Raw genomic sequence first — 68,570 nt, 5'->3', positions numbered from 1 at the left:
ACTTCTTATGTGGGAGCGCGGGATACGACGAGTTCCACCAATGGCCGATTCAATGGATCCGGTGGTTAGACTCGGTGATTTATTATGTCCTTGTTCGTCTTTTGTGTAACGTGGGTGACAGAACTTTATTATATCATAATTAATATGTTCTGTTTTATTACTAGGTGTTCATAGTCCGCGACGAAATTTGTAGCAACCTGCTTGTCCTGGTCGGTCACGACTGGTGACACGTTTAATGATGTTATTCATATTCTGACGCCTCGTTGCTCATGATATCAATCACTTGATCTTTTTGTCCAAAATAAGTCAAAAGTGGGAATCGTTGATTGTAACGTTGAACACCATATTACCGCATGCACCATGTCCACCGTTACATTAAAAGATCAAGCCTGGTTGCCAGAACCCGGTGGGGCAGCTTTGTGGTAAGAGTGTTCGCGCGTCACGCCAAAGAACCGGGTTCGATTCCTCACATGGGTCCCGTCGTATTATTCTTAGGATATTGCTAAAACCGTTGTAAAACTCCTCATGCTCCAGAACCCCTTGCTTCAATTTTGACGATGAAAACACGAATTGATTGGAAATTTATGGAGTGATTGGTTGTCATTATCCCTGATAAGGTGGCCATTATATATTCATTGCATAATACTGCTTTGCCTAAACCAGTATACAGTATTGAATGCTATGGATTCAAATGGAATAATTCTACACCATAAAATCATATTCACTCACTCGCTGCTAGTCTGTATGAAAGTATTAAAGAAACGTGTCTCATAAATGTATGCCAAATAAATATACTACCAATAGATTAACACAACTCAGCTCACCATATTACTAGAGACAACACACTGAAGGCAAAAAATAATTGATCACATGAAAGTATAAGTGGGTATGTTTTAGTTTTTCCCATGTTTCTTCATAGTTTTACGAAACAAAGCTTGTGAAGAATCATGGGAAAAAAAGGAACACCCAGTAACTCATGTGATACCTTACTTTTTCCCCTCAATATATTTCGAGACTAAGAACAGTAGCATGATATTATAGGTTGTTCCTGAACCTAATAAAAATAAATCACAGAACAGTTTCCTTTCAGACTTTTCAGAAGTAAAACTCATGTTTGGATGATTTAACGGACGAACGACAGTAGGGCCCTTGTAAACGAAGATTCCCCCACAAAAACAAAACTCTAACCTAGCAAATAGGAAAAATACATCACGCAGTCATATCGAGTTAGTAAGGTGTCGATGATGGCTTGAGGATTCACAGTACATGGCGCTAATGTTACCACAAATAGACACAATAGTCACTGTTCATAGGAAACTGACTACATCATCCTTTTGGAAATTAACACAGAAGATGAAACAAGGCGAGGACTATCATCTTTTTACAAGCCTGTTACTTCCTCGTTATCTATAGGGCAATTTACACTCGCGTTTCACTGTGCATAAAACACCAGACATCGGTTGCAATGTCTATCTCAAGTAGTCGCACGGTGTTCCTTTCAGAAGTGGAACATGTAGCTTGTCTATAGACGTCAGTCATTCTTCTCTCGCTCAGTACGTGAGCAAAGTCTCGTCAGGACGCAACTTTGCGTTTAAGTGTTTACGGGGCTATCAACTTGAGCAAAGAACATGCAAGGAGATTCAAAAACGGTTTCGAGAGGGGTTCTTATACCCTCTTTGCTCGGTTAGGAGAATCAAGGCACGTGTTTGCTATCATAGGCAACCGTCAACACTTGATGTTAAGCTTTACATCTAAATAATCGTGGTCGTTAACACTGTTTAGGGGCGTGGTTTGGAATTATAAAGAGTTAAATATCGGCTGTTGCGGTCGAAAGTGGCATTCGTTGCCAAAGAAATCACGATCATCCAATTTTCTTGAGGCATGACACCTCAGAGACAACTTCTCAGGAGCATCCGCTTTCTGTTTCGAAAGACTGTGAGTAGAACATCCGACATTAGAAATGGTATTCTGACTATATCTACACGTTATGTATATAGAACATCAATACAAAACAATACTCTTGAATACCCTGAAAAACAAATTCCGTTTGGACAAGGAAAAATAGCTGTGAAACTTTTGTGAATGGATCACTATGCAGTGGGAGCGACTATTCAATAATAAGGTAGTCTGGTGGTAAAAGTGTCCGCTCGTTACGCCGAAGATGCAGGTTCGATTCCGAAGTAGGGTACAATGCGCGAAGCCTTTTTCCGGAGTCACCCGCCGTGGTATTGCTGGAGTTTTGCCAGAAGTGGCCCATTATCATATCCGTTCACTCGAGGATAATGCTGAAAGATGTTGCCTTGAAGTTAAGATAATGGACAATTGGTAATTGTCTTCTTCAGATTTCTGCTGACTGATTTATCTTTATGCTCAGGTGTTCCAATATTTTATCATGATAGTTTTGTTTAGTGTTCTTTGACATCCATTGTCCCAAGGCTTCGATTCTCCATGCGGTACTACGACGGAAACAGATTTCTGGGACTCATGACGGTCCGGATTAGAATATTGGCCTTCAGTAACCCACGCATCCCGTAAGAGGCGACCAACAGGACCGGGTTGTCATGCTCGCTGATTTGGTTGACACACGGAATTAGTTCCCATTTGCGCGGGTCGATGCTCATGTTGTTGGTCATTGGATGTTCTGACCCAGACGGCTGTCATATAGTTCGAATATTGCTAAAATGGGAGTAAAGCTAAACTCATTCACTCTATTATTCTATATTATTAGATGTGTTTATGACGTCAATGTAACCGTGACCGTAGTACAAAGATCGAGTCACCCTGACAAATCATGAATACAGAAAGAAAGTCGAAACATTACCGTCAGCACTTACAACTTGGAACATAGGTCGTAAAACACAAATCACTGAGTCTAAACCGTAGACTACAGGTAGCCTATGGAGCAACGACCACAGCTGAATCTTTATTGGAGCCAAGACAAAAAATCCTATCCCTACACCCTACATGTTAAAGCGGTGGGTAATGCAGCACAGAATGAATAAAACGATTCAATCCCAGAACAATATCCTTTCAGATGGAAATGTGGAAGACAAAACGTTTTTAAGAAGTAAAACTCACGTTTGGATGATTTAACGGACGAACGACAGTAGGGCCCTTGTAAACGAAGATTCTTCCACAAAAACAAAACTCTAACTTAGCAAATAGGAAAAATACATCACGCAGTCATATCGAGTTAGTAAGGTGTCGATGATGGCTTAGGGATTCACAGTACATGGCGCTAAATAGACACAAAATTATAAATCATAAATTATGCAAAAATGACGTATGATTTGTTTGTTTGCTTGTTTGTGGTTTAACGCCGCACACAGCAATATTCCAGCTATATGGCTGCAGTCATAATATGAGTACCGTTACAACCATGCCTCATCTAACAGATATCCCTGACTTCATAACGCAGAGTCCCGATCTTTCCAAAAATACTCGTTTAGAAAAAGTAATTAAACTTGAAAGTAGGATTTCCTCATCGTGTTTCTGAAAAGCATTCCTTAATTCTAAATCTGGAGTTTAAAGAACCCATTGGCCGGGTCATATTGCCCTATCTCGAATGAATGAAAGATTCTATAAATTATGTCTGTTTTGGTCCTTTTCCGTCTATTGAATTACAACAAACGTCCATTTTCATAATGAACATCAATGTATTCTATTGCGAAGAATTAACTCAATGGCTCCATAGTAACGTTTTAAATATGCTACTGGCGCGTTATATCGCGACTGAAACTGTTGTCCTCTATCGTCTCATTTGTCTTAGTTTTAGCGCACCGTGAGACCTCATGAGCATACATTTACCGATTTGCAAAGAGCTACATGCTGTGTCTGTCATTTAATACAGCTTTTCCTTCATATAGATACGGATGAAGCAAATGTTGATATGTTGCTTGTGCTGATTCATTAAAAAAAAGGACATGATGTAGACTTGCTAGGCCTGTTGCGCAAAAATCAACACATTTGTTTAAAAAAAAACAGTATTTGAGCATTACGTCATGTCGTGTAATAAATGAGAAATATGTTGGGAATTTTCCTCCTAATTTTCCAGCTAATGGTGCCTGTATCACCAGGAACCGAAATACCGTAGAACGCTGCCTTGTGTTCAGAAACCCGATCAAGGACAGTGGATCTATCCTCACTGTAGATCCCAGACTTCTAGACTTAACATCGTCGACAAATGAGCATTCACGAAAATGCATAGATAGAAGACAGGGGAACATAGATCGTAACGTATAGATACATACCATAGTATCATGAGCATATGTGAGTGGACCCGAGAGCGCAGAACATTAACGATGAATTCTGTCCCCTTTCTTCTCGAAACGTTCGTAACCCTACGAACTTCTCAAGCCCTTTCGTAACACATTGGCTATGATCAAAGCTAATAATTCTGAGGGTTACGGACGTTTCGGGATTAAGGGTCCTGGTACGTAGGTTACGAACAGATAATAACTGCATGACGTGGTGGTTCATTCATACGTCAGCTGACGCGAGCTACTCTGACTGCAATATTTTCATAGCGGAGTTAATTCGCTTTCCCACTTGTCTTGACCGTACAACAAGGACCCCAAATCTTGGATCGAAGAATATACATGTGTATATCGTAAAGCCAAGACCCGTACAACATAGACATTGAAGACTAAATCGTACAATACGGACCGTTCAGCCAAGACCGTACAAATATGATGATTAGACCGCACAACCAGACTCCAGATCGTGGATCGGGGAACACAGAGCGTGCAACACTGACCGTTAAGCCTAGACCGTAAAATATATATTATGATGAATAGACCGCACAACCTAGACCTTAGATCATGGGTCAGAGAACGTAGGCCGTAAAGCCAAGACCGTACAGGACAGATCGTTAAACCTAGACCGTACAACACAATTGATGATGACTAGACCACACAATCTAATCCGGGAGTCGACTCTGACAGTGAATTCTGGATCATAAAACACTGACCCTGGATTCTGGACCTTACAACACAAACCCTGGATTCTGGACCTTACAACACAAACCCTGGATTCTGGACCTTGCAACACAAACTCTGGATTCCGGTCCTTAAAACGCAAACCCTTGAAGTTGGACTTTACAACACAGACCCTGGATTCTGAACCTTGCAACACAAAGCATAGATTCTGGACCTTACAACACAGACCCTTGATGCTGGACCTTACAACACAGACCCTGGATTCTGGACCTTACAACACAGGTCATGGATTCTGAACCTTACAATACAGGCCCTGGATTCTGAACCTTACAACACAAACCCTTCATTCTGGACCTTACAACAGAAACCCTGGATTCTGAACCTTGCAACACAAACCCTGGATTCCGGCCCTTAAAACGCAAACTCTTGAAGCTGGACCTTACAACACAGACCCTGGATTCTGGACATTACAACACAGACCCTGGATTCTGGACCTTACAACACAAACCCTAGATTCTGAACCTTACAACGCATAGGCTGGATTCCGGCCCTTACAACGCCAACTCTTGAAGCTGGACCTTACAACACAGATCCTGGATTCCGGAACCTCAGACGGAAGACCGTGGAACTTCCGGTCCTTAAAAGCGACATACAACGTTACGATAATCTTACGAGATGTCCACTAAAAGCAGAGTTTGTACTTCCGACGAGCGACAATGGTAGATTAGCAGATTAAACCAATGCACTACATACATGCATTTGCAGTGAACAACGCTTTTAACGAAAACGCTTCTATCGAATTGACGGGTATATCCAACTGTTAACGACCTACGAATAAAGCGTCATTACAAAAGCTGGTGGTGCTTTACATTTCCTCATAACCGTAGTTGACTGTAACACCTAGCAGTGTAGCTAATTGTTTATGATCGTATATATTCTCACTGATCTATCTGTCGAGTTCTTTGTATTAGGCTGCAGTGCTCAACGACATTCTGCTCGTGCAAAGAAATGAGGGTCTCTATTATTAATTCGATATAACCGAAGTTCGTTAGAAGCTTAGTTACGAACAGATGCCTCAACAGATCGAGAAAAACGTTCCGTTGTATTTGTCAGTTCCTTATGAAATTGTCCGTTATAAACGAAATTTACTGCAGTTCGAGATGTTGAAGTTCGAGTTAAACTGACAATAATAGAGTGTAGTTATTTTTATGTAGGTCCATACCATTGCAATGTGTTAATCCATGAAGATCCGGGGTAGAATAGGCCTTCAGAAACCTATGCTTGCCATACAAAGTGACTACACTTGTCTTAAAAGGCGACTAACGGGATCGTGTGATCAGTGTCGCTGACTTGGTTGACACATGTCATCGGCTCCCACAATGTGCAGATCGGTGCTCATGTTGTTGATCACTGGACTGTCTGGCCCAGACTCGATTACTTACATACCACCGCCATATAGCTGGAATATTGCTGAGTGCGGCGTAAAACTAAATTCACTCGCTCACTAGTTCATTGGTTCCAACTGTTTTCGTTGAGCTGAAATAGTTTGGCTGGTTCATGCTTGTTTCACTCACAAGGATTGGCCCAGTTGCCCAGTGGTTCATGCATTTGCTCGTCAAACCGAAGACCCGAGTTCGACAACCCACATGAGTACAATGTGTGAAGCCCTTATCTGGTGTCCCCCGGAGTGATATTGCTGGGATATTGCTAAATATTGCTAATAGCGGCGACACACATAACTCTCTAACGTTGTGCATGCAAGTGTGTGTCCTTTTACTTCTGCCAATTGTACAGTCCGAAAACAGTGAAGTATCCCACTCACACACTTCGTACTAACTTTGAAACGACAAGTCCTTGTTTTCTTCCCATAATGCCCCAGGCAGGTTAACATCAAATTTCATGTTTAAACGTCTTTTAGAGTGACAAACCACAAACCTTCCAAGCTTCGTGTCGAGTAAGTCAGTATGGTTAGTTAATACACTCCTTGTATACTCACAGGAACAAATAATGGAACACTTGAAAGTTGTTGCTTTCTTTATTGCCACACTTTCACTCACAGTGCAATACATACGTTTGTGGAGAAACGTTGAAAAGAATAAGGACCACTTATACTTTCATCTGTTAAGTAATACCCATGACTGTTAGACTGTGTTGCAATATACCCTAGGTGCGGCAGATCCCCAGTGTCATAAAGGAATCAGATGTTTTCAAAGAAATTTGAATAAACTGTGTAATGTGTGTAAAAATAAACCCATTTCGAACCCGTCACAAACACATACTTTCTAGGGAAATTGCACGCGGTCACTGATGTAAAAATACTTGGAATGTTCTCCGAATGCCCACCATGACCTGGATGACCACGGCCGAGATTTTCGAATCTCTCTTAGCACTAAGATAGTCGTAAATGCCATACATTAACATTAACCAACAACTATCCGTGCTAGTGCTGAGAGCGCTTCCAAAATCTAGGTCCAGGAATCGTTTGGTGCTCGCAGAAAAGCAAACTCCCCTTTAGCTCAGTTGTTTCTAAAACTGGACATGAAGGGTTGAACTGCCAGACTATTGCTCAACATAGAGGCAAAGATGGATCCTGGAAAGGTGAAGCCATCCCTCTTGTCACGGAGTCTCGCCGTGATATTTGTCACTTGAATCTTTACACATAAATCTTATTATGAAGTAGACGAGACGATATGAATGGTCGTTGCTATTCTTAGTACAGGTAGGTTAATCAGAGGAAGATAATTGACAATATCGGCAGCGTTGGATGAGGTAGACATCAGGTTTTAAATTCTGGGAAATATTCACTTGGTTTCGTTGTGTCATTTGGAACCTGAATGCCAATACGTATGCATAAAAAGCCACGATTACCAAGAACGTGCGTGCGTGCATGTGTGATTGTCTGTCTCACAGCCCCTGAACCACATTGTTTTCCCTACTGCCTAGCCCTCCTTAAAATGACAAAGCTCTAAAAGAAGAAAGGGTAGATTCCTTATATTGCTTATTAGAATGGGGCTCCTTTACAGTTTAAAGCTTATTAAATATGTTATATATATTCAGAGACTAACTTGCGTGCGTGCATGTGTGATAGACTGTCTCACAGCCCCTGAACCACATTGTTTTCCCTACCGCCTTGCTCTCCTTAAAATGATAAAGCTCTAAAAGAAGAAAGGGTAGATTTCTTATATTGCTTATTTGAATGGGGCCCCTTTACAATTTAAAGCTTATCACAATTTAAAGCTTATTATATTATATATTCAGAGACTAAGCGTTAGACTATGTGTCTTTTTGAGTATGCTTTAATGCTAAGTTCTTTAGGTTCTCGGTATATTAGTAAAGAAAGGTCAATTTCATAAATACTATACGTCTTTCAAATAACCTTTGTAACTGTTTGCCATCAAAACGACTCAAGGTATACATATATTTGACATATTCCAATATCAAGTGTATCCAAACATGCCATTCAAAACTATATTTGGGAGGGAATTGCACTGTGCGTAACAGGTTACTGTGGCAGGCAAGTTCTAAGAATGCAAAGTGCGTCGAAGTGTAGTTTCGACACATTTCAAAATCGTTTGTCGAAGATACATCTACGGAAGAACCCGTGGAAACACACTGAGCCAAATATAAGCTTAACTGTTGTTTACCTCGCCTTCGTGCAAAGGATATTAAACAGCTGGATTAACATCAACTGGAATACCTTCTATAAAGGTAGACCTGTCCTTGTCAGAATATCAATCGTATTGTTGGATCAGACATTAGTCCGGTTTTGTCCCTGTATGGTTGATGGCCATTCCAACGTACTGACGCAAGACTAATGGCGTTGACTGATACAGTTGTCACTGTGCCTGACGTAACGCTACTGGCGTGCGACATTGAATCATGAGTGTTACATAACTCTTGCACCACTTCATCTAATATCTGAACAGATCGTTTTAATACTATTAAATACTGCATTTCTTCAAACAGATATAACCACCATCAAATGCCCTTCGTTCAAGCCGTTGCTATTTACATTTCTCCAAAGACATTATTGTCCTATGTGTGTTCCTGGATTACTTAATATTGTCGAACTGGAAAGATTCAAAGAAGGAATTAATGAATTAACTCAAATGAACATTCGGAAAATTGTAGTCAGTGATCAAAAATGGATATTTCAAAATCATGCGATAGTTGAATATGTGGGAGACGTTAAATATTTTTCATTTTTTATTTTTTTAGGAAGAATTCACAGCATTTATGATTTGCAATATCCCAACCAAAACGCACTTTGCAGTCGGTTCAATAAGTCCGACAGTGGTATGCAACAATGATGCCATCGTCATTCACAAATGGGTCACACCTTTTAGCATTGTGCGACGTAGGCTCTGCTAGGTGGAAACGGGAATGTACATTGTATATTTATGTGCACAGCAATAACGATATATTACCTCAGAACGTCATTTACGGAGAAGTAACAGCGATTACTGAAGTGAGTTCATTTGGTGATTCAATATCAATATGTCCACCACAATACAGTCGGAGCGATGTAAGTGTGTTGCAGATCTACGTGCGTGCGGTGAGTGATTAAGGCCTTCCACAAACGAAAGTTCATTTTAATATATGTGGCAAATAAGACAGAGTGTGCTTATGTGTGAATACGTACATACAAATATGCATGCATGCATACAAACGTACATATATGCACACACATTTAAATGTATGTATTCACACACGCATATGTATGCGCAGACAGACAGACAGACACACACACACACACACACACACACACACAATGTTCAAACCTATAGCGACACATACTCATATCTAAATGTAATTCTCTCTGTGTGTAATCCATACATCATTCAGAAATAGAAATTATTCTGTCTCACAGTCCCTGAACCGTATTAGTCTCTCCCATCCTGAAGCCCAAAGCCTCCCCCATCCCTCCGACTCCTGCAGTTATAAAGCCCTAAATGACGCAAGTCTTTAATTCCCCAGAAATACCTGGCCTCCATGGGTGTCCGTTTCAATTTAAATGGGTTTAGCTGTTAATCAAATGTATATACATTCGGTGACTAAGCGTTTGTCTGACATGGTAAACATGTGTATGTGTGTGCGTGCGTGCATGCGTGCATGTGTGCGTTCGCGCATTGTAGCACACATAAAGTTGCAATGGTACAAATGATGAACAATAAAGTGGGCGTGGCCCAGACCATAACCCGTGGTAGTTTTCCGGGTTTTCTAGCTATTTTCCCGTATTGATTGACAGGAGCTCTGACACACTTAAACAAAAAACAACAAAGTGAATGAGGTGTACTATTTTATATGGCACAGATGAAAACAAGATGGTACGCATCTAATTTTACGATGAACTGTCGCTGCACTGACGCCAACTACAGGGACGATATCATACAGCCACGTGACAATAAACTCCAACTACATCTACAGGAAATATACTTCTTACTCACTTGTATCTTATGTACAAAAAATATCAACTATTTCATTTTATTCAACAAAATTAATTTTACCATATGGAAGTTTTGTTAAAAAAACCGTCGAATGTGTAATCCGGTCGTTACGTTTTTGACACGTCACTATTTAATTTTGTTCACTTAGTACCAGTTCTTTATTAAATAAATAATATCTGAACATATCAGCTGGTCATACAATCTACACCAACACCTGTCGGTAGTGCCATTTCATCATTGTAAAATATTCCCACTTGACATGCAAGTGCAACCATAACCGAAAAGACATATGTCGTAATGTTCCAAGACGACGTATAGTCTACAGGAGAAATTATATTTATTATATTTCGTTTTTATTTCAGCATTAATTTTAAATACGAATCCTCATCAAATCTTATACAACATATGCGTTGGTTCTCGCATGATGAGCAAGGTTTTCAAAGTACATTTCCCGCGATATATTCGAGCACTATTTGGCAACTACAAATTAAGTGCATGTAAGTTACCATGGAAACGTGAAAAACACCATTTGATACGTTTTTTCATAAAATATACACAAAACATCACAAATGATCAGATGAATAGTTTTTACCCTGGTTAAAGATGCGCCAAGTCCCTTTTTTTTCTTTTCGCTGTGAAAAAAGGAACACTTATCACGCCTTACAAAGACATGAAATCAATATTATCTCCCCATTGGTCATTGCACTGAATATATTATGCCTGAAATTGACATTGTGGATTGTGTGACTTTGTACATTCCCACAAAACAACGCGACAAAATGCGACATCTATTTTGTGCACATCGTTCTCTTCATATGGCCAAAGATAAAAGTTATTCTAATATTTCAAACCCTTACATCTTAAACAAAATTAAAACATCTTTTCTATTTTGAGTATCGATATCATCAAAAATAATATAAAATCTTTGTCTTTTTCAGAATTTTAATTTTGAAAAAAAAGGCATTTAATTAATTACTAAACTTGAAGTGACATGTTACGGTTCGTGATATGCAGTTATAGAGAAGGGTTCGTCTGAAATGGACATGTTGATAACATGTCACTCATATGAATTATTAAAACATTTAATATATGATTTAGTGACGTCATTGTAGTTCTGTCAAATAGACTATTATGAATGCTGAAATCTAACCGATGTATGTAAACCCGTATATTGCGTATATATAAAGTATAATGTTTAGAACATCTTTAATTGTCAGTAGCACTAAAGATTTCCAGGAATCATATAAAAAATCACTTTGGTTTAAATGCTGAATTGCACATGTCGCTATCATCGCGCCTTACCTATCTACACTTGAATGCCGTTCAGACTCACTCATACAGCTGATGATATGTCGATTTGATAGTTTATATCATATTCACACTAACTTAAATTACGTGTTGCATCAAGCAATATCGCCATGATTACAATTAAAATAATAATAATAATAAACATACACACTTTTATCTACAACATCTTCATCCCAGCTGACTGAGATTAACAACAAATGATAAAGTACACGAATGTTATATAAAAAAAAATCAACATATTTCTTGAGATAATTTTAGTTTGAGTTTTTGGTTAAACCAAAACTGCATGTGTGAAGAGCCAATATGTTGGAGAATGCAAATAATCGATTTGCATGTACGCATATTACCTAAGAAGCATATTTAAGTAATCAACTTAATTCAAACATCTGTTCTAGTTTACGTTCAATATTCATAAACTTATATCACTTACTGTTTTCAAGATGATTGTCTGAGCTTTTTGTGCTACTATGTCAATAAGCTAGGCGTGTACCAAGCGAGCATATAAACTACACGTTCGTTCTAAATAGGAGATAGACTATAAAATGCTTTTGTGGATGTTTACAAATTTTGAGATCACAAAATTACTTCTTCCCGATATCGAATGGTAAATAATTCAAAGAGTGGTCTTAGTCTTAACATGAGCCAGGATCTTTTTGGCGTTTAATATGTTGTTTGGCTTTTGGAAATGCTTTTGCAACACGCGATATTACATTAAATGTAACTCGCCCTTCATACAAAAACATGACAACTCCTAACACAGAGAACATCGTCGCAGTCAGCTTGAGATTATGTACATTTACACATTAATGTATGAGAATTACCCATTTTGACCGAGGCAAGTATCACAAAGAGTTGCCGCGTCAATTATGACGTCACAAAGCCATTTACCCTCCATTTATCACGTGACAACATCACATGACAGTCTTTCACCACAACGTGCGCGGCGCCACGAGCTGCACGTGCACTTATCGTCTGATTTGTTGGTGTCACGTGACGTATCTTGCACCACATGATAAGTCAGCCGGGGCTTCAACCTCGAGTGGTTTTCCCGACCTTCGGGTGTCTTATCTGATGTCATAGTGACGTATGTGTGACGTCATTACATACAAGCTTTGCGTTCCTCTGCTACTTTCTCGAGAGCATTCGCAAGGTTCATGTTTTTGGCAATGTGAGAGAGTTTGTGCTCTTTCTTCCATTTCATTCGCCTATTTTGGAACCAGATCTTGATCTGTCTTTCTGTCAAATTCAATGCATGTGCAATCTCGATTCGGCGTCTTCTTGTGAGGTACTTGTTATAGTGAAACTCCTTCTCGAGCTCAAGCGTCTGATGTCTTGTGTATGATGTACGTGATCTCTTTGTCTCGCCATCATTGCCATCTGAAATATAAACAACACGTCATAATATATATATATATAATATATAACACGATTTAATATGTATTTAAGAAAATGATATGAAATGTGTTTGGGGGAACATAAATCAGAGGGAGAGAGAGAGAGAGAGACAGAGAGAGAGAGACAGAGAGAGGGGAGAGAGAGAGGGAGAGAGAGAGAGAGGGAGAGAGAGAGAGAGAGAGAGAGAGAGGGGGAGAGAGAGAGGTTTGAATTTCTACACATTCAATTTCTACACATGTATCACCTCCAAATCGGAACGACAGCGTGTTCTTCCAGCATTTCAAAATTGATATAGGTTTCAACACATACGTGATGTATCAGATAAGCAAACCACTTGTTTCATATCTTATTTTCCATATTTCCACTTCAATGAGTGTTTCCATTTGAACAGTTACTTTACGTGTATTTGTGCCTGTTGCCACAGTGGCACAGCACACGTCCAACTTTCGGCAAACAATTTGACATCACTGTCTCATGGCCATTCATTTCGTAAACACGTGCTCGTAAAACTAGACTGGTACGATCGATTCTGTTTATAGCAGACATGACATGAACACAAAGAGCTCCACAGTTTTAATATCATTCTAAGGAACGTTACCAGATAGACCTCTCTCACTTTCAGTTTTCACCTCCAAAATGTCCAATTTGAGTGAAGACTGAACAAGATCACGTTTTATTAATTAGCATATACTGCACAAAATAACTTAGGGATATTGGTATTTTTATGATTTATATTTCATCAGTGTGCCAACGAACAAACAGATCATTATTCATAATTTCAAAATTTACATATATACCTAACTATTTTTGTACAGGATATTTTAAAAACAATCTTGAAAAAAATGTGTAATTAAAAATGCGACAGTGGCATTGAAGGTATATACAGCTGTGTATATAAAATATCTGAATTTATGAGCAAGATGTGACGCCTGTGTTGTCTTCTTCCTTTATATAGATAGAGCAAAAAAAATGTTAAAAATACAAAACTTATAAACACAATCAGACAATCACAGGACAGCAACATGAAAGATATACATTGTGTTAAATACAAAAGACGACTCTGTCCTTAATTTCGCTATTTTAGATGAATATGGTAACGCAACCGAAAATCATGAAAAGGTGTAATGATACGTTCTAATGTTTCATTCATTCGAAATATATTGTTTGTTGTTGCCTAAAACTTGAAGGAGACTAACATTCGGTCAAATATTAAACCAAACTGCGAATCCACTTTCTAATTCCAGATTTGTGTGAAAACGGATTGTGATAAAATAGACGACGCACTCCAAGGAGAACTGTCTGTATCCGTTTCGAGTGGTAAATGTGTGCACCTGTTCGCGAACACCTGCATCACTATTTCAGAGAGATTTACAAACAAATAATGTATGATGTAGTCACAATCCTGCAACTGATTCTGTTTTTAGAAGAAATTTCCAATGCTTTTAGAGCGGTTTGGTTTCATCTATTTAAACATGCCTGTCGTGACACTTTGCTGGTCAGTGTGAAAAACACGACGATTTAATAGACAAAAAAACCCGACATTTTCCCATGCTATTTTAATCGTGTATATTAGATTTATTTATCAATACAATATTTGATACAAAATGTATGCACTGAATGACGATGAATGACCGAGGACATTCGAGTATTTTAAAGTTATATGACCGTCACGAGTATAAATTAAAAAAAACAGTATAAACAGTGCACAATATTTTGAAGTATATTATCACAAATCTATTTCCATGCGCACTGTGCCGAATTATGTATGAACGTACGCTATCAACTGAAGGCATCGTCAGTTTCACTGTTCGATCGTGAACTTACAGACTTTGTGGATAGATGTTGGACTTCAGTATCGTATATACAAAGAGCGCATAAAAAATTCATGATTTCTCGGTAAAATATTAAAATGCGTACGCTGGTTCACTTAATGTGAAAACTGATAGTCATTTTGATATTTTCACTTACTGTCATTTTATAATGTACGATGATATCAATGCTTCGGGGGAAATGAACACCATGTCAATTTCCCAGTGGTGACGCGGATATCTTTCATATGGCAATTTTCGTGAAAGTTAGAAAGCTTTTCAGCCACTTGTGAAAATTTAATACTAATTATAAACAAACTGTTGATAAAGACGGCGCACCAAGTGCAATTGTGTTCGAGTAAAATATACCAAAGTGTCATAAAAGTTTTTGGCTCAATATTGTAAACCAAATGAATCGAATGTGTCTTTTTATATCTCCAAGGTGACTTTTTTCAAATATTACCAAATCGTATTTAACGAAACTTTGAAAAGTAAACTTTTTGAAATTTTTATATATTATACATATTTATAGACCCATAGAAAGAGAGAGAGAGAGAAAGAAAGAGAAAGAGAGATAAGATGACAACTGTAACACGGAGATTGCGTACAGGGAAGGAGGGGGAGGTTGGACAGGGTCGGGCGGTGGGGGGTGGAGGGTGGTATAGGCTTTTGGAAGAGGGGGCAGTGTGGGGGTGTGTGTGAGTGTGTGTGTGTGTGTGGGGGGGCGGACTGTAGGAGTCGTGTGAAGGTCTTCAGGTGCATTTGCTTGATCATCCTTTATTCACGTGTTTTTTATGAAGTCATGGTTCAAAACTCGTCTATTCACTGTCGCAGCTTTTTTTCATTTGCACCCTAAAACGTTGATATCACATAGATATTTTGAGTACATTCTTCACGTTTTATCACTTTAACAAAAAAAAATATTCACAGAGCTATGAATATAAAAATAAATTATTCTTTTCACATTACTTCCTCCTTTGCCAAACCATCATTTTGTCCCATCATGACAAGGAAAGGTCCCAAAGGAACAGGGTGGATCTCAATCACTGATGAAGCTTCAGATATGAGGCATCACTCGGGTTAAAAAAACCGCTGATCCGTACGAAATTATAAACACAGAAATTACAATTTTTGCCCTCAGCAATGATAAGAAAAATGTCAATAAGTGCGATTATTCGCACCTGAGATCGCTTCGTGTCACTGGGACTATGGTTGAGTGCGCAACTCGCGAACCACCTCAGTAACTTGAGTGCGGGGTAGGAACGGGAGCATTAATGAATGGCCTCGCGTCACCAATCTCATTGTCGCGGGAGCGGCGCGCTGAATCCGCTACCGTCGATCGTATACAGCTAAAGTTTATACCATTGTGTTTGTTTGCTTAGGATTTTGTGCGGTGGCCGTGTGTTCCATAAGACTTAATTTACCTACATGTACTTCTCACGTCAACGCTGAAACTGTCTCCATAATCATATGTGTGCATTTTTTTATTTCAATCATAATTTGATGATACAAGACAACCAGGTTTATCGAATCAGTTGCCAATGATTATCTATATAAGTGATAGAATGTGTTAGAAAATCAAGAAAACTATTTTCATATAAATTGTAATTTGATGATATAAGACAACCAGGGTTATCGTAACAGGTCCCAGTGATTTACTTAAATAAGTTATAAAATATTTTAGAAAATTGAAATGATACAAAATTGTATGACAAACAACAATACATTAAGTCTACCGTAGTGAATATACGTTGCTCGCCTTGATCCGTATATAGGATAAAACACGGTTTTAAAGTTGACCTATTGAGAGTTGTGGAATCACAGGTACTTGTGTACCCAAGATGGAATACCATTAATCATCACATTTGTGCTCCGAGCAAACAGAAAGAAGCAACAAAAGTGTAGAAGCCAAAATATAGCAAGGACGAAACAAAAGAAATGTGTGTTTTCGTTATCGATAAAAAATGGACGATTATGTACCAAATGTATCACATGATGAATACCCTACCACACAGACAATGTAGTTTTTCCTTATTACGCTGGTGTGGTCAATTTGTTACTGATAATATATTCTGTGTAATGAGATGATTTATTCCGAAAGCGAGGAACAACGACAGTATGATGTTGGAGATTGAATTCTTCTCTTGTTCGTGATTAATCATCTTGCACCTATGAAATGTGTTACCACGTGTGGCAGAGAACGACGCGACAAAGAGGACGCTATTCCAGTACAGAGGTATCTATCTAACTCTTCGTAAATCAAAGGGGATAATATCTGATGATTGATGCCAATTGCTATCAACAAGACAACTTGATATGCCGGTTCGGGGTCATTTCTTGTCAATTACAAACGTTTATGCTAGTTTACATTATTCCGCTATATCAGTGATGAAACGAAATCGACACGTTTATATTGCTCTGAAATGGACGTCCACTCCATTGGAGCCAACAAACAATGTGTAAATACCAGGAAATCAATTTCATACTATGTACCAACATATCTCGTTGAATGTAACGTCCAACCATGTACATTTCACAAGCTGGTGTCAAACCGAAAACAGTTTTTTTTTTCAAATAGAATTATGTATCTATATTAATGGCAATCGGCATGCCACCGGCGATGACTTCTCTCATTGACCATATATATGTTTGTTGATTTTATAAAAATAAAATAAAATATACAAATTATCAGACTTAATTACATTTATGAGAAAACGGGCAAATTAGCACAGAGGAAATGAAGGGAGCACTGAATCAGACAGTCTCTCAGAGATTCTGGATGTGTGTAATTCAAGCGTTTTAATCAATAACTATCGGAAACAGGATGGGAGTGGAACCACGTCAAATTATAAATCACCATTTCAGCAGACAGAAAAAGTGAAAAAAAGCTCCAGCTATTCAATTATGGATCTTACACTGTGACGCCATGTTCATCTAACATCAAATTCGGAATATCGATTTTTAAAGTCTCCTATTCGATACTGCATGGTTAACCCCTACGTGTTGCGAATTCGAACAAAATGGATGTCAGATGTTTTCGGTAACATCGTTAGAACCCGTTACCACCATGTTTGACCACATTAGGAAAACGAGTGTGACGTATATATAACGGACACACGCCCTAACGAGTAACCATGAAGAGTGTGACAGTATTTAAAACAGTATCAAATCATGACTTGTTGTTTAGTTATATTGATTAAAACTTTGAAATCGAATTGATTTACACATTGAAAGGGCACATTCGGGCGTTTTGACATATTGGGAAGATGCTGCTGAAACGAGATACTATCTTGTACCATTTGAAAGCCATGATAACGTCCCTCATCACAGAGATTTATAAAGGACTAAACACGATTTAAATGAGTTTTTGTTTAGTAAAACCTGAGATTGCTTTAGAAATTAATTTGATGTTTGGTATGCAAAAACCAGTGATAAAGTTTTATTTGAACTGACAAAATCTTCGTCTTTTTGACGTTTTTAATCTAGGAGTTCGACCGCTCTTCTTCTCTATGCAAATTAGCCAAATTGCTTTTACCAATTCGGCGTGATCTGGCCGTGATCTTAACAATTATTTCCCAGTGGGATTTCTTCCTACTGTTATTTTTTTCCCGACGTCGTGTTACTACGGCCAAACGCAACCGGTCATGAAGAGTTTCAATTTAAGAGAATACATTCATCAGGACCACGGATGGCAGGAATGTCGCGATAAATTCATCGCCCAAAATTACAAATTTCCTGACGAAGACAGGAACGCGGAGAAAGAAATCGGGGTAGGGAGGAGTTCAATTTGGTTGAAATTCAGAATCACCGAAGACAAATACCCCTTGCTGCAGCAATCAACGATGTAATCTATTGTTACCCATGCTTTGTCCGATTCGCTGAAACTTCACTGTAGATTATTGGCAGAGCGAGAAAGAAAAATGTATTTCCTTCGTCCAATCAAATTATTGTTCCAGTCGAGTCATCGCTGGGGCTAAAGGCGAGTGACAAAATGTTTTCCTTGCTTGTTCGTGGTTGTGGTCCCCAGACAACAAAGAAAACGCATTAATTTTCGTTCATTTTCTCTCTAAGTCTCCGGCACCGTACCAATATCTCAGCCTGCCATGCGACAAGGTACAATTTGAAGCGGGTCCTTCGAGATCTAGTTATAACGAAGGGACGGTTGGAAAAATCCTTCATGCTTGGCATTACCATCAACTTCACACTTCTTCGTACCGTGTCGCTTTTGCGCAGAAAATGCGTTTCTTTTACCTCGCTAACCTTATTGTCCCTTTTTCTTGTCACTTTTTTTTCACAATCATTTTCTTGTAATTTCTCTGTGAACACCTTATTTTCAACCCGCGCCAATTTCCCTTTCAAAAATCTATTATTCTTCGTTAGAGGTCGCTTCTTTCGGTCTAAAACAGTCGGATTAAAATTAGGTTTGGAGGGCTTAACTATTTTATTTTTTGTTCAATTAAAGGCAACTGAAAATGTGTGTTTGTCACGTGAACAAATGAATAGTTGGTGGACGTTTCTGAGTTGCTTTCAGGTTTAAACTAAAGTTTGAATGGTTCTCTGATAGAGATATAACATTTCAGTTTGGGTTAAGACGCCATGTGCCCTTACCGTTAGATCTCCGCAAAAATGTTTTACGTCATAAAATAAGCTGCAAGTTTAACTTGACAGAAGAAATGTTTAGTAGTTTCAACCATGTATGATAAACAGCCATGTATTTTTTACACATGAAACACATTTGATGCAAATTTGGTTTTGCGTGATTTTCATCCAAGACAATGGTAACTTTACCTCTTGGAAGGGTTTCAAACCTTATAACGAAATTGTGGTCACAAAGAAAGCAAAAATGTTATTTAAAACGTTGAGAAATGTCTGAAAACCAAGAGATATGCATGGTCGCTTTTTTGCTTAAAATGACAAATGCTTGACGCTATATGAGAAAGTCATTTTCCACATGGTATACGATGGTTTAAGCACGACAAGACAAGACAATGGTGAACAGGTCCACATTATGGGTCATTGCGAACTGTTGGAAGGGTTTGGCGTTCACTGTTGACATGAAAATGATGAACATTTGTACATGATGAGAAATGAGGATCTGTCAAAGTACCTGACTCCCTCCTTCTTAAATGTATGTCTGACGTCTACCCCTATATTACCCCCTCTTCCACTGTTCCCATCATACGTCGTCAAAAACTATAATTTTTAACACATCAGTAAGGAGCTCCACCCCTAATGCATTTAGCCCGCCCAGCGCAGGTATGTGATCAATGAACCGCTTGTCACCAATACTGATAATGATAAGAACACATCACCTGTATATGAACCAGACAGATGATGGCGTTCGATGTAAGCTTTGTTCTCAAACACATTGCTTGTTCTTTATTGTTCAACAATGAAATCAACCCATTTCAGAAATATATGATTTGTTAGCCTCGTATAACGTGAACTGCCTACTGTATCCACCCTCCATCTATCCTCACTATAAAGAATACTTACATGAAACATTTTTCCAAATTTATGTATCTGAATTATATATAAATCCACTTGATATTACATTTGCATGTTTCGGATTTCGACTGATTCCAGAATCGTCAAAGCACTTTTATTACGTCTGTTCACTATTGATCCTATCAGCTGTAATAATCATTGTAAAAATATTTCGTTACCAACGCTATTTCACGCGACTAACAATTTCAAATACCGTACTTAAACCGATGATAAAAATGAAATGAATTTTCAAGCATAATTGTTAAAAAAATCCGGAACATATTAACACCCTCTCGTGTTGAAATATCAAAGACAAATGGTGTATTTCCATACCATTCCCCCGCCTCCCACCATCATAAATCTTGCCTGGTCTATTGGCTGAAGTTAAGGTGATGTGAAATTGAACGCATGGCGTGTATACATCTCCTAATTTCTCATTACGGAAACAGTCGTGATATGACTTACGGGTTTTTTAGATGATACCTTTTAATCCCTCGCTGCTCAGCCACTTCAATCAACGAATGTAATTTATAGCGGGCTCTCGTAATACATGGAAGAGGCGAAGTACGTTCATATCTTCGACGAGCGAAGGATCGATATTGGCTCAAACTCTTCCTCCGCCGTAAAGGTTCTTATGGATGATGCATACAGGATATGTCTATGTACCATATATAAAATATTGAACTGTCTTTGTACGATTCAGCCATTGTATGATCGATCTATTTCCCCCACCGATATGATCACAGAAGTGACAAGAACTTTGGTGTGTATGAACTTGATATGTTTCAAGTGATAACATCAATGTGCTTCTGTTCTCATACGTCAAGTTGCATGTTTAAAAAAATATGATTAACCTGACTGAATGATCGCCATGAGGGTCGACACTGGACAGTTTGAAAAAATCCGATTGTGATCCGATCTGTGATCAGCTTCAGAAGGAAGGACCCGTAAGCTGGTTTAAGAACAGATTGGGTACTGTTAACTTGACCGACTTCGGAAAGGTAGCGACTAAAACCAACGGTTTGACAGTAAAGGAAAGGTCGTATGATTGATACCAGGATGGTAGACATTAAGAACACGGAGTTCAACAAATGTGATAGCGATTGTCTTACGACTGATACGCAAGTCGTGAACATTGAAGTCAAAGGTTTCACAACATGTGAAACGAGCGGTTTCAAACCGAAAATTATGAATACTACTAAGGGTCTTGGTAAATTGCGACAATGTTAGAATTTACCATTATCAATGGGGAAAGTAGATTGTAGAAATTCCAGATTACTGGAACCTCTATATACGATATTCATTACATTATCTATTCAGATACTATTCAGCAATTATATCGTGAATATTCTTTCAGACATAACCTTGTTTTGTAACATATCTTAAAAGCAGCGTTACGTATTCATTGAATTGGTTGAAGCTATCAATTGTTGGTTGTAGTTATAATGAAACGATAGAAAAGGGGAATGAAGCATACGTGATATACTTCTTAATATATGCGACTGAAAGGAACATGAAGAACTCCCGAATTTAAAAAAAAATCGCTTCACGTGATGGTAATTAATATGTCTTAGAGATTGCAGGCTAATTTTTGTGAACAAATCAGATACTGTTACCAACTTTTTAGTTTCATGAAGTCTGGACATGTCTTACTCTCAAGTGATGATGACTGAATGATGTGATGGTGATGGTGATGGTGATGGTGATGGTGATGGTGCGATTGGTGGTGGGCTGGGCTGGGCTGGTGTGAGCAATGGGATGATGGGTCCAGTTGTATTTTAAACAAAACATTCCAATAACAGGCTAAATGTGACGCGACACAACATCTCCAGCCATCAACAATAGTTGTCATGGATACTGGTTCAGTTTCAACTTAAGCCACACAGGTCATACAACACAAATACCGTTCACTTGTACTTGAAATTTGCACACGAAAGTAACCTTTCGTAAACATAATATATGCATAATATATACTAACAAATCATTGTGACTTTACTAAAAAGACAATCGCTTATTGTACATAAATCAGTCGAGTAATCGTTTGTCTCGAAGTATAGATAAATCGAGCTATTTCGGGTTAAGACGTTTTGATGCGACAACACCCATTTTCGCATGTGTCTCGATAGATACCCGATGTAATTCCCTTCATGCATCAAATATATTCATAAGACGCTATGACCTGGTTTCTATAATAACACATGGCTTCAAACCAACGATGCCACGGCATAGGTGATTTGGTCATATTTGCAAAATTATAGATACATATTCAGTGGAAGCTGTCAAAATCGGCATCTGTCCAATCTGGCAAGTTGTCAACACCGGCATTAAATCACTGTCCCGTCCGTGATTTGTACCTTTATCATCAGCTCTACAATCCGGCACATTGTCTCAACTGGATTGTTTATACTGTCCCAATGAGTGCCGGTTTAGACAGCTTCTACTGTAGATAGATATAGATAGATATAGGATATTCATATAACGCACATATCCACGCACTAGTGCATACTCAAGGCGCTGACATTTTTCCCTCGATCACGGCATGTCAATCTCAACAGCACATCGTATTTCAATCTTAACTCCCTAGGGAGTATACAAATCTTGCTGCAACTAGACGCACAGAGTTTGTTGTGTCTCTCTCATCCTAACGACGTACCCAATTGACAGCTGGGTGGACTGGGACACATAGTCACAGCACTTTGTCCAAGTTTACAGCACGTTGCTGTACCCGCAACTAGGTGTATGCACATGTCCACGTGGCCACCATCTGGTCATATACCAACGGATTCGTGGGTTCTTATAAGTGCACAGGGTTGGGTACTGTACACTGGGGGCTTGTGACAACACTGAAAGAGTCTGCACATAAAGTTGACTCCACGCTTTTTACACCCGGTCACAGGTGGGGTCAATCCCGAAACCGAAACCTCGCTGGATCCCTCGCTGGCGCCTTAGCCAGCTCGCCCACTATACTGGTATTGTGAAAAGAACTGTGTGAAAACGGAACAATCAGAAAATACCATTATGCACACATGCTTTGATATAAATCGAGTTTAATGACCTACTTGGCTTCTTGATTAATCAACTTTAGCAAGTATCAATGGTACAGTGCATGAGATGAATATAGGTCAAAAACACCTGAATCAGTTATGGTGCGGTGGAGACCAACTGGAGTTATCGAACGAAGGATTTAATATACCACCATCCCAAGATACTCGAAATGAAGCTGAGGCCATCCAATATACCCATCCTGGTATACGCATTCTCCGCGGTTCGATCCCCACCAAGATTACATGTATCTGATAGAATCTGGCTTCCGACAGCCACGCCTGAATACAGTCTCACAGACAGAAAGTCTGGCCAATTCCTCTATCATTTTACCCTGTTTTCCGGAGTTCCTCGGCGATTTGGGCGTAACGTTTTCAAGGGATGCAGCACTTAGAGACACAATGCTACGGCGCCAAGTTAAAAATTCTTCATGAATAACATTAGAAAATTGGATTCATTTTTTTTCATATCTTCAGCCATCAGCGAACACGTATGAAAATATAACCACGGATGGGTAAAAGTATTAATTAAGATGGAAAAAATCAATTTCATTATTTTGGACTGTGTTGATTGTGAAACCAGACCCAGTCATTGAGTCTCTCATTATCGTGCTGATGCCATGATCAAAGTAATATATTGTCGCGTGGAGGCTCCGTTATCTCTTCCTGACAATAAGGAGTTGTACGGATAGCTTTACCTGTTCAATTCTTGGCGAGAGGTCCCGGATGATGTATCAAGTTTCGAAAAGTAGGAGTGTTTTAACAGCGGGAAGGGAACGTGTTGCATTTCGCAACATAATTACAGAAATGGAACAAATGGCTTCGCGTTAACACGGAACTTTTTTCCTCAATTTCAAGTCTCATTGCAGATCAATAATAATATCAGGTCAACGAATTAGTACAGAATTATATTTTCAAATGTAACTAATTTGCGCTAATAATAAATCACATAATTGGAATTTGTTTTAATTTTTACAAACTGGTATTTTTTCATATAGACATTTCAACCAGAAAGAGTTCAAAACAGGTTATTGCAACATATGTTATATTTGGGATCACATGTTCTTGGGAAAGTACAAATTCTAGTCCTTTTTGTGAGCTGAGTCCAATCCGGGATTCGAATCCACACCCTCAGAGTCAGGCAAATATTCGCAGATTACGTTATTGCAGATGCCATTTTCGTCGAACTAAAATAAAGTATATGATTTTGAAAAAGTATGCAAAATACTAACCATGATATCGTGGATGTTATTTACGACATCGATATCGTATCGTTTTAAAAAAAACGACACGTACATTATGCAGTAGTAAGTTATCTTAACGTCTTTTTAAAAAGCTCTTTTTCTCGGCTTGACGCTATAAAAATCCACGGATAATATCAAACGACATACGATCTATAATATTTCAAATTTCTTTAACATCTTAAAACGCAATCATCGCAATTCGCAGCAGGTTGCAAACAACGAGGCGTCGTTGATATCAACGACAAAAGTCGAACGCTACTGTGTCCTAGGGTAGGGTAAACCCAGCGAATTAACCGTTCATAAAACAGCTATCTTGCAGATGTACTAGAAAGATTGCAATCTCGAACGCAATAATTCACAAGATGCAGGCGAGTACCAATACATCACCTAAACCTTTGTACACCCAGCTGAGTGTTATCCGTACAGCTAGCCCCGAAGCCGACACCGACTCTGCTACAGCAGCTAGTATGATTAGTATCAGGTTAGAAGACTAGACAAAATGTCTCCTGTGAACGTGTGGCCAGTATCCTCTCTCGCAGTTAACGAAAACCATAGATACAGCGTTATGCCCAGGCTCAAACTTAACTGGCAACCGGCGGGCTGTTTCAGCAGTTGGCTTGTGTGGAAAATATGTGCACGTATATTAAACGTCCTGTGGATGTGAATATTCAGGTATTGAGCTCAGTAATGCGTTTCGGGGCGATAGATATTATCCTTTGTTGAGGGCAACAAGTGCATTTTGAAGGAAGCTGGATAACGTTATTTACATTTTTAATAAGTCTTTGCTTTGATATGGCATGTGATTTACTAAGATACATATTCCAGATATTCTGCACAGCTGATTGGTATCATGTTAACGGATGCAAGTTTGAAATTATGAATGATATCGTTTCTTTTAAAATTTGAAGCTGTTTTCAGTTGGTGATATGTACAGAAAACGAAGGTTTTGAGTGAAACCGGGTGTCTTGAATGTCACTTCCATGATATTTGGTTATACGGGTGTCAGAAGAGACGGCTCAGTGGTTCGTGTCGGCGATGTGGTTATATAGTGGGACGATGCTCATGATATCGTTCACTGGTTCTACCGGTCCTGTCTCGATTATTCACACGCTGCTATACAGCTAATCTATTGCCAGTGAGGAAACATTTCAGTGAGATATAGGTAAGACCGTTATTCCTCTTTGACAGCAGTATCGGTGACAGAATGAGTGATGTGTGTTTCACAGACTGTTAGCGGTCTCTGGATGAAAGCGTTTCTTCGTTTTCCTGTTACTATTGCCTTACATCTAACCCCGTAAAAGTGCACACCGAAAGTCAACTTTACAATTCGGTGGCACTACTGTTGCTGAATATATTTATGAAAATTACACTCAACACCATTCTCCAGTTAATAACGTGTTTCTGTCCATAAATTTGTAATCACTGTAATGATTTTGCATAAATTGTCAACATTGCGAGACTGTTGAAACAAAGCGTCCAACATGGAAACCGTATTACTGTCATCTTAATGTGTTTTCAACATACCCACCTGTTTTTATTTGTTTAACGAAGCTTGTGAAACCCACACCAGACAGTATGACCCACAAGAAATCTGTTGCCGTTCGCTATCATTGGTTTCGTCGAGAATAACAGCTCCATTCCAACATGAAAGAAACGGGTCAACGTTTAAAATAATGTTTAGTGGTATCATTTCTTCGCTTTCCGGGTTGTCCCCCTTCTTGCTCACTTTCTCATATCTGCACAACTCCACGACTGGAAAGTGTGCGTGAAAAATTGTCCCTTCTAATTAACCCTGTGGCTTGTCATGTTATTTCACATCTTGAAAATATTTTGATGTCTCTTTCAACCTTCAAAAGTTGAAGATTGTTGGAGTGAAATTGACATCTGAGTGATAGAGATACATTACATCTCTATTCCGTCCATTACGCTAACGACATGCAAACGACATGGTCACGTGACATCAGGAAGTCATGAACCCCGGAATCCGTAGGAAAAAGATGAAAATGAGCTTCCTAATCTTTTGAAGTACGTCGGCAGAGGAACTGGACGCGAGGTACCGTTCAGCTAATTTTTTTTCCTCTCTGGACAAATTCATTTTTTACGAACTCCCGTGGATTCATGGGGGTGCTATCGGAGCCCATTTCTTAGTCCAATTTACTAAATGTATGTATAATTCGGAAAGATATTCCCCTAAATGGTTTCCATTAGACGGTTAACGTCAAGACACAGCAACGAACCGGTCTTGACAAAGATGAATATATAGTTAATCGCGTTTTTGCATGTTACAACAAAACAACCTGGCTCGAGTTTAGAACGGTATCGGTTTATTGGGCCCTTGGGAGAAATTGAAAAAAAACCAGCTCATGTCACAGTGTGATCACGGCCGATTGATTTGGTCTATATATCTTGATAACAGCGGAACTGGATACGATCCTTGGAAAACCGTGATTGGTGGAGGAAAATACGACCTCCGAGACCTGATATCGGGACGCTTCAATCACAAGATGGAAAAAGAACAACACTGAAATGGATTAGAAATAGATCACCCAACTGTCTTTGTACTATCTACAGGTGCAGTGGGAATACGATTTTAATATGAAATAGATCACAATGGGACATGTTAGCTTTGAAAAATGGCTTTAGGGCACTATCGTTGAGAAATACCGTATATTAGTATCATTTTGTGCCAATAATATGATTCTACCCTTTGATTGATGTTCTCGCCTGTTGCTGCAGTCATGTGACATGTCGTTATACGAAACGAGGTCATGGCGCTTCAGAATCTTTTATATGTGATTTTTGCCTAGATTTATTGGATAACTTACTTTCTGTAAAACTTTAATGTATGATTCTCATATTATTCAGTATAATTTGGAACCAAACTGATCTCCTATCCTGGGGCTTCTTTCACGAAGCAACACTTGGGTTAACCCTAGTTAACTAGGGTTAACTTTCTTTAACATTCCACATAGCTTAACTCAGGGACTTACGAACCCTTCAGTATTTTGCGAAATGACATTTTAGAAATATAATGCAAGTATATAGGTTATCTTTTTCACATGAAGCTGACATCATCTAAAATTGTTCAGTGCGTCGTAAAAATCAACTCACTTCCTGGTCGGTCTTAATCGTTACCTCGAGGCCAAAACATAGGGTTTCATTCCATATGCACTCTTCAACATTATTTTGGGAAAGGATGGTCTGTTTTTCAACATATGTGGTCAGGTGCTTATTCGACTTCGCCCAGCTTCCAAACAGCTTGCATTCGTGGAAATTCTATCTTTTCACATGTCAATAAAATCTCGTAGCACCCCATCAGAGAGTCAGGTGGCTCACGATTCCCGTGCATAAGCAGGCCCGAGGGTTGACGAACGGGTGTTCACGCCTTAATTTATAACCGAAGAGATTTTCGCAAGACTTCAGCAAGTCAATAATAAATGTAAATGCACCGACTGCAATTCACAAGAGTTGGAAACACATAAGGTACCGGTGCCACACAGGCGATGAAATCCGAAAAACATTTTCGAACTGCCAGGAACTAGCGTACGCAGTTGACCTCTCTCTTTTGGAGCTTGTTAGGTAGGCGCGAAAGAGCGACAGAAAGAAACCACTGGAAGTGCGCGGCAATCATTATCCAAATACTGTAAATAATCAATGTCATAATTACGCAGAGTATTTTAAAAAAATGAAATATTTGGATAATGGTATTAGACGCAATGTTTCTGTTTTTTTCTGGGCATTTCTTTTTTTCAGTGAGGTTTAGATTCACACGGGGTTGTTGATTTGCACAGTTGTTTCGTTAATTGTTTTGGTGTGGAACAAAATGTGTGATTATATATTGTGGTTGATGGTTGTTCCTGTTTGATCCTGTTTGTTTTATGGCCGATTTAAAATACATTTATCACACATTACTTGAATATGACCAGAAGCGTGCGCAAGCTATATCCAAACATCAACAATGCGTGAGGTGTTCATTTGACTATGTATTGTTTGCTAAACACCGTAATTGAGAACGAAAACGTGCCTGACCACACAGTAAATGATTTGCTGTCATAATGGTAAATCACTTCCTGAGGTGATAGTCTCGTATTTAATCTTACATATTCACAGATGTAAGTCTTGATACCCAGCGACTATAATACCGGTGAACGCTACGAACTAAACATCTGTTGTTGGTAAGCCACGTCAAGCGGGTGATCAGAGACAACAACATTCGGGTGGATCTTTCAAAGAAAAAAAACTTGGCATTTATCACAGAATCTGCCAGTATAAATCAGAACCAGGCCAAAATCTCACTGAGCATGGAAGCAGAGTGCGTCACATGTTTTCAGGGGTCGGTTTTCCCAAGTGTCAACGTTCCGCCGGATCTATTGTCACAGGGGGAAATTTATATGGCCACCGGCTTCTAGGTATTGTATTGTACAGCAACACTGTTGATGATGGTATCGATAATGGACGTGGATAAGCACAGGCGTCGGGGTCAGAGGGAAGCCCCTCGTAAATTTCTCCAACAACAGTGTGACTTATAATGGGTATTTAAAAGTTCGTAAAATGTGCCCAGTCGTGACTTAAATGCTGGATATTTAATCACAGCAGGTCAGTTGAAAACGGAAGCAAAACCTACAGATTCGTCACTTATTTAACAGTTTCATGCCGTGTGCTCTCAAGTAGGGCACGAGATCGTGTTGGCAGTAAGCGTCTTCAACTCACACCTGAGGGTTTATATTCGTTTTATTACTGTGATGATCATGATATATCTATTGAATGGTGGACATCTTTAACGACCTCCGCATATATTTCTCGTCATAGTTATACCGGTACACGTAGGTACTCACATGTACTTACAAATTACACTATTTCGGAAAGATTTACTTACAAGATAGAAGATATTGTTTGTTTATCTTTTTTCCATCCATTGTTTACATGTTAAATTGATTTGATGCTAAAATACAAGCATACATTAAAGAAAATAACAAGAAAGAATACCGCCTTACCACTGACAACAACTAAGGTTTAGTTAAACCAAGTAGAGCGAAGTTGACAGACAAATCGTTACTGATTATCGAATTTAACATTAAAATACAGGTTATGCATTAGTCCGTGCTTATTTCATGCGAGTGATACATTTCACAACGACGAAATTAACATGAAAACAAAAGCTGCAATGTATCTTAGTCAAGGGATAATCATAATCCGTTGATCAAAGGTCGGCGTCTGAACGTCATAAATACAACTATGACGGAGAATTATGACCGACCGTCGCTACTCAAAATCTCATCAGCCCCACGTAAAATTGACGGCAATAGCGAGGCGTTAGTGCTCCACATTCCCTAACGACATAATGTAGTTTTCAATTCCGTTATAGGACCTGGTTGGAAATCCCGGCTATTGAGAAAACTAGACACTGCGTGGAAAGTGCGGTTGCAATAGTATTGCTTTCCTCTTAAAGCAACGTGGAATAATTTTGATCAATAAAATCTTTCGACTCTTATGCCCTGTTGCCAGAAAATTGTGTGTGTGGCATTTTATGAACATGTAACAATTTTCCGACTGAGCGAGTTGTAATTTTCATTTTCAAGCTCGATTACTTTTGGGAGGAAACAACAAAACGAAAGGCGCATGTTATGAGATTTAGGGGGAGTAAGGTTTAGTTTAGTTTTGAGAGGTATTTGTAATAAAACTACAAAATTTTGGTAGCAATTTACATATTTATAAACATGATTTAACATACCGGTGAAAGTAACACGGTTATCGCCATTTCCAGTTATTTTTCAAACAGCGGGTTACATTGATATAAACACATAAAAAACGCCAACAACTGAATATACATGCCATGTTTTTGTGAAGGTAACAGTCTGACATTGAATCGTCTGTGTATGGGCCACTAACTGTGTTAACACTGTTCTTCCGAGTTATATCAGAAATCCACGCTTACAAGCCTTGTATATCCAGTTAAATGCTAATTCAGCACTTCAAATTATGATATAATATAATATAAATAAAATGTGACATAGCGTTGAAGACTTAGAGAGGAAAACAGAGTGAACATCTTAAGGTAAATGTCAGAAGTCAGATGTCAATATCACCTCAGTCTTATCTAAATGGTGTTTATTTCACTGTCTTGTAGACTTTTGATCACGTGCGATAATATCAAACTTCACAGTAACCGAGGTTCAGTCTTTCTAAGATTCTCCCTTTTAATAGGGGTTCTTCTAAAAGATATATCATGACTCCAATCGGTGCACGCCCAAGTAAATAATTTGCCCAAATTATTGTTGAGTGTAACACAACCTTACTCTTAGAGGTTGCAGTGAGCTATTTGAAATCTACAAAGATGAAACGTTTCGCAAGGTCAGATGCCTAGCTGAAATTAAACAGACCCATTTCGTTTCTATTTGTTCTCTTATTTTCTCTTTTGATGACGATATATTCCGCATCCTTGAGTTAGGATCTCTCGTTTTGCCGACACTTCTCCTTAGACTGGCTGTTTGTCAGACTCTTTTTTTCTTCATTTACCCTCTCATCGGTATAACGAAAAACGCAAAATCAAACACTATTTAAAACAACATGCGGAAAGTGTGAAAAGAAATTAAATTGCAGAGTACGGACTGGATATGCCGATTAAAAAGCTATAAATTCTATGGTCTCTTTACGTAAATTGCATTTGAATTAATATTCGTTACAACGAGGTGAGAGGACAGAACATTTGCAAAACTGTATGGTCAAAACGTTTGAGTAGCTGCGATCGATTACGCTATAGTTGTGATAATTAACACAACCCTGGCTGCTTTCAGGATCCTAATAATGTTTTAAAAGGTGAAATTGTATCATGTGGTGATTGATACGAAAATGAAGAGATTAATTGGTCCGATAACAGAAATCCATGGACTAATTTTTTAACTCACAGTGAAATTGCTTCTAAGTCACTGACATAATTTTTCACCTCAGACACATATCAAACTGTTACACGATCATGATCATGACAAGCGAAATCAACATAATTTTGTACAATGAAATGTACTAAATTCCAAAATGTTTTTTTATCTCATTATTATTTGAACAGTTGACAAAATCAAATATTCCAATTCCATAGAGTAATTGTTTGCAATGCTATCTATGAATGAATTAGGGAGGACATATATCTTTTTTCCTATCCCAAAGACAACAGATGTAAAATTATCGTCATTTTGCATGCGAGGACACAGTCATGATGGGAATACGATGGAAATAGATCCAATAAATTTCTCTCTCCGACACCTATCGCGATCATTCGATAACACGGGCGCTAAAAAACCTTGTTGATTTCACAACGGTCCAAACAAATATATTACTCTTCGTATATTCCCGAAACTACATTGTTGTGAATTAAACGGATATATCGGACCAATAACACGTCATGTATCAGGACCCTGATCGTGGAATAGTAGCTAGATATAGATATTTATTTTATGGGATTCGAGGTTGTTTCGCGACAAATGGGAAACATAAAAAAGGATTTACGTATCAGCTGCAGCAACGAGGCGTGTTTTCAAGCATTGATTCTCGATCGTAAAGATTGCCTTCCCCAGTTAAATCTTTAGACGTCTTTTAACCCCACCATGCTTAATAGACTGTTTATTTCTCATCTCCATGATCATAAATCTGGGCTTGAACAAGACTGATAGCGAGCGATCGGCGTGATGTGCCATTGCAAATGCTCGTGCCCGCCGCTCATTGCTATGGATGTCGATTTCATGATGTCGGTGGAGCTTGCGGATGTTGTTTACTGGACGTCTCCATCCATAAATATAGATGTGTGAGTTGGAGGGATAGCTGACTTGAGGAGTCTGATACATGAATTATCACATCGTATTCACGGCATAGAGGTTATAATGAGTTATATCGCCATTGTCAATTTCACAATGATTATATAGCAGCGCGGAAATTTATTCATGAAATTGACGCCATGGTATGCTCATTTCACAATCCCGATCTCGATATCATTCACATATTGACACAGTGCTGTAGTCTCTGTCCATGTGGTTGGGTGTATGTTGTAATGTCCGTTTGTGAATGATTTCAATACGTACTGAATACCTCGTTAGCATATATATTTGTAAATGCATGTATCGCTAGTCGTGGTTTGTACACACAATTCAATTTAATATTTGTTAATATTCATACTTGTTTTATTTCTCTCCAAGTAAAGACCATGTATTTGATTAGCAAAACAGAATAAAGTGTAAGTTCTGTTTCAAGCGTGCGCGCGTTTCAGAAGCTGAAATCAGGACAAATTTTAACCCCGAGGCATGTTCCTGTTTACAAATGTCAACATAATTAATGATGTTTTTACACGGCCCCGCTGCTTTGATTGTTTCCAGTTCTCTTTAAATACATGTTTCTCGCTCCATTTCAAAGGGTTTTGTTTCTGAGTATAATTATGTAATAACGCTGTTTTCTTTATAAATATTGTCAATTGCGTATGGGGTTTCCATACTGATGAACGCACTAATATGCATGTCTATTTACGTAGTCTGGCTAAGTGCTTTGCCATATTTATCTGTACAAAATGCATAACCTCTGTCGATGATGTATGTTGTATTTGATTGAAATCAATCGCTACATTTGTAAGTAAGAGTTTGAGTTCAGTTTGAGTTCAAAAGATCATATATCTTCCCCTGTCATGTCAGACGAAATATATATTCAACTATGACATTTTGTTTAATGTTATTTTATATCAAAGAATTGGGTTTCACACACAAAACTTAAACATACACATCACGTATTAAATATTTACTCTTCGAAATATCTTAACGACTCCTTATCATATAGATGCAGCCATTCAGCCGGATATATTTGAAATATGAAATTTGGTTTTAAAACATTGTCCATGTGTAAGATTGAAAGAATGGAATGTGACATGGAAACATGTTTACTCGGACGAAACCAGTTCATGAAAGGTTTTATGATAAATACAAATATATGTCTGAACGGACAGGGGATTTAGGTATGTTTCACGTGTCGTCATCAGCGTTGTGAATCAGACAAGAGTCTTTTTGTTAACAGAGTTGATTTACGACAATGAATAGGTCCTTTAAGTCAGCACGATTTGTATAGTTTTACGGAAAGTTAGAACTTCCGAGTCTCTCTTATGATCATTATCAAACAATTACAGACTTGAATTTCAAACTGCTAGTAAGGGATACATTTTGTCACACGTAAACGACAGTTTAAATTTACGACTGGTGGCCACGTTAAAATTTCAGTTTTCTATTCAGGTTTTTCTGACATTATATGTCTCTACATATTTCTGTTCAGTTTGGATCCCTTGGATCAATGTTAAACAAATACTTCTTTCATAACATTATAATTGTATATTTCAGCAATGATACATTTTGAAGTTGTCACTTGTCTGAAGATAATCAGCGTCACGTTTTCCCCAACCCATTGCTATAACGTTATAATTGTTAATTTCAGCGACGAGGATATGTTTTGAACGACACCATGTCAATTTCACCCGACGATAATCATGTCATTTATTTCACGTCGTGAATGGACTTGTGAAATGTACATATGTTGTGCTATGTGATACATATATTCAGCGTTGTCAGTGCCAGTCAGTCATGAAAGAAATCAACAAATTCCACAGATGTCACCTCACGACACTTACAGCTGAGTCTCCGATTCGAGCAGTGAACAATACCACGGAAATATATATACGCCATTTACATAAATCCGGAAAACTACCACTAATGATAATATCTAGCGGTGTTCCATTTCACAAACAGGTGTACATAGTCCCATCATAATAAATATACAAGAAAGTAAAATCTACATACCTGAACTGTATTGCATTCGACGCATCCACGGGTATATCTGAGGTGGGGGGAAGTTCTCCGACCTGTGGCTCGGGTTTTGATTGTGTTGATTCTGTCCTGGGGGGTGCGGCGACGGTTGCTGTGGGGACTGGGTTTCATGTCTTGAGGTGGGTGAGCCAGTGGAATGAGCAGAATTGGGCCGGCTGTCATCAAGACTTGTGTTAAGCTGACCGTTTGGGAAATACCCCCCGTTCGAAGCAGACGAATTACTCCGGAGATCACAATTGCGATCGGAAGTGTTCATGGGTACAGCATTGTGGTTTGAGGATTGTATGTGGGGTGGGGACGAACATGGACTGGATGCCGGGAGGTGAGTGAGGCGAGGGGTGGTATAAAAGTCGCCATTTTGCTGGTCTGTTATCCTGTCGCTCCGGTTAGCACTGTAAGGGTAACGGGCCCCGGCAAAACTGGAATAAACACTGCCGGTGGGGTGATAATTGCCATTCCGCTCGAAATTCCCGTCCGAGCAATTGTCTAACCCGGCTGTTTGTCCATAGCATGTTGAAAGCGAGTTTACGAAGTAAGAACTCATCTGAATCGAATAATATAAGATCGTAAACCTGTCCTTAGCGTCAAGCGATGTTGCGCTTGGAATGAATTATGATGATTCGCTCGTACGCTTTGATTTCACGGTGGAACAGGGTTGTCGCACTGAAACGAAACCAAAGAAGAGTCACGTGACTGGGGCAGCCAATGAAATATCAAAGTGGATTGAGCGAGGTGAGAATGTCATGGAAAAGGATTTGAATATGGCTAGTGCGTTAATGCTTCCGTGAACGGTCCAAATGTGAAATGAATTTAATGTTTTTATCATTAACCTAAAGAGGTGTCCCTTGACGTGGCATTTTTCATGCTTTCTCAACCTAAAATTACCTTTTGAAAGAGATTTCGTTTAGCGATGTTTTCATTGCGAGGGATACTTTTTTCATTGAAAAGAAATACATTTAAGTAAACTTCATTCAAAAGCGTTTACACTTGATAAAACACATGTGACATTTTATGATTTTATGTGATAATGAAATATTGCATTTACGATGGAAATATGTACACACAACATAATAAACGTAATTAGAACATGTTCCCATTACGGATAGTACGTAAATGCACGCGCGGGTAATATTCAGTATAGAATTTCAAAAAGTCACTTCTGGTTCATTAATTTTTCAAAGTATAGAAATGTGAAAGTTCTAAAAGAGTAGATTTTATGGGTTAGCATTTCGAATGTTGAAAATGATCTATCTACCCAGATCTTAATGACAACTAAAACAACAACTTCCATTTCAAAGTCATGTGCTTTGCCTCATCAGTGTCGTTTCCTGAAATAAACATACGTATTCATCGACATGATTTCAGCACGTCTCTTTGATTTATTTATCACAAACGCTACGCCATATACTGATTTGTCTGCGATCCGATTTTGATTGCAAAAATACACATGTTTTAAGAGAGTTGGAAACGATCATACGTTAATAAACAAGATCATACGTTAAGAAACATGATCATACGTTAAGAAACATGATCATATGTTAAGCTGCACTAAGAAGGCCTAGTTTGAAGTAAAAATGATAATGATCAATCATGACAGCGTTAGAACTGTATCGATACAGTTCACTACAACATAGTATAACTTTATCTACCTTTATTTGTTGACTGATTGAAATGAAAATTATGACTAAACATTGCCGAAGATGATATTTTCCCCTTTTTGCCGCAAGTTGGTAAAATTTTAAATATTGAATTATTGTGATCTATGACAATAGCATCGCTTTCGTTCTTTCTAGGAATCCGAAAATTGTTGAATAAATCTTAAATGTAACAGATACATTTCCAGTATAAATCGAATAATTTTCAATCAAGCTGAAATGATTTAACGTCTCCTGAAGATAATAACGTCAAAATTAATCAGAAGTTACCTTTATGACTATTTTGACAAAATTCACGATTTATTAACAATTTGAGACGAGTCATTTAAATTCGCAATAACTGTAACCAAATATGAAACCGGCATTTGGCAAGAGCCGAAAATTCACATCAAGATTTAGTTAATATATTTCCGATATTGGTGAAACACGACACTGTAATACATCATTACCAATGGACAGGCGCTTATTTACACCCCGTTGTTCATTGCACTGCTGGAAGGCTGTGTAGATACGACAATGTGTTATAAACAATGTCGATTGCACACCATCGCCCCCCTTGCCGTATCTCCCAGTTGTAATTGTAGCATGGCGCTCTTCCCCCGTATAACATGGGAAGATCCAGCATGGCGCCCGCAAGCCAAGCACATGAAATGTACATCCAGGCATCCACTGTAATGATGTTCATAACTAAGAAGAGCGCCAACCGACTGTTATATACAATTCCCTAATGATATGTACATGTGTACGTTGAAAGGGACATCACAGCATATGAAATAGGACACCTTAAACGAAATATTTACATTATGCATTTCAACGCCTTCCCAGGAGATTTAGATATAGAACGCTATTTCATTAACTGTTTGAGTTTATGGAAAAAGCAAATTTTCCATTTTTCCCATATGAATATAATAAACTGATAGCGAGCATTCTAAATGTACATATTCATGCGACACTTGATTGATAGGGCGAATAAACATTTGTTTACAAACGGTCTCAGTATTGAACCAGTTTTATGCATTGTTAATATGCATCATCTTTGGACAACCATCTTAACATCTCGAACTGAATCTACTTTCAACTCTAAACAGTAACCTCACCAAACTACCCGCAACCTGAACGGTAACCTCAACAAACCAAATAGCATATAATCTTGCGATCTTTGCTCAGCTCGAGTTGTGTTTAGCACTGCGAATGGGAAAAGCTGATTTGGTGGTTTAGCGTTCGTGGTATGATAGAATTTATTAAGCTATATCGTGCCTTTCAACATAATCCCAATCTCTTAAAAATATGTTATATATAATTTACAAGTCACTCACACGTGCTTATAGTAAGGACATCATCACAGACACAGTTTCACCTGTCTTGATATCCTATAATTGATATCAGCAATCATACATGCTTCACTTGAACATATCGTTTTTAATGCCAGGTGTTTTTGTCGGTAATTAATATGCAGTTTAGATATTTGTACCAAACAGCTGGTATTCTCCACGTTTGAATACCTGGTGCTAAAAGCGGATTAACAAACAGAAACACAAACCTTACGCAAATAAAGAATCATCGTAATGCCTTGTATTGTCCTCCGTTATGTGTTCAGATCGTTGAGAACCGTCAAGGGAATAATTGTTTGATTCTTCAGCTTATCATGCATGGCTTCGTCCAGAATGTTTTTATTTCGCCTCCCATGTCGTAAATCTTGGTCTCTGTATAAACCAATTAGTGAATAGTCCATAAGGGTGAATCAACGATTGCCTGTGATTTACAACCGGAGTCATGGAGTATCACAGAATATCACACAGTATCGCAGATTGCGTTTCTGTGATACCATCAGTCACGTGGTGTCTTTAACACCGATAGTTACTAAGTATGTTTACATGTTGGTGTTGTCTGTTTCAAATGTGTCAATAATGAGGTGCCGATTGCGTGCGAATCGTGGCGGGTGTTGATAACAAGGCCGGTGCTGGGGTGGGGTGGGGGACTGAGAAGGGAGGACGGAGGGGGCAGAAGACCAGTTATGCCACCAAGGGCTTCGTAACGACCACAGGTCATATTTGTCTTAGCCAGTGTGTCAGAAAAGCCATTTCAATTTCATACCGGTCAAGGCCAGGCTGTTAAAATTGAGTCGATTGGGTGTCCCCAGGGAAGCTGCTGTATGCTTTGAAGGGTCAGAGGGCAGATGTGATGACCAGTAATTTTCACGTGGAGCAACTGCCACGATGTAGAAGAGAAGCACGCAGTGTCACGTCAATGTAGACATATTGTAAGGCCTCATGGCCATTTTCTTACATCGTTTTATTTTTCCAGATAATACGTTTTATCTCACTATCTTGCCCACGGATCCTGTGATTGTATTTATGTCTTTGCATGGAGCAATTGAACGATGTAGTGGAGACGCATGCAATGTCGCTTCAATATATAGACATATTGTAAGGCTTCATGTCGATTGCAAACGATTTTCTTACATCGTTATATTTTTCCAAATACTACGTTTTATCTCACTATCTTGCCCACGGATTCTGTGATTGTATTTGTGTCCTTGCGTGGGCCAGGGCAACTGAACGATGTAGTGGGAACGCATGTAATATCACTTCAATATAGACATATTGTAAGGCCTCATGACGATTACATAAACGATTGTGTTACATTTTGTTTAAAATAAGACGATAATCCCCATGACCTTGCTCAAACGTTCTGTGATTGTTTCCTGGTTGTTATAGTCGACGGAAACTTACACTGGTCGTATTAGGCGAGCTGATAGATCCGATGGTCAAGCTCAGTGAATACTTACGTGTCATAGTACCCCGATTACGTGGACGATTGACCACTATATCGATCACTGGGCTGTCTAACCCAAACTTGATTATTTTCAGGTCCACGTCATGAAGTTGGAATATAGCGAAACAAACTTTTGACATATATGAACTTTTTTTCGTTTCTGCACGTTACTCGATTTCGCGTCAAATGGGGATTCAATAATGTTTTGGAAGATTGGGTGGAAATTAGGATATGTTCATGCCCGAAAGAAACTACATCCGGGTAGTTGAAGAACGTCAAGTATACTTTATAGCCCTTTTCAACCTTTGAGACAAGTGCCTGCCCATGTGAAAGATATAATGTTTTCAGGATAGTGTGATACCACGCCAACAATTCGAAAAGTTGTGCTTGTGTTAATATCTGTGTGGGCATGTTATGCAATTATGGATTCAACGAGCTTTTGAAATTCTTTAGATTATGTAGATGTTTTGGATTCTCTTAATAGCAGTTTCGTTGATATTCTGTTGTCGTGATCTGTTTCAAATCACCACCAGTGTTTAAGGATGTATGTATTTATCTTTGCTGATGGACAACGTGATAAATGTGTTATTGATGTCGAAGTCCATTTCTCAAGCCATTATCATATGGGGTTTTTTTGGAGTAAGAAGATTATACATAATATGTTCTAAAAAGTTTCACCATCGGTGTGTTAAAATGTTTTTCTTTATGGAGGTTAAACAAATCTGATAACAAATGAAAGCTTCCCAGCAGGGATATCAACTTTGCGTTTTGAAGAAAAACACGGGTAGAAAAATCTCCACTCATCATTCACATCGTTACCAAATTTCGCCATGGACCCGAAACAATTCAACAATAAAAGTACATCATACTCAACTTGGTTGAATGGCGGCACATGAAGGGTTGAAGTACACTCCTCATCGCGTAATTGAAATGCAATTGACGCCCATCAATTTTAAGACCAGAGATCTCTCTCTAAGAGCAGAATCTGATATAAAGCGCATCACTAGCGACATTGACAATACCCAGCCTACACGCTCTGTATGGCAACATTCAAATCAAAGTGAAATTGACTGAAATTGGAAACCCTAAACAAACCATGATGAAGCGGACACGTGCATTTATTGATGAGACTCAATGAGAGTGTGTTGTCATTCTGATATTGATGTGCTATATACAACATAAATAACATTAAATCAAAACATGTAAATATCAAAAGTGGCGTGTACATTTGCATTTCTGAAAATGATCGTTATAACATATTATAATTAATGTTCCTCCCAAAAACAGTTAAGACTTTCCTTTCACAAGTTCATATGTTTTCCACAACTATCGATTTCGTTGAACAAGTAAGCATATATAACATAACACCTCGGTCGCATGTGTTAATTAGGTGGGTGGTCCTTCCTAATAGAAAGTAGCTTTGTTTAGTTTTGACTTTTCTTTTCTTTTTGTTTTAAAAAACACAAAAAAGCATTTGTGTATTCTTGTGTACACACCTTCCTTGTGTATTTCCAATATATTCTCATGTGTATGACATAGCGCCCTCTATAATCAAACAACAACAAACTTTTTGAATGGGAGAGTAATTACAACTGACAAATACAAGATACTCAAGACATTCTAATCACCTGATCTGCAAAGAACTTAACCTTGTCAATTACACAAGATACGCACGAGCAGAAATAAGGTCGGACACGTTGTCACCCTCTGCTACTAGAGCAACCCCCCCCCCCCCTCCCGATACAGAACCATGATAACCATACAAAAACATTTTTAGACACATTTTATTCGGTTTTACCATCTCACATATTTCCTAAACGTTTTTTTCACATCTATTGTTAAATTGTGTGAAGCTCGGCCGTCGGCATTTGCATTCCCATATATGTCTGGAAATATCAATCATTGTGCTGTCCTTAAACGTAAGCAAACGGTCTTAAAAATAAAGGGAATGTTCGACGTGTACATTTCAAATACAAATTTGGCGAAATGACTGAATATATTGTAACATTATCTTTTCGATATGAAGTACACTGGTTACGTGTCATCTGTCAGCACAAGGTAAAAGCGTATCTTAAACATTCTTGACCAAAGTTAAGATCAGTTATTGTAATCGGGGATATGAATATACATATGATATGCCACAACTGTTGTTGGTAGTAAAATAGATATTTACCCAATGTAATTCATACTTATGTACAACCTGTTTATTGAATATTTTGATTTTTCGGTTTCAATGATTAAAGATCATATATATATATATATATATATTAAGGCAAGACATAACTAATTCTTTGATTGTTATATTATAATCAGTCTGTGGTTTGAAGAAATTTCACTGAATATGCTTTTTAATTATGTATTTAACTGATAACGCTCAATACTGTTTGGGAATAATTCACAAACTAAGAGATGTTATTTAGGTTTATTCATCCCAATATTTAAAACAAAAATAAAACAATATTTCATTGCAACAAAAGTTTCGAAAAAGAGAATATTAAATACTTTGTAGTCGAATCATTACGTATAACACTGAAGACATCCGCTTTTGAAATACATATCATATAATAACGGAGATGGACAATACGTTTTAATGAGAGCAAAAAAGCCGTGCGCGCATCTTGGTATATTTTTCTACATGAATATGAATGCCTTTTGTTAAAGTAACATCTTTTGTAAAGATTTGAAGGCAACACATGCACGTGTAAAAATCGGATTTCAATTTCAGTTTAAAATCTATTCCAGTGTTACCTGCGATCGAAAACGTGAACACAACTTATATTGGTTTTACCTTTTTATACGTCACAAAACTCATTATTTACCGCAAGCAATAAACGAGATATTGATTCTTCTTTAATTTAATTATTTAGAACAGGTGATGACAATCGTCTATGTAATTTATGAGGTTATAGATGAACGGATTGTATCTTTAAAAAAACGACACATTGGTACTGTATTATCTTGATCGATATGTGATTTATCTAAAACGAATGGTCCACTATGTGATAACTGACACCACGCTTATGAAACAGACATGCTATTTACAGGAAATGTACTTACTTCTTTCTCGCAGCTGTGAAATCGACAAGGAAGACAAATACGTGCTGCTGAACTTGCCGAGTAAGAAATAGACTCTCTCTTCTTTCAAAACGAGGCCCAAAGGAAGTCATATATAAACTGGTGTTGTGGGAGATTGGAAAAACAATAAATATTGTCATTTTGAAAAAGAAACGTGTACATAGCAAGACAAGGGATACTTAACGTGTTGAAAAACACGCAGCACAGTTAAATACATTTACTTGCCAAGCACGTACTTTGATATTCTTTTCATGATGTAACCTAACTTCTGTAATATCTTTTTCATTATGGTGTAATGTATTATATATTTCTTTGCAAAGAGTTGTACTTTCGTTTTATCTTTATCTTGTTTTTAGAATGACAGATAAACAGATAACATTTTGTACAGTAACATCTTACATACAGGCTGTTGCTATTCGCCACTGAATGTGAGTATATGATATAGAGATAATTAATTTCGATAATACCTTCGTTTATCCGAGAAACGTAATGCGGAATCATCGAGAAAAGTAATAAATCTAATATTTTGCGGTTGATTAGGAACGATCTTACATTACAGACTCGTCAGTGGGGCTTCCGGAATGCGGGCGTATTTGACAGAAACATGTGATGACTCTCTCTCACTAATATACCACATGATAACTTCATATGGTGGAACATCTTAAATACTACTGATAATGAAACTAGCATAAAATATGAATATTGTTAAAACGACACCGAAGGATGATATTTGAATGAGTCTAAATGTTAATGTGTTTAAACGTGACAAAATTACTAAAACCACGGAATATTATCAAGTTAATAACACAAACCAGTGATCATGTTTTCCGGTCGCCGCGAGTATGAAAAAAATAATCTTAACTCATTATAAATGTCTAAGACGTAATATCCTTTTCAGTCAGTTTATCTTAATTTAAATGGCGAAATTGTGTTTTCGTAATAATGGGGGTATGAATAGGGCATTGCTTTCAAGGTTTCGCTTCTAAAATGCCTTCTTTGGTTTAGCTATGCTGCATTTCGCTGTTGACGGGATAAAATGTGGTTGTTTCGCCGCGTTTCGTTTTCGGGAAAACAGCCTAAACAGCCTAGGCTAACAGTAGTGAGATTTATTGCAAGCGTGTTAAATTGATAGGACATTTCTATTACCTCAGGGCTCCTGAAACCTAGGAGTTTGGAGCCGAGCGGTAAGGGATAGACATATAGGTTACTGTTAGCCTATTTCTTAAGAATGTCGAGATGTCTACCGTAAATCTGCCTAAAGGAGGATTCCTGTAATTCTGGGGACGCTTATTCAACCAGTCGAGTGTCGTTAGCACTGGGGCATAAAATGTACAAATGTACATGTCTGGTTGGGGCAAATGTTTAGTTTGATAGAACGAAGGTTGAAATACGACAAGGGAGTGACAGAAGAATGTACAGGAGACACAGTCTGTCTGCGTATCCATTCTTGACATCCCATATCATTCACTCCCCCTCCCCCCACTGCCCTCTGCTCTTCCCCATCTCGGACAAGAAGAAGATACAACCCCGTCTGGATTTTTGTCCAGTTGGAGCCCACCTGTGGGGCAAAAGATTTACAAGGGCGAGCGCTTCTCTGCTACATGTCATATCCATGCTGTCTGTTTGTACACGTGTTCTCTTTTGACCCGTTACACCGTTACAGCTAATAGAACCTTTATACATCTGCAACGTCAGGCGCCCCCTCTAAGGCGCAAGCAACCAGCCGTTACCTAGACATGTTTTTGGAATGGAATACTATCATCGCAAAAACAATGAGCGCTCAAGCCTCTGCGGTTATTAGCCCGGGTGATATATTAACGAAGCTGTGTTACTTATAACGGCCGCGGGGAGGCTGTGAGCTATCATGTTATTTCTCGCTTTGTACCAATGTTATTATTTACGTTCTTATTTCTCTTTGTGTATTTTTAGGACTCTTGGGAAAATAAACAGAGATTCTCTATTAGAGCAAAAGTAACGACGAAACCAGAACTCTCCCTTCCACGCTCTGTGATTTTGTAAAACGAATACTTTGAATAGGAAGGCACATGTTGTATGCGACTGTGGAATTGATCTATGGATTTTTTGCAACGAGCGATTATTTTTTAATTGCTTTAAACATATACATGTAGGGATATGTACAAGTCGTAACCTAATGGAGGTTCGTGATATGTCGTCAGCCCATCTGTGTTGAAGGCATACAGTTCTATTTGGTTGATATAAACAATTAATCTGAAGGCACACCTGGCTAAAGGGACCACGTGGAATGTGCATGAAGATGTGTATTTCATGTCTATTTCACTCAGTTGAATGATTCGAAACGAAAATGTGATTATAAAGAAGGTTTGTTTTTTTTCTCATTGCTTTTGTTCCATTGGATTAATACATGCATGGTGAGTGATTATGGTTAAGCCTGCTTTGTCACAGGGCATAAAAGATAAACGTAAGATGTGCATTTTACACAGATGTACATTTCACTCAGACGTACATTTCATATGTACATTACAAGTAACCGATAATTATCTGCATGACTTTACAGGTCACCGATAATTATCTGCAGCTGTCATGATCTATGTGATTTCTGATATGTGTTGTCAATTATCCTTGACTGTATCTTGTGGATTTTTGTCAATTCCGTGTGCATAGTTGTTGCTCACAAAGCTGATATTGCAACAGTTTAAATCTGTGATTATGAATTATTTGAACAGTTTTCATTGTTGACAAATACCCAGTTGTACTCATATGTCACTTCAAACAATGAACCAGCTGACTTTCTCCCACACAAAGCCTTCCAAGAATGTCAAAATTCGTAAAGAAATTTCTCTAAACAAACAGGTTTATTTCATTTGACCTGTGATAAAACCATCACATTAAACTGTTCAGCAAGATCGGTTACACCCGAAAATTGGATTTGACCAGAAAATTCCAAACATCATCAAGACTTTACTAGTGAAAAGCCGCTAGCATAAAAAAAGTCTCTGTGTAATAAACAAGAACTTGTCATCCATTAAGTTGTATATTTCATTTTAAGACAACACAACTTCGACAACCATGACAATCAATAACACCATGGCATCATTGACAATATGAAATCAACATTCTTGTTCATCAGTGTATATTTCATACAAGTAAGAAACCCTACGAAAATATAAATAAGATTTTGTAATTATTTCAACTTTCTTCTGGATTTCAACAGAAGGTTTGTGAAGTGTATGTATCCATTCGGTTGTTTCATTGTCGTGTAATTCAAGAACACCAGCTTGTGTACTGAAATGCGTGATCTTTGCTCATTTTCACAGACTCGCTCCGTCATATCAATAACTAATCTCATTAATGAATACGTTTATGCCTATTTAAGGAACATTTGTCAATAAAATCTTACCCTTCTCCGATATTTGTACTAAAGCGCTGGAGCGTGAATGAGAACCACCTTCATGTTATGGCTAGTCGGCGCAACCCAACACAGGGCACTACAGACTCGGAGGCAGGAACAAAACCGAATCTCGCCTGGGACCTTCAAACAGTTCTATTGAGAATTTAAGCATTGTTTATCACGTTAGAACCGGGAAATGTATTACACGTTTGGGACCATTTGGTCTATTGGTTTCATTCATGGCATGTCGCCATGAAAAATGGCGATATGCGGGAGGCCGTTCATGCCTACCGATTTTTGTCTTAAACCCCATAATAAAATTTAAGAAATCGGATTGATCTAATGAGTGTCTGGACATTAGAGAAACGGGACAGTGGTCATCATTTGATACTGACCACTCTCACAGCTGCTATCTACAATTGTAAAGTTTCCATTCTTTCTTTATTCATGATAGTTTTCAGACACACAAATAAACCAGCTTAATAACTCTCGGTTCTTTAGATTGTCTGATTTAATCGGGGCTGCGGAGTTGCAATTAGTCTGATGCTAATAAAAGAACAACTATTTCCAATTCAAATGAGGGCTATTTCGCCATTGTTACAAGGGTCAAAGTCGATGTGAAATCAAGTTAGATTTTAACGGATGAACATAGGCCACCTTCCCCCCAGTGTCTGGTGTGTGTTATACGTCGTATGGTTTTGAACGTGTCAGTTGTTTTGTATCACGAGAAAGAACAACGGATATACTAGTATACCCTGACTAATAATATATTTTGCCAAATGATACAGATATTTTGTATATGATAATATGCTTTGCCACATTATACAGATATTTTATAATAATTTGTCAATGCATCATGTTTTGTATTAAAATACTAATAATGTTATTGTGATCATTTTTTCAAAATATAACAATCAGGACCTCCATTAACATACAAGCTAGTTGAAACATTTGTAGAGCGTTTGTGCAAGTGCGTCTGCGATGCGTGTGCGTGTCGAAGGATACTGGAAGAGTCGTTAACTATGACTGGTACCGAGTACCAATACACTTCCTGCCAAACAGTTTAGCCTCTCTTAGAACATTCACTATCAGTTATATATATGGATACATCGAAGACTGATTTTCCTCAACTTTGGGGAAAAAGCTGCAAACCTTCTGCATATGAATTGTACGGGGAGCATACATAAAATTGCTGAAACACAGGTGCAAATATCGTGCATGTGAACAGCCGCGTCTGGGCGTAATGTTTTGTTAACAATTCGCCAGTTTTCACGGATTTTTATCACTTACCGAATGACAATAATCTGTACGTTCCGAATTTGTTTCACAATATATCAGTGCATATGTTAACGATACCTTTAAACAGTATGGACTATTTTGCAAAATTTTGTAACAGTTGCCTGAACGAAGTTGCTATGTTTACACTAGTCTAAACTTTCGAAAGGAGGTATATATTCCAAGTACCAAATATATATATTCTAATCTGAGATTACCTACCACCCTTTCTTAGAATGAATACGGAAAATGCTCACATATTCACGTGTTCCGGTGTAAACAACAAACATTGCGATAAAAAACAAAACTTCATCCTAGACATCATCAGTGCGTATCTATGACACATTAAACAAAATTATTATGAACATTTCAACAACTAGTTTTTGACAAGATCGTCAACACTGGTTAACATGACATAGTAACGTAGACACTGCCATTAACAGTTGACGAAATAGGCAACCCCGGCTACGAAGAAGGATGACTTACGTCTCAAATATCGTCTTCATCAATGTCACCTAATCTTCCTGTTATAATTGATACTCCAGACTGTCACATGTTCTCATTCCTGTGGTCCCCGTGTGTGTTATCAGCCAATCTCTCAGCGAATCCATGTCACATCTACTTGCAATATTAGAACTACTTGAAGCAATTTGCTGACTATCGCTGGCCTGTAAATCAATTCCGACTATCGCCTTTTCACAATACAAGCCTAATCGACGCATATGACACATTGTACCCTCTTTGCTAAATTCGTCTGACCGCCTCTCTACTTACATCCCAGGGGCACAAACTCGTGCCATATTGATAACACAAGACTCCCGTTCTTCCCGCTTAATCTTCACACGTTGTAAACCGATCATTGTCTATATGAAATAGACACATGTTAATTTCAATTAGTGGTTGTCTTTGTGTCATTAATTGCAAATTAGTGATGACATTTCGAGTGATTGTTTTATGTGTACAATCCGGATTGTTAGGTACATGAGGTGCTTATTGCCTATTGTTGCGAGTTAATCATGTATTTCTGGGTTCGTCGATTGCATGTTCATTAGGTCTATAGTATGTAGATTTCACTAGAGATGATTTATGACTATGTGGCAGTTTATTTGCTATAGAATCCCGGCTACCCATGAGTGTGTGGCGTATTGTAGGTGTTACCGAGGTTGTAAAACCACCCATCTGTGAAATTGACACTAATAAATAACTAACGCGATAGACTGTGCGATGACTTGGTTTTCGAGGCGTTTATAAAGTTGAAATAGCATGCTAACTGGCTATAAATACTCGTGCCATGTGAAGAGGCAATTTGTTCGCTTTAATTGTTAAAATATGGTCCTTTCTGAAAAATAAAATGTCTCGAAAACTGTGGAAGAAGAAATGCTATGCCACATGCGGAGATACAGACCACTAGAAACCATCTCATTTTACCTTCCTTTTTAACATAGGGTAACAAATTAACAATAAAATACCTTTTTTCAGCATTTATAACCATCCTTAAATTGCAGTGCCTGATGACACTATAATGAAGCCTTAACGTCCTCGTTATAACAAGCTTTTCTCTTGTGTGACGTGAAACAAACTTATCCCTCTGGTAAGGATTATGTGTTCACCTCTTAATCAGTTATCATACCGTGTTGTCAGAAAGTAATGAAATAAGTGCTATTCAGTTTTAATACGAATAGTTAAGCTTTTCGACCATTGCTGGTGTTATGTATATGCTACGGGCGTAATTTCGGTTTTCTGCCATTCCGTTGCCATTCCAACGAATATATGCTCCCATGCAGGTTGTGAGTGTTTGGTATATTATATACAGCAATAAAGATTTAGTCGCTGTACATGGAAACCTGATCTGATTATTCAGTAGCAATATTCAGGATGGGTCAAACCACAAAATAATTCCCCGGAAATTCTACCCATTACAATAGTAAATAGTTCCCCATCATCAGCAACTTCAAAGATGTGTATCATATTTATAAATGTTAAGGGTTACATCAAAGTTGCAACAGCGCTGCGGGGGGCTTTTGATTACTTTAAATCGCTGCACACATTGAACGTGTATATTGAAAATTCAGGCGGCAAAATATATCTCACATTGCTTGCGATCCTAAGCTATCGATGCTTAAAAATGACAAATAATGTTTTAAATCATCACAATGATTATATTTATGGTAATGGGTTCAGCGATTTTACCATTGCAGTGTCAACAGACAGTCATCCTAACAAGACGCATGATATCAACAACTTGTAGTTAGCTGAACTAACAAAATCCGCGTCAGCTGCATCTTATCGTCAGTTGAGAATCAAATCCAGCAATGTCAATTATTGAATTAAATTTGAGAATCTCAGACTAATTTTCAGCTACGGCATCCGCCACTGGCAATTCACGGGTCAAACCAAGTGACGTGTTTTTATGGAAGGTCAAATGGATTTCGCCGTTCGTTATCACGGCAACGAAATTTACGCGAGTAGAGGGACATAAAAGCATGCATTGACCACTTCAACAGTCCAAGGCTGGGTCTTTGACTCCAAGTGTCAGTGTAGCTCGCAGTAGCCACCGAAGACTTTGTGAGTGCTAGTGAAGAGGGCTCTCTAGCGGGATTAAGGCGAGCTTTTATAGGCTTAATATTAAAGGATTCTCTCTTTGGGATGGCTTAAATCAAGATAAAAACTAACACCGCTCTGGAGAAACGAATAAAACTCGCCCACTACTAAGGAGACACGTGGTCGCGAAAGTATTGTATTTGACGGAAATGTACAATGCTGTACTCTCAAGGCAAGTTCATATTACGCGTTGTTTATTTTATTTTAAAGAACTGAATATTAGTGTCACGTACGCGTGTTGATTTCACAGGAGTAGTCTGTAATATGTTGATTAATGCATAACTCTGTCAATAAGCTGTTTATCACATGAAATTTGACCCTGTCTCTCCTATTCATATGAATGTGTTTTTTTTCGATGTGGTTTTGAAAATTAAAAATAAAACTGAATCAATGCACCATGTACATGCCCTACCACGTGGATTTGTTATCAATGTTTGTTTCTAAAAATAACAACGCTCAGACAAAAGATACTCTGTAAACATTTGTTTTACATAAAACTAAAGCAGTGGAGTCACATACTCGCGCGCAACATATATTATACAACTCTGCGTTATTTTTCCTGTCCGACCGCTAAGTAAGTATTGTCAACACCAATAAACAATGCAACATGTACTGCCCACCCCCGCCGCTTATACGGAGGGTGAACTACTAGAAGTCTTTCACCCAACTACAAAGATAAATGTGCTTCCTTAAGAGATGCATTAACCTCCATTACAAAGACAAATCAATCAAACGCAGTCATAATTTCACACTCGAGTAATGCAAGAATACCCAATAGACAAATAGCTTCGATAGAAGAAAGTAGATAAAGGTTTAGAAGAAAAACAAACAACTATTCTTTTTCTGACATATCGGGTGCCTGATGTATTCTTTCAGGGGCAATTTGTTTTGTTGTGATGAATCGTCTATATCATAGTTTCAGCTCTTGCAGTCTTTCCACGTGCGCTTATTTCATTTCCCATATTTTCTCATTGCCGAGGAAATAACGCATATTACGATGCATGCAAATAATCGAGTTGTGTTGTTTCGAGTGTAATTTATTGCCTTGTTTACTGTCTCATAATTCTAATGTTTAAGGCCATTTTGACATTTTTTGTGTACAATTTTATAACAGATTGTTGAGAATTGGGAATGAAAAGAAGACGAACGGTGCACAAAAGTAGACATGTAGAATGTTTTTGTTGTGTATATATTTTATGATATGGTGGATTTCACGGGAACATTTCGAAATGTGTGTATTGTTAACAAAACGAAAGGAACTGCATCATATTTCGTGATATTGTGTTCACGTTCCTCGATTTATTTTGCTCCCAACCGTATCCAAATCTACATGGATGTTTACAAAGAAGTCTATATCAATGAACGACACAAACAGTACCAGAAATAGGCATCCTTGGCGTTCAATGTTATAGGAAACAATATTATCATTATCCTTTTCAGAATTAACAAGAACGATAAATAACATGACACCATATCTCAAGATATTACTTATAACGATATATCAATAAATAGTACAATATATCGACAAACGTACGATGCAGTGTGATGTGTTTTTAGTGGAGGTAGAAACGTACCAGTGAATACCAGTACTCATGATCACTGTCCCTGCCGACAATAACGCCCTCTTTGAAGTCTAGGTCAGCAACGTGAGTTCCTTTATCATTTGTACCTGAGCTAAAGAAATTGTAGATAAATAGATAATCAACCTCCCCTGAAAAGCAACAGCAATGTTTACATGTTTCCATTTCAATAATCGATGCTTCTTCATTCCTATTTTCCAAAATACTTGGAAATATATTTTAATGATCAATCCCACACGGTGACGAGCGATTATATAATAATCCAACCATATATAATATTTACATGTTAATCCTGTCTTGGGCCGCCTCATCAATAGTACAATTCGCTGACTGTATGAATATTTGATTGAAATATCCGTGGTTTCTTCTGCATATGGTAAAACATCCCCAACATGGCGGTCAAAGTGCGGCGGCAGATATTTCTTTCACCAATGATCCAAATGCCCTGTAGTTAATTCGGGAACTGATTAAGCAATTGCAAACGCCGGAATTAAAACCCGAAAAAGAAAATAATTTATAGCCTGGCGCGCATGCTGCCCGCTGATAGGGACTAACGAAGGAAATCTTCCCCCGAATATTTACGATAGGGACACGACTTCCCCCGATTTTCGTTGATTTAAGGAAAATTGACGTTCATAAATTCTGCTAGGGACATAAAACTGTCAGGGAATACGGTCGGATACATGATTGTCTCTATAAAATAAACATTAGAGCTGTTCTTTCATTGGCGAACGAGCAACTATTGTGAGTTGTTCCTATTTCGGAGTCGGGAAAAGAGAGAATATTCTTTTTATTATGTTTTGACACCAAGTTATCGATATTGCCTCTGTGAGGAAGAAATTTGATATATTTTTCCAGTGAGCATCCATTCTCATGATATTGGATGAATTATTTGAAGGGGATATTGAAATCGATGGGATGTCAGTGAAATCGACATAAAAATCTTCTAAAACAATTCTGGTAATCACGTGTTTTACGGAGTCAAATTGACTGGCCTCTTAACGATGTTGCCGGCATAATATGCCAGTACAATTGGACATAAATATCTCAGAGATTAAGTGATGTTAAATTTAATTGGTATCTTGATTACAAGACAAGTTACGGCAGAATTGTCAGGTTTGATTATGCATGCACTGAAATTAACAACGGAACAAGAAATCGTTTGATAACTGGAGCATGGTGAAAATGACATACACACGTTATGTTAAACGCATGTCTGAGCAGTGCACTTGGATCGTTACAACTAACGCAATAAATTATTATAACTCTGTGTTCAAGAATTACCATCAAAAACAGGTCAATGAATCGGGATGACTACACAGCATTGTTTACCGATATGGGTTATATCATTAATTCATAGATGCTTTCAAACTCAACCGTATTTGAACAAGCAATATACATGAGCAGCTCTGTGTCGATTTCAAGTTTGAGTGACAGCTAGTTCATTCATTACCTTCAACTATTCAAGTGCATTACAATGGTAAAGGCAATAAGGCAAGGTCGGTGAAAAGACTGCTTATTTGTAGGATAATTCGAAAATGTCAGAATAAAACTAGACTTCATGTGATTTCTGAAGTGGACACGTTAGCACTGACGAGACTGGTATGAACAAGGCTCCAATAGCGGCTCTGTCGGAAAGGAATATTCATTTTCCGATTCCATGGAATCTTGCGGACAACCATCCCTAGTGTAATATAGGTCTCTTGATTCATCGGAATCACAGAATTTACGGGTTCCTGGTAATTCTCTCATATGCTGCTTTACCATAACGGTACATAGAACGATGACGTAGACTGAATGGTCGTTTACATTGATTTCCTTGTACATGTGTATTTCAAGGTGCGTTGAAATGAACACCTCAAGTCGGTGTGGGATTATATAAATTTCATAGTAATCTACCGAAGTCTGTGTAACGTACACGGGACGGTATAAATAGATGTACAAGGGGTATATACATGCACACAAATCTTCTTCAGTTACTTTCTCATTTCGTACACACCGGTTAGCGCTCAGTATGCTGGGTTATAGAATTCGTGTTAAGGTTTACATATTCAATTCCCGACTCATAAATCATGTACCAAATGCTTACTTTAGCTTAAATATGTAATATGGAATAAAAGTCCAACAAACACATAAGCAGTTAGACAGATATTCTGGTTTGTCCATTCGCAGCATTGGGAGACTCAACGCGTGTAGGTAAAAACTACATTCTTACATTACAGTGAGAATAGTAACAACAGTAACAACAGTAACAACAAAAGAGTAAATATTCCAATATGCGCAAAGAAATCGACATATATCTAATAAAGCGTAGTACACACAATCAACCGATCATCAAATGTACCTAAATTTCAATGAAATAAACAAACATCATGAACATGAACATGAATCAGCTGATTATCGATAGTGGCCGAAACATAGCGCTATGGTCAGTTATTGTGTATTAAATCTTTTTTTTAAATATTTAGGTTCCTGCTGGCGGTTAAGTCAATTCATGAAATGTCAATGTTGTGGGTCAGTGTTAGTTATAGATTGATTGACACCACGTTACCAACACCAACACGTTCCCGAAAACCTTGCGACAGATGGGGCAAATCTAAAGAAATACATTTTTCATATCAAGGCAAAATTCCTCGAACAATCCATATTCTTTCTGCTATCAGATTAAATCCAATTCTATTTTCATGAAAAATTCCCCTCCTGAGGGTTTATGTGTTTTTAATAGGCCCGAATTAAACAAAGCGACGGGATGGTCATAAACTTAATCTCCCCTCGACAATTTCATTTCAAACCGAGATTTTTCTTCCCCGTACCCGAGTGTCGCTAGCTTCTTTAACAAGAGCTGCGACAATTAGTTCTCCCTTTAAACACGTTGCATTATTGGAGTAATAATTGGCAAATTGCACACGAGAAATAAAACGACGCAGGATGATCGTATGAAAAAAAATGTCACCGAAATTAACACACCATAAAATCTTTCCCTCTCGTTAAAAAGATTTACAATATTTATGAGAACCAAGGCTTGTGACCACTCGCATCGAAAACATCACGGCCATCTCACACCACTGTCCACTTCCACCTCCCGGTCAGTCAGTGGTCAGTAGTAGCGCTAACGGATGTTCACAAAACCATAAAAGATCATTAACTTACCAGTTCAGTAGTAAATCTTCGCCTATCACGGTTCTCAGCGGAATGAAAACTCACTGGGCTATACCCTCTGTTTCAGCCGTAAGGTTAAAAGGCCTCTCGCCCAATCGCGAGCCGACAGTCGCCAGCCGAAGTCGTGTAGCGCCCGAGGTCCTACGAGTGACTCGGCATAACTCGCGCTTCAAAAGTGTTATGTTTGCTCGTCGACCAATCCGAGCGGCAGCCCCGCATCTAACATACCTCGGACTCCGTTACGAAAGCCCGGGTACTGATGCTGTTTTGTGGGTTGCGTTAGATTCAACTTTGAAATAATATCAAGATCGGTACTCTGCGCTGAGTCTCAGATAGACATTATTCTTCTTCGTCAAATGATATCTTTATCAGATATCTTATGCTCCCATACGCACACGATTTGATTAATGTGTTTGTCTTGGTATATTTCTCCGTTGTATGATTCATGCGATGTGTAATTAAAGCAAAGTGGATGATTTTTCTTAAAATATTCCTCTAACTATCTCTCTTATCTCTTACGAGGAAAATATTGTTTGGCATAATAAAATTGAAAGATCATTTGTTGTAAACCGGGGTGATTCTTTAAAGATGTCTTGTGTTAATTAACATGGATGAAATCCCATCAATGATAACAATGTGTGTTTTAAGTATGATGGGGTTTAAAATTCAATCCAAGAATCTGTTTCATATTTTCGTTTGATTGTTATTGTATTTTTATGCATAATTAATATCTACTAATTGCACTGACTTTTGTCTCAAGGTCTGAAGGTGCAGCGAATGCAAGCTATAAAATGTACATAAACCGGTATTTGTTAGCGTGTACACTGTATTACGTTGTCGTCGGTAGAAAATGACTTAAGGGCATCCTAATTCACGTGGACGATTTTATCTCACATTACCGACTTCTTTGAGTGGTACATTACCGTGTGTAGAAACTCGTGCTCCTATTTTAAGGACGCTCAGGACACATAGGACACACAGTCTCATGTGTCAAAATCGCCCCCAACAATACAACGCACTTATGCTGATTTCAGGCTACCCTAACGCACTCGGGTAATCAAAAGCAAACGCACCACAAATAAGTAAGTGTTTTTATCTCAAACGACTTTGAAATGCTTGAAAAAAACACTCTGGACGTGCATGTGTATACATTTGACGTTTTGCTAGTAATATCGGACGCGTTTGATGTTCAAAACAGCGTATGTGTTGACAACTTTGCAGATGTAACCTGCAAAGTTTGCACAGAAAAAGAGTATGTTGATAGAACAGTTAAACTGAACGGGTTTATCCTGACAAAAAAAAAAAAAAAAAAATCAAATCGAAATACCTGATACCGCAGTAAATATAAGTCCTCTGTACTCTTGTTCCTCAAAGTTAACACCATTCACTTAACAACGGACATCACTGATAAATGCAAAATGCAGTTACAGTAAATACAGTTTGAATATGCGGCCAACACGATGCATAATTACAAGAGTGCTGAACGCTTGTCCGTGGAGATAAGTTGACCATATCATATTCATAAGTCAGCAAGTTCCCGCGAAAAAAGGGTACGTGGCCCCGATGACACCGGACATAGACACACGCAAAGCCACGTCAAGTGTTCGAGCGAACAAGCAAATTGCACAAATCAAAATAGAGAACTGCATCGGATATATGCTTTGTCGAGGACAGAATCAGATTTTGAAATCGACATGTGAAAAGAACTGTAATGTGAATGACTATTGATTGAAATCAACATCACAAACGATGAAACGTACTTGCGGGCATTGCCATCTCTGTGCCAGCTTGTGCCAACCTATCATGTAGTCGAACATATTGTACGATTCTGGGTATGTAAGCTTTGTTTTACGAATCAATAACAAAGAATGATGACAACAGGTGTTTCTGAAAAGGTGCGCGCATCCTGTCCCACCCGAGCCACGGGCCACATACATATGCCATGACAAATTAATTCTTTATTTAAAACGGAAACATATGGCACAATAAAAACAAGACTTTGCAAAAGGCATACCCGTTGTCTTGGATGTGTCACTGATAATGCGATTTTTTTTATAACGGAGCATTCTCAGAAACGTGCTGTCTTTCTCCCCACATTAAAATAATGCATCAAGTGTGTAACCCCATTCTCGGAGATTCGCTCATCAAACATCCCAACATGTTTTCTTTAAGTAGCTGTACAGCTGAAAACTCGTAATTCAAGTATTTGGGTACTATCAGGGTGCTTATGCGAGTAGCAATGTATGTACCCGTAAATCAAAATTACCCTGCACTTGATCTCAATGTTGTTATGTTAATTAAAGTTTTACATTAATTTCAATTCAATTTCTATGTTATAGTTTGATTTGAGTGTTACAAGTAATTGGAACGTAAATCTGCACCGCGTAGTGTGAGCAATAATATGGTAATGCCATATATTTCTTATGTTTTGATTAATCTTTAAAGACTCGTCACGTTTCTCTCCAGAAACACATCACGCTTTGTGAATTACGTCATCCCTGAAACGACTTAATCGTATTAAAGTCAACGGATTGAAAGTTTAGGGAAACAGTAATGCACCAAGCCATAGCATCCCCGACTTGAGTGACAGATATATGGTCTTATCTTATGCCTGAGGCCATCGACAAGCTATCGACAAATGAAGGAAACAACGAACACGCGACAAGACATCGACAAGTGAAATAAACAATCTCTCATTTCAGGCAGGTACGGTGACACACGAAGACACTAACACATATCTTGTTCATTGCAAGCGTGGATAACGAGAAAACGACATGTCATGTTCGTTTCCGGATTAGCATAACAAGGGTACGGATATACATACACCCGTAGGCTGGCGGAGTTGGTTGGTGCTTATTAATTGAAAACTGAACAATGTAAAGTTAATGAACACACGCATGAATGTCATATTAGCTAATGATTGAAATTGACAAAAGAGGTACGAATTTGATTGGCATTATCACTTTGTCAGTAATTGACATGAAATATATGTTTCGTATATTTGATTCTGATTTATGTATTTATCTTCATCTTTCTCGTTATATCACCGAAAAAAAGACCGACTTATTTTTGCTCTCCAGGAACATGATGATTATCGTCAGTAAGAATTTATTCGTGTGGATTTTAATTATGAGATTATTACAGTGTTATTATTGATATATCGTAGTGTAATGTTTGGTGGTAATTGTGGTAAGATGTATTTGATGGAGAGGTTTGTTCTTGGTTGTCACGGTAACCCTAATTATTTCAAGAAGTATTTTGTATTTGGGGGATGTCTGGCGTAAGTTAAATTGGATATCAGTACATCTTTTGTTTTTGTTGATCTGAAACCACGACCATATACTAAATATACAGATCTAATGCGCACATGTTTAAAACACAATAATCATCTTAACAATATTATTACTTATCTGGACCCTTCTGATTAGTTAGCCAATAACTTTACAAGCTACACGTGTATATAGAGTCCCATTCTTAAGCGTCTGTTTTTATTTTTCGTTTCACATGAAATGCTGTGTTGTTTAACGCAGTTTATAGTGAAATTCAAGAAACATGATGACATTCTGCAGTTACTAATTTCTGGGCCAGACAGTCCAGTGATTGACAATATCGGCATCGATCTGCACAAATGGGCTGCAGTCATATGCTTCAACCAGTCCTCGAGTCTGACAACCCGGTCACTGTATTCGTCTCTTGCGACAAGCATCCGATAAACATTATGATGCAACAAATAATTTGCTAAACCTTATGTTACAAGAACCATTTGACATATATTATGATACAAGAAGTATTTGATAAACCTTATGATGCAGCACCTATGTGATCAACATTTTGATACAACAAGTTTCTGATAAACCTTATAATGCAACACCCATTTGGTGCAACAAGCATTCGATAAACCTTATGACGCTACAAATATTTAATAGACGTAATATTTGATAAACCTTAGGATGAAACTCGCATTTGATAAACAATATAATGCAAACATATGTATCATTTACGATGTTATAAATAATGTGAAATATAATTCATAATGTGCTTCAAATGCTCTGGAGGCGTCAGTGTCTACGAAATGGAACATGGAAACCACCTTTCATCTCCTGGTCGAGTATATGAAAACAGTATATTCCTGACTGAAAATGCGCATAGATCCACACGTCAACTGGACACGAGCATTTTATTGTATTGAATTAACAATTTGTACATATCATTGGATTTTATTCATAAAAGGAAACGGATTTCTGGATAGACGAGTGATAATGTCTGTATTATTTGCAATCCCATTGATGCACTGTGGTAATTCCCTATTTTGTGGGTCAAGACACACCGTTATAGGAATCTTGATAGTTCTTGATTGTGTATCTTCGAACCGAGATCATTGCTAGGTGCTCATAGTTTTAATCACTGGATGTGGTCCAGCCTCTATTTTACTGAGGCCAAAGTCGTACAACTGAAGGGGTGGTGGGTTGGTCTTATTGTCAAAGCGGTCGCTCATCACGCCAAAGACCTATGTTCGATGCCCCACGCGGGTGTGATGTGTGAAGCCCATTTCTTGTGTAATGGGGATGTAAAACTAAGCTCACTCACTCGTACATCTGAAATGCCGCGACGATACACTGCAAACAATCGCATGTTGCATTGGCAAACTGCATTTGGGGGAAATTACAAAAACATTCACGATGCAAAAGGATTGTTGTATTGCAAACCAACATCAAAATCAATATTTTAAAGTGCTTGTGATCAAGGCAAGCAAAAATCTGTTATCATGAAAAAATGTGTTGTGAAAAATTCTATTCTGTTATTCACATGGCGCGTTTTGGCCGTCAGGGAACCTTTCTCATGTTGCTTGGAAACAAAAAGTGACTGCACAAAACACAACGTGTAGACACTGGTTAACAAAAACTCAAATCCAGAATTTTGAATGCTGACACACTGTTGACATTGTGTACAATAAATAACCATAATATCAAACAGTCAAGGCCGTCTTCAAATAAACGTTTTTCAAAGACAAGAAGTATAGCGTTTTATTGCACCGTAGTCGTGGTGTGCAAAGCAAATTACGTTGCAAATGTTAAAGCAACGTCGCACGTGGAAAACGGGAATGTAGACGACTTTGAGCTCTTTTTTAACGTTCTATTATCATGGCGATAGGACACACTGCCTTTCCTTACTGCTTTTGTTTATGTTCTCCATGTGTGATCCCGAAGATAGTCAGGAAGAAAAATGTATAAAGCATTTTTATTTCAAAAACGTCTCCCAGCAGAAAGTCTGGAAAGCTGGGACGTACAAGTCAACATAACTTCGTTGTGATGTCATAAGCTTCAGTTTCCTTTCAAGTGTTCATCAGTACCCTATAAACAACCCTTCCACCGCAAGGCACCCGTTTTTGTATGCTGCACGAAAAAAACCAGCGTTATTCGAGACGCTTGTCTATAACAGGGGACGAAGCAGGGCGTCAAGTACCGTTGGGAATTACTTGACGTTACCCTAGTCTTTGTGACTGCGTTGCCTTGGTTTCTTATACACAATCCAGGATTATTCATTGTTATATATGTCACATGTCATACCAAGATATTGATTTTTAATGATTTGGCTTATCACAAACTCTTGATATATTTTGATTTTGAACATGTATGCCTTTTTTTCTCGTGAGGTTTCCAGATGAGAAGAGGTCGGAACAATCTGTGCAAGTTGTCATGGGCTACGTAATGGATCGGATTGTCAATGTTGTTCATAATATTGATCACTGGTTTGTCACGGTGTTACTTCTTACCCTCTGTGACTATTTTGTCACACATTATTCGCCCCTTTTAACGCTGTATTACCACGTATAGTAAACACAAAGAGAGATCATGAATATTTGGGGATATCATTTTTGTAGTAGTGCTGATTGTACCAATTTTAAAATATTCACGATCCTTCAGTTCATTCTTCATTGTGTTTGTCGAAATATACATAGATGAGACTGTGTCGATATGGGGTGTGTTCTGTCGGAAGGTGTTAAATGCCGAAATATACTCATGCCAGCGATAGTTATGTGTGCGACCCCCTTCAAGTTTATATATTTGACAGAGGGTAAGAACCTTTGTTGGCGTGAGTGTACAACTTGAACATACTAATAAAAACAGCAGTATTTAACAAACGGTATTTGTTAAACAAATAACACAAATCGTTTCATTTGATTTGTATAATTCAATACATTCCAGCTCTCGGAGTTAACTGACTTTAAACAACTCGATCTAATGGCTCAGAACACATCAGCTGCAAATGAAATAAACACACACACACAGAAAGTGAAGGCAGTGTTTGAATATCACATCCGAAATACAAAATCCAATTTCGTTCTTTGTTCCATTGTAGGAATTTTGAAACCGGAAGTTGGTCCCGAGGGTCGTGCTTTGCGGTTTCCCAGTAGGGTCGGGTGTCTGTTTCCAAGGTCTGCCTGCATCCCTCCAGGTGAACGGTCGCGCACCGGCAACTCACTGACTTTAATCACTGTCAATACCTTTTCTCCTGAGGCTCGGCACTACAAAAGTTGATGGATTAAAAAGTCGCATCAGCTAAGCAACGACCTATGTTTCCCAGTAGCTGTGGTGTTGGAAATGCATATTCAAGCAGCGAGCTGAAATGGGAAATAAATTGATTTGGGTGATAATCTTGCTTTCGATTGTGCCGTTTCCTATGTCCAGACGTCAAGGGCAAGAGGGAGAATATGTAAGACCACGCGCAGTTGCAAAGAAAATGGGGCTCTTCTAACTATTCCTGATACGATCAATAACATGCCATGAAAACGTTTTCGACGAGTGGTCGGTTTTAACGAAGTCACTTATGTCACACCCGATGTATGAATCAAGCTTTTGCATTGCTCATGGGAACTGCTAACTTCGGTTATAACGAATTCAGTTTCGATATATACGTGTTCGACATATGTGGTACTCTGTATTACGTAACTATTTGTTTTATCTGTGTTTCGAGACATGTATATCTGTTCATCGATACACGCCGATAATTCGAGATACGACGGTGTTATTCGTTGGTTATTATATCAATATGTTGTGTATCTGGTTCAGACCAAGACGCTCTGGTAGTTCAGTTGTTATAGCGCTCGCCCGTCTCGTCGAAAACCCGGATTCCATTCATCACATGGGTAAAATGTGTGAAGAGCATTTCTGCTGTCCCTCGCCGTGATATTCCCAGAATATTGCTCAAAGCGGCGCAAAATCGTACTCACTCACTCTGGTTCAAACCCACTGGAAGATGAATCAAACCATTAAATGATTCTAAATAGATTCGTTCATAAAACGTGGAGATAAAACGTTTCATAATAAATAGATTCGACGATACAACAGGAAACCTCCGTTTCTACATAATGCATATAAATGCACACATACAAAGAGGAATTCAAATCAACTGATCGAATAAACAAGATCAGATAAGCCAGATAAGTATGTATCGTACATTTGCAAGCATAACATATGCAAAGTTGAGTGCCCTTAACTTCATGCATATTCATAACCATGATCGTCATTGGCAATGTGTGTATTATCGTCGGGAACGCTGACACTGTCACGTGGTTACTGTTTTGTTTTGTTTGTTGTTTACTGTCAACAATATAACAATAACAATAACAATATTTTAGCTATATGGCGGCGGTCGTGGTTTAAGAGTTCATTCATAATGGAAGGGTTCGATTCTCCAGTGTTGTGGGTTTCTTTGCCAAGAAATACCCTGAAACTTCCCCTCAAACCCAGTCCTCTCGTCGCTAATCCAAGATTACTTACAAAGGATATTTGTAAATATAAACAAGAAATACCACTTCCAAATGTATTTGATATTTTATTTTACATTTCAGGTACTTCGGAAAGAATACTTTATGTACATCAATAAGACTTACACCGACATCAGAAATGATTATTAATTGGATGATGTATATGTTAATGTCCCATGGAATATATACATGTTTGAAAAAATCAAATTTTAGTTTGGAAATTTCAAATTATTGATCCTTTCTTACACGTGGAAACAATCGACCTATCACATGACCATTTTCGGTGGCTTGTTTAAAGGAAACATTTTTCTTTATCTATATATTATGTTTGAACTGTCGCCGTCTTCATCACAGTCAGCTTCAAAACAAGAATGTCGAATAAAATTAAAGTATTAGTAACTTCAAAAATCTATATTCCACCATACCCCTATATCGAGTCTTGATGTTACATTAAAACGCGTGAGTTTTGAAAATGAAGATACATGTGACTTTCGTATCAACACAAGAGATTCAATGTGGAGTAACCTATGTGATCCGTTCTCAATTCTTTAGCAAAACATATCATTTCAGCAAAATCTAATCATACCTCCTGCTGTTATATTTTAACAAGTAACGTTTGCAAAACATGACATAAACATTTAATTCACGGTTCTTATTCTCAAAAGAAATTCTGGAAAATGTCATATATTGGCAATTTCAAATTTAGAACAAAATATATATGTGGTTTCCACCTATAGTATTCGTACAGTTGATTTCACGATATTATAGTGATTATTTATGATAAAATGTGCATTGACGTGGCCATATCACAATGTACAGTTATTCACAACATTCGAAAATGTTTAATGTGTTCATAATGGACAGCAAGCAAAATACCTTATGCATGCAGACATCATAAAACTGTTTGTTGTTAAGACTGTTACTGTGAAATACATCCAGCTGTTGACAATGTCATAAGTTCTTTAGAAAATACGTTTTTTTCTAAATGCTATTTCTTCATCCTTTCACAGTTTGTATCAGTTGTATAACCGGTCTGCCATATGACTCTATGGACATATACACAACGGTTGCTCTCATTTCTTTATAATGTTCTTCATATCGTTTTGGTTCACGTTTTACGAAGGACGACCATCAATAACCCACTCAACGGTATCGCCGCACTGGTCGCAAATGGATTTCTGAAAATACCTCTAATGGTTCTGGTACTCACATTAAGAGATACACCATCTGATAAAAGTTTTCAGAATATGATATGTATGTTTGTAATAATTTATATGTATATGCTCTTTTTCCTTTCTCACGTCTCCGCTCTTCTGTCAATCTTTCTTCGCCGTCCCCCTACAATACTACTAGAACTAGGACGCCTGCAGTGTGAAGAATATTTTAACACCTTACAATTCGCTTGGTTTCGGATAATCATTAAAGCTCCGACTGAATACTGACAACTGCTGTTTTTTTTGTTTCGATATCGCTGACAATACTTTGTGCTATGCAACTTATTATTTAAGCATAATCGATATATTTCGAGTCATGTGCCACACACGCTAAGAGAGATTAATTTGGAGTGACAGTGAACTGCAAAGAAAGGTATTGTTCCTCTCAAGCTGCTCCACAGCATATTGTCCAGAGAGATACGTGTTTTCAATCAAAATGAACAGGTAACTGCAGATAGTATTGATTCATTATTTGAGGCATTGGTAGGTGTCAAAGTATGTTGATTTGTCCAAATATTTCATACCAGTCATATATCGACCCAAGATTGGACATAGTGTGGATCACTCAGTAAAAGAACAGATTAACAGAACAACTCTTGTCATATAAAGAACCAGGTGTCTTTTTTTAGGTTCTTTGTCAAGTATGAATACTTTAGTAGTGGTAATACTTTAGACTTATCTGATCATGTAACCTCTGTACGATTATCGTACACTCTAACTCGCTCACACTCTAAAGATCTTTTTGCACCGTCTTGGGTCATTTCAAACTTGGCAAATCTAAACCTGTTGAGGTATATTCTGGACCATCTTGGATCATTTCAAGCTTCGGAAAAGGTTAAGCTTCCGAGGTCTATTCTGCACCGCCTTAAGTCATTTCAAGCTTCTGTAAAGGTAAAGCGTACGATGTCTATTCTGCACCATCTTGGGTCATTTCAAGCATCGATAAAGGTAAAGCTTTCAATGTAGATTCTGCATCGTCTTAGGTCATTACAAGGTTTGGTGAAGGTAAAGCTTTCAGGCCTATTCTGCACTGTCATAGGTCATTTCAAACTTTGGTAAAGGTAACGCTCTTAGATCTTTTTGCAACGTCTTCGGTCATTTCAAACCTTGGTAAACCTAAACCTGTTCAGGTACATTCTGGACCATCTTGGGTCATTTCATGCCTCGACAAAGGTAAAGTTTTCAAGGTCTACCCTACATCATTTTGGGTCATGTCAAGCTGAGGACGAGGTATTTGGGGGCAATCTACTTCACGGCCACGTTTAAAGGTCACACGTTTGTCTGGTAGGACTCCTATATCGTTCATGTCAACATTCCCTACACTTTACATAGTTCTTTATAACAAGCTTCAATGACGTATGCATAATATTGATCATTGCTGACTAGATATAATCCCCAACCAATACGATATAATGGACACATATGTACATCTTGTTCTTTGAAACATCCGGTGCACAATATGTTCTGTCAGTAAAACTAGATTCATAGTAGCAATTAGCAATGAATCCATAATCAAACAATTATCTATGAAAAGTAGCACTGTGTCACGAGCGTGTGATTATGATTCGCTCACTGTCAGAGTGTGATGAAATCGATAATCGAAATTACGTGAGTCTATCCTGCGTCGCCGAAGCTCCCATCACAAACACATACAAATCCAAGTCAACTACTGTTCATCTGAAACGCTACGTCAAATTTGTGGACGATTACACATGTGACATTGTTTCATGCTTGTTCAAAACGAGTGGTACACAACAGCAACATATTCGAATTCACTTTTCAAAGGGCAAATGAAATCCAGATGAAATTGAAACGCATTTTATGAAAACAGAAACCCAATTCATGCTCCATTTTTACTTCACTTCGCAGTACAGAGAACCATGGCACGACGTACAAAGAGAGCTTGTGCAATTGTATTGGTTGTTGTTATCGATTGGTAAATCAATGAAGAATGGGGGGGATATTTTACCCCCGCTTCCGAGTTGGCTCATTGTCATCTTCATGATGATGCAACGATTAAACTGCACGACTACTTCGCTAAAGCGTAGTCTCTGCGAGTATGTAACTATGAAAACAACCAGTAACTCCATTTTTATTGAAAAGAGGTCCAGTGAGATGAGAGATTCAGTCATGAGGGAAATGTTAACTTGATTCATTTTAGGTGTTTGCATTACAGGCTTGCGCTGGGCCAAAGGGGAACATCTAGTCCAGGGACTCTGAGACAGACAACACGACTGGCACCGCTGATCTGGAGACACACTCGGATAGGGGAAAGCCGTCAGGCAATCGGGCTTCCAACGCCAGTAGCGCGGGTTAGTGTATACATAGGCGATTTATGCTAGGGACATGTACTGTTTGATGGTATAGGGGTTGCCTTGAAGTTCTATTCTGGTAATGAATTGAATGCATCATTTCACTGTGTCCAAATGATTGTCTCGACATAGCTATTCGGCTTTTGACTATGTGGATGATTCGTATGGGTGTAGCAAACTCCCATATTGGCTATGACGTCAAAACTTCGTAATGGTAATGAATTGAATGCATCATTTCACTGTGTCCAAATGATTGTCTCGACATAGCTATTCGGCTTTTGACTATGTGGAGGATTCGTATGGATGTAGCAAACTCCTTTTCAATATTGGCTATGACGTCAAAACTTCGTTTCCCTGCCAAATCTGTTTGTCTCGCAGTGTTGAAATATATAAAATGAGTAAATGGGTTTATTCTTTGATTTTTTGAAACACTGGAACTCTAAATTCCTGGCATCATTTGTCAAAACTTGTTTTTTGGAAACACAATGCGGGTATATACGGAATATAACGTGTTTGTATTGGCTGTATGTTTCCGGTATTTGTTGTGAACTAAAGCACTGTTTGTTGAAAAAAAATGATTGTCGTGAAGTAAACACCTGCGTGAATGTATGTACAATTTACCTTGTATGTTGAACCTTGAGTTTGTTCGATTTCACTCACTAACATGACCTACCACGTCATGTTGGACCAGGGATTGGCGAAGATTCTACAAAAAACTTATTTCATAAGCTGGATTAGAAATCCTCTCTAGTTAAATTGTTCTTTCATTAGCCCTTCAATTTCACAGGCGTTGGGCAGCTCCGTCTGAAATGATGAAAAGTAGTTCAACAAACTAATTTCTGGCCTATCACTTAGCCAATCCAGTGATCAACATCATGAGTATCCTACTACGCAGATGGAATGCAACGACAGGTGTCAGCCAAGTCAGCAAACCTGACCACATAATACTGTTAGTCGTCTCTTACGACAAACATGGGTCCAATGTGATTCAACATCATAAGTTCCAGACTTTTGGTTCCAGACTTCCAGCCATGGCATCCACAAAAAACCTGTTGAAAAACATCTGATGTTCAAAATTGCAGCCTTGATGGACGACGCCTTAGCAAAACGTTTGTAAAGGAGGGACATGATGAGCCAGTGTTGGGAATTGATTGAAATCTCACAATTGATGATTGCGTCATTACCAAACAAACAACCATCGAAAAACATTGCTTAACGCCATTTCTCCAGATTTACCTATTCAGGTTGTTATTGCAGATAGGTATAACATGATGCAACTTGTCACTTTAAAGTGATGACTGATATATCGTGAACATAATTGTCCTGGAGTCTTTATGAAATTTTCAGTCATGACGTTTCAGTAAGTGAAGAGAGTTGTCTAAAAAAAAACATGTTTCCAGGCCCTGACAATTCGAAGATATGTTCCATAGTCAAGTGTTCCAAAGACTTAATCAGAAGTTCCAAAATCGTTTGTGTTCGGTTATGAGAAAATGTAATTGACTGCTTGGTCGTTTGGTCACTGTGACCAATCTTCGATTATATCAATTAGTCCGACCACCACTACTAGCCAGTTGAATCAGTGACCATGACAGTGACCATAACAGTGACCATGACATGAATACCTGGAACTATTTTAGCCCAAGGGTGAACACAATCAACGATGGCACAGCTGAAAGGTTCTTAAAAGAGTTTCGAAGGCTCCACTAGGATCTTATGACTAGAATCGCCAACCATTTGATATACATGACATATGACGCAAAAACATAAAATGGGACAAAATTTCATCACAAGTTCAGTTCAAAATCCAAAGCACCTGCAAAAGGGGATTCCTGTGCGAAACGTAGCAGTTGTTGTCATCAGTAGGAAACCTTCGTTTCATTTCCCTATCATTAGTTTGAAATGTTAGATTGGAATTTCCACAAGAGAGCCACTTTGGCAAGAACTTTGGATGCTGAGTCTTCTTAGAGTCATATTCAGATTCTTACTCTCTAAAGACCAAAGACCCAAAGTGGTAAAAGTGCGAATTACAAGGTGTATTGATGCAGCATGATGTGCAAGATAGCAGTACATCTAATCAGTACAATAAACATCACACACACAGAGAGGGGCTACGACACACTTATTGCAATAATATTTTATGGGATTTCTTGCTTTTACTGGATGAAAAAGTAACCTGAAAACGTGTTGGGTGACATTTTTGGCATATCTAATTTTTCGATGACTTTCCAGTGATGTACAACGAACAATGTAGTGAAATTCGCCTGATATAGCTGATGAATTACACAGGTTGCAGGTTCTATCTTCTTTGATGCATTGGTCAAGAGACCTTTGTCTATTGTTTTTTATGACTTGTAGTTCTTAATTTAAATATGGTATAAGAAATAGGTTTAGGTAGATAAAGGCAATTTTAATATTTATTTAATTTTTGCAATATTTACAGCAAAAGCCTTTTGGTCTGTAAATGAATTGTTCCATGATTAAAAAAAACGATCACTAATGTCCCTTTAACTTAAGCAACTACTACCTACCCGGGACTGGTTCTTCGGCGACCGAATTTTCAGAATGTCCTTTCCGTACAACTTGCAAAGACGATCTCAGAAAGGAGATCCCAAATTCCCATAACCTTTTTTCAGTGTGACATTCTTGTTTCTGCTTGACGACATCAAATCGTACTTTGTGTTTTACGATTTACTTCTGTTACTGTTTGGAAAGCCACAACCAATAAGCAACAAAGAAATGTGTTTTATAAGCCTAAACGAACACTTTAATCACTACACTAGACAACACCCCCCGCCACCCCTACCCCCTCATGTAATGAGATGTTAAAGAGGCACTTGCTTCCCACTAATATAGTCTTAATTCTCGAAAGGTCCACTCGATGATAGATTTGTCTGTAGATGTTGATTTAAAGTTACACCTGAAGTTTCCATTTGTCAATTTTAATATGCAAAACCTATGTCTGAGTTTTAGTGTTTCGTTCAAGCCATTCGGAACAGGAGACCATACAATTCAGCATTGATTATGGCCTAAATAATTGCATATGTGTATATTGAGATGATGATTTGATAATGTTTTTTTTGTCTTCTTCCGTTATGAGGCATCTAATGGGATCGGGTGGTCAGGCTCTCTGACTTGGTTCATGCATATTCTGTGAGCTTCAATCGATACTGATGCTGCACTGGAGTTCATTGTATAGAAACCGTTATTAATAGGCCGTCGTCATATAGATCAATGAATCAATCAATTAAATAATCGCCACTGAGCTTTTGCTGTA

At 38.1% G+C, this 68,570-nt stretch overlaps 1 protein-coding gene across 2 annotated transcripts; it reads right to left on the bottom strand.

Moving 5' to 3' along the window:
- Positions 1 to 10,223: 10,223 nt before the first annotated feature.
- LOC137298069 (homeobox protein Hox-B4-like) lies at positions 10,224 to 54,156 on the bottom strand. 2 transcript variants are annotated; one of them, XM_067830121.1, is made up of 3 exons: positions 53,994 to 54,156; positions 34,486 to 35,175; positions 10,224 to 13,069 (listed from the first exon to the last, which is right to left on the bottom strand). In XM_067830121.1, exons 2-3 carry the CDS (start codon positions 35,054 to 35,056, stop codon positions 12,792 to 12,794), a joined length of 849 nt encoding a protein of 282 aa, XP_067686222.1. In that variant the 5' UTR covers positions 35,057 to 35,175; positions 53,994 to 54,156; the 3' UTR covers positions 10,224 to 12,791. The 2 variants fall into 2 exon arrangements, with proteins under 2 accessions (XP_067686222.1, XP_067686223.1); XM_067830122.1 differs by lacking the exon at positions 53,994 to 54,156 and adding an exon at positions 42,000 to 42,040.
- Between the last annotated feature and the right edge of the window lie 14,414 nt (positions 54,157 to 68,570).

Source organism: Haliotis asinina, chromosome 10, assembly GCF_037392515.1.
Source record: "Haliotis asinina isolate JCU_RB_2024 chromosome 10, JCU_Hal_asi_v2, whole genome shotgun sequence".
Classification (NCBI taxonomy): domain Eukaryota; kingdom Metazoa; phylum Mollusca; class Gastropoda; order Lepetellida; family Haliotidae; genus Haliotis; species Haliotis asinina.
This window is presented reverse-complemented; position numbering and strand designations above follow the sequence as displayed.

Excerpts from the sequence above, each read along its gene's own strand:
- LOC137298069 (XM_067830121.1), bottom strand. The coding sequence starts at position 35,056 with ATGAGTTCTTACTTCGTAAACTCGCTTTCAACATGCTATGGACAAACA. Across the intron at positions 13,070-34,485 it reads TCGAATGCAATACAGTTCAG|ATGGCAATGATGGCGAGACA; the intron begins GTATGTAGATTT and ends TTTATATTTCAG.